Source organism: Nerophis lumbriciformis, linkage group LG12, assembly GCF_033978685.3.
Source record: "Nerophis lumbriciformis linkage group LG12, RoL_Nlum_v2.1, whole genome shotgun sequence".
In the NCBI taxonomy this organism is placed as follows: Eukaryota; Metazoa; Chordata; class Actinopteri; order Syngnathiformes; family Syngnathidae; genus Nerophis; species Nerophis lumbriciformis.
The window spans coordinates 4675398-4747486 of NC_084559.2; the positions used below are offsets into that span (position 1 = coordinate 4675398).

General features: G+C 38.4%; 2 protein-coding genes across 2 annotated transcripts in view; both read left to right on the plus strand.

Annotated features, from left to right (window-relative positions):
- The first annotated feature begins 26884 nt into the window (after positions 1-26884).
- Positions 26885-40377, plus strand: LOC140679241 (low molecular weight neuronal intermediate filament-like). Its single transcript, XM_072914241.1, has 4 exons — positions 26885-27526; positions 35179-35496; positions 35574-35698; positions 39651-40377. Exons 1-4 carry the CDS (start codon positions 26936-26938, stop codon positions 39982-39984), a joined length of 1368 nt encoding a protein of 455 aa, XP_072770342.1. The 5' UTR covers positions 26885-26935; the 3' UTR covers positions 39985-40377.
- A 21343-nt stretch (positions 40378-61720) lies between these two features.
- LOC140679242 (phosphatidate cytidylyltransferase 2-like) overlaps positions 61721-72089 on the plus strand; it is a 37430-nt gene continuing 27061 nt past the window's right edge. The window contains exon 1 of the mRNA XM_072914242.1: positions 61721-61881. Within this exon, the coding sequence (XP_072770343.1) occupies positions 61807-61881 (75 nt within the window). The 5' untranslated portion in view covers positions 61721-61806. The remainder of the gene's footprint in view (positions 61882-72089) is intronic.

A 72089-nucleotide genomic window follows, 5' to 3' on the forward strand; every position in this document is an offset into this window, starting at 1 on the left:
GTAACTGTAGCAATGTTTCATGTAAGGACATGAAAAAGTGGGTAGGAATGTTTGCTCTAGTGCACATATGTATGTATGTATGTATGTATGTATGTATGTATGTATGTATGTGTGTGTGTGTGTGTGTATGTACAAACCCCGTTTCCATATGAGTTGGGAAATTGTGTTAGATGTAAATATAAACGTAATACAATGATTTGCAAATCATTTTCAACCCATATTCAGTTGAATATGCTACAAAGACAACATATTTGATGTTCAAACTGATAAATATTATTTTTTTTGCAAATAATGATTAACTTTAGAATTTGATGCCAGCAACACGTGACAAAGAAGTTGGGAAAAATGGCAATAAATACTGATAAAGTTGAGGAATGCTCATCAAACACTTATTTGGAACATCCCACAGGTGAACGGGCAAATTGGGAACAGGTGGGTGCCATGATTGGGTATAAAAGTAGATTCCATGAAATGCTCAGTCATTCACAAACAAGGATGGGGTGAGGGTCACCACTTTGTCGACAAATGCGTGAGCAAATTGTTGAACGGTTTAAGAAAAACCTTTCTCAACCAGCTATTGCAAGGAATTCACCATCTACGGTCCGTAATATCATCAAAGGGTTCAGAGAATCTGGAGAAATCACTGCACGTAAGCAGCTAAGCCCGTGACCTTCGATCCCTCAGGCTGTACTGCATCAACAAGCGACATCAGTGTGTAAAGGATATCACCACATGGGCTCAGGAACACTTCAGAAACCCACTGTCAGTATCTACAGTTGGTCGCTACATCTGTAAGTGCAAGTTAAAACTCTCCTATGCAAGGAGAAAAAACGTTTATCAACAACACCCAGAAACGCCGTCGGCTTCGCTGGGCCTGAGCTCATCTAAGATGGACTGATACAAAGTGGAAAAGTGTTCTGTGGTCTGACGAGTCCACATTTCAAATTATTTTTGGAAACTGTGGACGTCGTGTCCTCCGGACCAAAGAGGAAAAGAACCATCCGGATTGTTATAGGTGCAAAGTTGAAAAGCCAGCATGTGTGATGGTATGGGGTTGTATTAGTGCCCAAGACATGGGTAACTTACACATCTGTGAAGGCGCCATTAATGCTGAAAGGTACATACAGGTTTTGGAGCGACATATGTTGCCATCCAAGCAACGTTAACATGGACGCCCCTGCTTATTTCAGCAAAACAATGTCAAGCCACGTGTTACATCAACGTGGCTTCTTAGTAAAAGAGTGCGGGTACTAGACTGGCCTGCCTGTAGTCCAGACCTGTCTCCCATTGAAAATGTGTGGCGCATTATGAAGCCTAAAATAGCACAACGGAGACCCCCGGACTGTTGAACAACTTAAGCTGTACATCAAGCAAGAATGGGAAAGAATTCCACCTGAGAAGCTTCAAAAATGTGTCTCCTCAGTTCCCAAACTATTACTGAGTGTTGTTAAAAGGAAAGGCCATGTAACACAGTGGTGAACATGCCCTTTCCCAACTACTTTGGCACGTGTTGCAGCCATGAAATTCTAAGTTAATTATTATTTGCAAAAAAAAAATAAGTTTATGAGTTTGAACATCAAATATGTTGTCTTTGTAGTGCATTCAACTGAATATGGGTTGAAAAGGATTTGCAAATCATTGTATTCTGTTTATATTTACATCTAACACAATTTCCTAACTCATATGGAAACGGGGTTTGTATATATATATGTATGTATGTATGTATGTATGCGTGTAAGGTACATCTCCATTAAGTGAAGACCGTTAATCACAGTATGTTAAAAAAAAAAATCATAATCTAGTTTTATTCTGAATTTAAATAATGTATAGTTTTTTTGCCAATTATTTAGTAATCCATTAAATATTTACCATGTAGGACCTTAAAGCCCTTTTAAAAAACCAAAGCTAAAAGCAGATATGTGTGACTACATCGCCAACACTGACACTTGTATGGAGGTGTACTCAAACCACAGAGGGACCCATTTATGTCCACAATCCTGTCCGAGTGGACCGATCCGTCAAGGCCTGATCCACCGCTTGATTTGACGGCCACGACAAAATTTTAAATCCGACGAAGTGATTTGTTTGAAATAATCCGTTAAGCTCTGTGTTGATCATTGTCGGACTGACTGGACCACAGGATGCAGAGGCGTGCAAGTACCAGGACTTTTTTAATCAGTGACAGTGCAGGAAGACGGGGAAGGCGACGGATTAAACCCCCACTGATTAGTGATCAGAGGCGGGTGAGTGTCCTGATCACCAATCAAGAGCAGGTGCGGAGAACCGTGCTCATAGACGAGGTGGAACAAAAATAGGAAGAAACAGACTTATGTGGACAAGTAACTTCATTATTGTTGTGTGATGCAAACTAAACTAATACAAACAAACACAAATAATGCTGAGAAGCACATGACCAAAGCTACAATTTATTTTTGTTGGCCAAGACCTCAGCTCTTCTTTTATCTCTCATTCCACAACTAACCCAATGACCACTTTTAAAATGTTACACATTCAGAGAAAACTGAAACCTTCTCCTTCAATGTGGTTTTCTTTATTTTCATGACTATCTACATTGTAGATTGTCACATCAAAACTGTGAATGAACACATGAGTTAAGGTGAAAGAACTGAAAACATGTTTTATATTCTAGTTTCTTCAAAATAGCCACCCTATGCTCCCGATTACTCTTTTGCACACTCTCGGCATTCTCTCCATGAGCTTCAAGAGGTCGTCACCTGGAATGGTTTTCGCTTCACAGGTGTGCTTTAAGCTCATGGAGAGAATGCCAAGAGTGTGCAAAGCAGTCAATCAGAGCAAAGGGTGGCTGTTTTGAAGGAACTAGAATATAAAACATGTTTTCAGTTATTTCACCTTTTTTTTAGTGAAGTACATAACTCCACATGTGTTCATTCATAGTTTTGATGTGACAATCTACAATGTAAATAGTCATGAAAATAAAGAAAATGCATTAAAATGAGAAGGTGTGTCCAAACTTTTGGCCTGTACTGTATATTCAAAGATACATTATGACATACCTCTCAACCCTCCTCGTTTCCTCTTATTCCTTGTTTTAGGTACTTAAAAGTACTTTAAGGTACTTTAAGTACTTAAGGTACTTAAAGTATCAATGATTGTCACACACACACTAGGTGTGGCGAAATTATCCTCTGCATTTGACCCATCACCCTTGATCACCCCCTGGGAGTTGAGGAGAGCAGTGAGCAGCAGTGGTGGCCACACCCGGGAATCATTTTTTGGTGATTTAACCCCCAATTCCAACCCTTGATGCTGAGTACAAAGCAGGGAGGTAAAGGGTCCCATTTTTATAGTCTTTGGTATGACTCGGCCGGGGTTTGAACTCACAACCTACCGATCTCAGGGCGGACACTCTAACCACTAGGCCACTGAGTCGGGGAGGAAGATATTTGTTTTCTCTTATTTTCCAGGAAATTTCCCCCACATTTTCAAATGCAAATTGTATGAGTCCCCATATTGTCTGAAGGCCAAAGTCACAAGTTTGTCACGAGTCAGCCAATCCAAGGGATGTCGACTTAAATGGGTTCCTCTGAATTGTTATAACTGTCCTCAGAGAGTTTTTTTTAAGGGAAATGGCAGTTTTAAAGCACTTTTGGTTTTTAATGCAAAATTATATATTAACAACAACAAAAAAATTCCCACATTTTCAAACGCAAATTGTATTAGTCCCCATTCTAAGGAGCCCCTAAAGGGACATGGGGGATTGTTTTTTTAAAATAATTTTTATTTTTTAAATTTTTTTTAAGACATGTATCTCGTGCGCACGAGAAACTATCTCGTAAAGGGACATGGGGGAAAAATGTTTTATATATTTTTTTATTTTTTAGACATGTATCCCGTGCGCACGAGAAACTATCTGTCTAAAAAAAAAAAATTTGCAAAATGATATATTGACAAAAACAATGTATGTATGTATGTATCTCGTGCGCACGAGAAACTATCTCGTAAAGGGACATGGGGAAAAAAAAATGTATATACTGTATATATATATATATATAAATATATATATGTATATATATTTTTTTTAGACATGTATCTCGTGCGCACGAGATACATGTCTAAAAAAAAATAATTTATTTTTTATTTTTTAATGTTTTATTTCTTTTAGACATGTATCTCTTGATAGTTTCTTATGCGCACGAGATACATGTCTAAAAAAAATAATTTTTTTTTAATTATAATTTTTTTAATTTTTAAAAATAATTTTATGAAAAGTTACTCGTGATACATGTCTTAAAAATTTTTTTTTTTTTAAATTAGAATTTTTAAAAACATTTTTTACAACTTTATAAAAAGTTTCTCGTGCGCACAAGATACATGTCTAAAAAAATTTTTTTTTTAAATTAGAATTTCAATTTTTTTTTTATAACTTTATAAAAAGTTTCTCGTGCGCACGAGATACATGTCTAAAAAAAATATATATTTTTTTAATTATAATTTAAATTTTTTTTTTTTTTATAACTTTATAAAAAGTTTCTCGTGTGCACGAGATACATGTCTAAAAAAAAACAAAAAAAAATTAAATTTTTAATGTTTTATTTTGTTTAAACATGTATCTCTTGATAGTTTCTTATGCGCACGAGATACATGTCTAAAACAATTTTTTTTTTTAATTATAATTTTTTTAATTTTAAAATAATTTTATGAAAAGTTACTCGTGATTCATGTCTAAAAAAATTATTTTTTTTTAAATTAGAATTTTTAAAAACATTTTATAACTTTATAAAAAGTTTCTCATGCGCACAAGATACATGTCTAAAAAATTTTTTTTTTAAATTAGAATTTAAAATTTTTTGTTTATAACTTTATAAAAAGTTTCTCGTGCGCACAAGATACATGTCTAAAAAAATATTTTTTTTTAAATTATAATTTTTTTAAATTTTTTTTTATAACTTTATAAAAAGTTTCTCGTGTGCACGAGATACATGTCTAAAAAAAAAAATAATTTTTAATGTTTTATTTTGTTTAAACATGTATCTCTTGATAGTTTCTTATGCGCACGAGATACATGTCTAAAAAAATTGTTTTTTAATTATAATTTTTTTAATTTTTTTAAATAATTTTATGAAAAGTTACTCGTGATTCATGTCTAAAAAAAATTTTTTTTTTTAAATTTGAATTTTTAAAAACATTTTTTATAACTTTATAAAAAGTTTCTCGTGCGCTCAAGATACATGTCTAAAAAAAATTTTTTTTAAATTAGAATTAAAACTTTTTTTTTTATAACTTTATAAAAAGTTTCTCGTGCGCACGAGATACATGTCTAAAAAAAAATTTTTTTTAATTATAATTTTTTTAATTTTTTTTAATTTTATGAAAAGTTACTCGTGATTCATGTCTAAAAAAAATTTTTTTTTTTAAATTTGAATTTTTAAAAACATTTTTTATAACTTTATACAAAGTTTCTCGTGCGCTCAAGATACATGTCTAAAAAATGTTGTTTTTTTTAATTCGAATTTAAATTTTTTTTTTATAACTTTATAAAAAGTTTCTCGTGCGCACGAGATACATGTCTAAAAAAGTTTGTTTTTTTTAATTCGAATTTAAAAATTTTTTTTATAACTTTATAAAAAGTTTCTCATGCGCACGAGATACATGTCTAAAAAATTTTTTTTTTTAATTATAATTTTTTTAATTTTTTAACATTTTATGAAAAGTTACTTGTGATTCATGTCTAAAAAAAATTTTTTTTTTAAATTTGAATTTTTAAAAACATTTTTTATAACTTTATACAAAGTTTCTCGTGCGCTCAAGATACATGTCTAAACATTTTTTTTTTTTTTAATTCGAATTTAATTTTTTTTTTATAACTTTATAAAAAGTTTCTCGTGCGCACGAGATACATGTCTAAAAAAAATTTTTTTTTTTTAATTATAATTATTTTAATTTTTTTTTATAACTTTATAAAAAGTTTTTCGTGCGCACGAGATAGTTTCTTGTGCGCTAAAAAATAAAAATAATTAAAAAATGTTTTTCCCCCATGTCCCTTTAGGGGCTCCGTTCCATTCTGTCTGATGGCCAAAGTCACAAGTATGTCACGAGTCAGCCGATCCAAGGGATGTCGACTTAAATGGGTTCCTCTGAATTGTTGTAACTGTCCTCAGAGAGGTTTTTTTTAGGGGGCAGTTTTAAAACTCTTAGTTTCATTTTGAATGCAAAATGATATATTAACAAAAAAACGTCCACTTGATGAAAGACTCACGCGGTAACCCGAGCGTTTATTTCCCCATCCATGACCCGTGTGTCTTCCGCCAGTCCGTCCTCCACATGCTGCAGGCCAGGTGGGCTCTAAAAGACCCTGGTGCTTTCAACACCTGTCTTATAAAGCAGGTGTTCACGTCTCAAAGAACAACCAGTTGTTTAAGCTACAGGTTTTCGGCATCGGTGGATCGTCTTTGTAAGATTTTGTGCGTACATTGTGGCTGTTTTTGCTTTGAAGCTGAGCTCAAAATGTAAAAAAAAAAACCCCAACAAAAAGACACTCGGTGTTTGAATAAGACGTATTGGAAGTGTTCACTCAGCCTGGTGGTAGATCCATGAATGTCATTGTGGCCCCATGCTGCCTCTCTTCTCAGAAGGCTCACGTCTGTATGTTCAAATACAAACTCAAGCTGGACATTTTCTGCATTTCCTTTTTGGAATTGTTGGGGGTGAAAGACGGCAGCAATTTATATTTGCCAGTGAATGCAATTAAAACAATTTCAAACCCTTGTTTATATTACCTACAACTTTGTCTGTGTCTTTATTTGTCTGTTAGATGCAATGGTTTTCCGTATCGGGACCATGATTTATGTCCTCACTTGTTCACACCTCCTCATATGGAAGCTACTTTTCCTTCTTGATGCCTCAAGAAGGTGAGAAATACAAGAACACACACACACACACACACACACACACACACACACACGCATTCTTGTATTTCCTACCTTCTTGAGACCTCCAAAAAAAGCCTATTTCTTTAGGACCAGCCTTTCTTGATATATAAAGATGTGTATTTACAACATTAATAATATATACATACTATGCAAATATAAAAAACGTAAGCTTTTAGTTAATTTTTTTTTTTTTGAATTTTTTGTTTGTAATTGTTTTTTAATCTTCATTATTTACTTCAAGTTTTTACAGTATGTGTCTATATACATATTTTATTTTTAGTTTTTTAAATTAATTTTGGGCATAGGGTGTGCATTTCACGTTTTTACACACACTTGTTATTTCATATGTTGACCAGAGGGGGAGCACTTTTAAAACCGATCTGCAGTCAATATGAAAAATCCCTCCTTTTTGGGACCACCCTCACTTCTTACCTTCTTGAGACCTCCAAAAAATGCCTACCTCTTTAGGACCACCCTTTCTAGGTATATAAAGATTTGTATTTAAGGTAAGCTTTTAGTATATATTTTTTTAATGTCTTGTTGTAATTGGTTTTTAATCTTCATTATTTACTTCAAGTTATTACAGTATGTCTCTATATACATATTTATTTATAAAAAAAAAAAAAAAGAAATTAGGCCAAAGAGGGCGCATTTCAATGTCTTACACACACTTGTTATTTCATATGTTGACCAGAGGGGGAGCACTTTTAAAACCGATCTACAGTCAATTTGAAAAATCCCTCCTTTTTGGGACCACCCTCACTTCTTACCTTCTTGAGACCTCCAAAAAATGCCTACCTCTTTAGGACCACCCTTTCTAGGTATATAAAGATTTGTATTTAAGGTAAGCTTTTAGTATATATTTTTTTTAATGTCTTGTTGTAATTGGTTTTTAATCTTCATTATTTACTTCAAGTTATTAGAGTATGTCTCTATATACATATTTATTTATTAAAAAAAAAAAAAAGAAATTAGGCCAAAGAGGGCGCATTTCAATGTCTTACACACACTTGTTATTTCATATGTTGACCAGGGGGGGAGCACTTTTAAAACCGATCTACAGTCAATTTGAAAAATCCCTCCTTTTTGGAACCACCCTCACTTCTTACCTTCTTGAGACCTCCAAAAAATGCCTACCTCTTTAGGACCACCCTTTCTAGGTATATAAAGATTTGTATTTAAGGTAAGCTTTTAGTATATATTTTTTTAATGTCTTGTTGTAATTGGTTTTTAATCTTCATTATTTACTTCAAGTTATTACAGTATGTCTCTATATACATATTTATTTATTTAAAAAAAAAAAGAAAAGAAATTAGGCCAAAGAGGGTGCATTTCAAGTTCTTACACACACTTGTTATTTCATATGTTGACCAGAGGGGGAGCACCTTTAAAACCGATCTACAGTCAATTTGAAAAATCCCTCCTTTTTGGGACCACCCTCACTTCTTACCTTCTTGAGACCTCCAAAAAATGCCTACCTCTTTAGGACCACCCTTTTTAGGTATATAAATATTTGTATTTAAGGTAAACTTTTAGTATATATATTTTTTTAATGTCTTGTTGTAATTGGTTTTTAATCTTTATTATTTACTTCAAGTTATTACAGTATGTCTCTATATACATATTTATTTATTTAAAAAAAAAGAAAGAAATTAGGCCAAAGAGGGCGCATTTCAATGTCTTACACACACTTGTTATTTCATATGTTGACCAGGGGGGGGAGCACTTTTAAAACCGATCTACAGTCAATTTGAAAAATCCCTCCTTTTTGGGACCACCCTCACTTCTTACCTTCTTGAGCCCTCCAAAAAATGCCTACCTCTTTAGGACCACCCTTTTTAGGTATATAAAGATTTGTATTTAAGGTAAGCTTTTAGTATATATATTTTTTAATGTCTTGTTGTAATTGGTTTTTAATCTTTATTTACTTCAAGTTATTACAGTATGTCTCTATATACATATTTATTTATAAAAAAAAAAAAAAGAAATTAGGCCAAAGAGGGTGCATTTCAATGTCTTACACACACTTGTTATTTCATATGTTGACCATGGGGGAGCACTTTTAAAACCGATCTACAGTCAATTTGAAAAATCGCTCCTTTTTGGGACCACCCTCACTTCTTACCTTCTTGAGACCTCCAAAATATGCCTACCTCTTTAGGACCACCCTTTCTAGGTATATAAAGATTTGTATTTAAGGTAAGCTTTTAGTATATATATATTTTTAATGTCTTGTTGTAATTGGTTTTTAATCTTCATTATTTACTTCAAGTTATTACAGTATGTCTCTATATACATATTTATTTATTAAAAAAAAAAAAAGAAATTAGGCCAAAGAGGGTGCATTTCAATGTCTTACACACACTTGTTATTTCATATGTTGACCATGGGGGAGCACTTTTAAAACCGATCTACAGTCAATTTGAAAAATCCCTCCTTTTTGGGACCACCCTCACTTCTTACCTTCTTGAGACCTCCAAAAAATGCCTACCATCTTTAGGACCACCCTTTCTAGGTATATAAAGATTTGTATTTAAGGTAAGCTTTTAGTATATATATTTTTTAATGTCTTGTTGTAATTGGTTTTTAATCTTTATTATTTACTTCAAGTTATTACAGTATGTCTCTATATACATATTTATTTATTTAAAAAAAAAAAAAAAAAGAAATTAGGCCAAAGAGGGCGCATTTCAATGTCTTACACACACTTGTTATTTCATATGTTGACCAGAGGGGGAGCACTTTTAAAACCGATCTACAGTCAATTTGAAAAATCCCTCCTTTTTGGGACCACCCTCACTTCTTACCTTCTTGAGACCTCCAAAAAATGCCTACCTCTTTAGGACCGCCCTTTCTAGGTATATAAAGATTTGTATTTAAGGTAAGCTTTTAGTATATATTTTTTTAATCCATCCATTGGTTTTTAATCTTCATAATTTACTTCAAGTTATTACAGTATGTCTCTATATACATATTTATTTATTAAAAAAAAAAATAAAAAATTAGGCCAAAGAGGGCGCATTTCAATGTCTTACACACACTTGTTATTTCATATGTTGACCAGAGGGGGAGCACTTTTAAAACCGATCTACAGTCAATTTGAAAAATCCCTCCTTTTTGGGACCACCCTCACTTCTTACCTTCTTGAGACCTCCAAAAAATGCCTACCTCTTTAGGACCACCCTTTCTTGATATATAAATATTTGTATTTACAACATTAATAATATATACATACTATGCAAGTAAAAAAAAGGGTAAGCTTTTAGTTGTTTTTTTTTGTTTGTAATTGTTTTTTAATCTTCATTATTTACTTCGTTATTACAGTATGTCTCTCTATATATATATATGTTATTTTTATTTTTTTAAATTCATTTTGGGTAAAGGGGCGCATTTCAAGTTCTTACACACACTTGTTATTTCATATGTTGACCAGAGGGGGAGCACTTTTAAAAGCGACACACAGTCCATTTGAAAAATCCCTCCTTTTTGGGACCACCCTCATTTTGATAGATTTCACCACCAGGGGGTGCAAATGAGACATTCTCTATTAGATGCAATGGTTTTCTGTATTGGGACCATGATTTATGTCATCACTTGTTCACACCTCCTCATATGGAAGCTACCTGTCCTTCTTGATGTCTCAAGAAGGGCAGAAATACAAGCACACACACTTTAAGTGACAACTGTGTGGTACTACTTTTTTTCGGTGTTTGCTTTCCATCCATCTTCCGCTTGTATTCATCGTGTATCTCCTTATGATTCTTGAAGAGGTGGGAGATCTAATTTCTCGTATTAAAGGAAGACGTCTTGGTTCCTCCTCGCATAACCAACTTTTTGCAGTCATTGCAAATTGGCAGTTTTTTTATCCGTCAGACACACTTTAAAATAATCCCAAACCATAGACATGGTTTCGTTTTAGTCAGTCACTGAGCGAGCTGGCTTGTTAACCATGGCTACAGCACCGGCAACAACACACTCTTGTTGTTGTTATGCTCCGCTCGCGGCGGTTTGATGAGGTCATCAAGCATCGCCGGTAAACCTCTCATGCTGCAGTCGTCAACTCCTGTGTTGTGTGTGGGAGAGGGGAGAGGGGAGAGGGGAGGGGCTGCTCACTGGGAGACATTTTTGGGAGACATTTTTCCCATTCAAAAAATGAATAGGCCATTTTTCAAACTTTCACCATTTCCACATTTTTCAACCTATTCACACCATTCCACCTTCAACACATTCCACCATCCTGGGAATTTAAACTATCATTTTTCCAAGTTCTTATTTTTTTTCCCAGAATTCCTGGTTTTCCAAAGCCTTATTTCCACCCTTTTAGTCCTTCCACATTTTTCAACCGTTCCACCGTCAAAACATTCCTCTTAATCAGGACAAAAAAAAAAAAAAGTTGTTTGAAAAATTCCCGTTTTTTCCGAAATTCCATGAAATTCCGTAATATCATTACCATGTTACTACTTCAACATTTCTTGACCGATTTCAGAAACACCAATACTAACACCAACCATTCCAATTCATTCAGACCATTCAAGTTTTATGTTGTTTTTTACCATTTTAAAAAAAAATTCCCGCTTTTCCAGAAATTCCCACATTTTTGGGAAATTCCCATTGAATTCAATGGGACATTCTTCAAAGTTCCACAACTCCCACATTTTCATCTGATTCAAACTGTTCCAACTTCAGACTGTTCAGCCTATTTGGGAATCGTGGGCTGTCCCTTGACAAATTCCAAATATTCCCAGATTTCCCAGAATTTCCAGGAAAATGTTCTCATTCAAAATGAATCAGCCATTTTTCAAACTTTCACAATTTCAAAATGTTTCAACCTATTCAAAACCATTCCACCTTCAACACATTCCACCATCCTGGGAATTTAAACTATCATTTTTCCAAGTTCAAATTTTTTTTTCCAGAATTCCTGGTTTTCCAAAGCCTTATTTCCACCCTTTTAGCGCTTCCACATTTTTCAACCGTTCCACCGTCAAAACATTCCTCTTAATCAGGACAACAAAAAAAAAGTTGTTTGAAAAATTCCCGGTTTTTCCGAAATTCCAGGAAATTCCGTAATACCATTACCATGTTACTACTTCAACATTTCTTGACCGATTTAAAAAACACCAATACTAACACCAACCATTCCAATTCATTCAGACCATTCAAGTTTTATGTTGTTTTTTACCATTTTTTTTTTTTTAATTCCCGCTTTTCCAGAAATTCCCACATTTTTGGGAAATTCCCATTGAATTCAATGGGACATTCTTCAAAGTTCCACAACTCCCACATTTTCATCTGATTCAAACTGTTCCAACTTTAGACTGTTCAGCCTATTTGGGAATCGTGGGCTTTCCCTTGACAAATTCCAAATATTCCCAGATTTCCCAGAACTTCCAGGAAAATGTTCTCATTCAAAATGAATCAGCCATTTTTCAAACTTTCGCAATTTCAACATTTTTCAACCTATTCAAAACCATTCCACCTTCAACACATTCCACCATCCTGGGAATTTAAACTAGAATTTTTCCAAGTTCAAAATAATTCCAGGATTTTCCAGAATTCCTGGTTTTCCAAAGCCCTATTTCCACCGTTTTAGTCCTTCCACATTTTTCATCCGCTCAACCGTCAACACATTCCTCTTAATCAGGACAAAAAAACGAAGTGTTTTTTTGAACTAGAAAAATTCCGTAATACAATTTCTCAATTCAACATGTTGCTACTTCAACATTTCTCCAACGATTTGAAAACTTTGAACACCAACCATTCCATCTCATTCACACCATTCAAGTTTATTTTTCTTTTTACCATTTTCAAAAAAAGTCCCGCTTTTCCAGTAATTCCCACATTTTTTGGGAAATTCCCATTGAATTCAATGGGACGTTCTTCAAAGTTCCACAACTCCCACATTTTTCATCTGATTCCAACTGTTCCAACTTCAAAATATTCAGCCTGTTTGGGAATTGTGTGCTCTACTTCAACAATTCTAAAAAAAAATAAAAAATTCCCGGATTTCAGCTCAACTTCAACATTGGAGCATTCACACGCAATTCCTTCAGGAATTGCCTCTCGTCAGTGTAGGAGAGTTTATTAAGGAGTGCTTATTGGACTCTGTTGCGCTGATATGCCCGGAGAAGAGGGGCGCATTTGACAACGTGTCACTCTCCCGACGCACTGTAACGAGGCGGGTTGAGACCATCGCTGGAAACTTGGAGCTTCAGATGAAAAACCGAACGGCCGAATTTGACTGTTTTTCGCTGCGATGTACGTGTCACCGCCCAGCTGCTCATCTTCTTACGTGGGATAACTGCAGACTTTCAAATCACGGAGGAGCTGGCAGCCATGCAGTCAATTAAAGAGTCAACCACAGGTAATGACTTGTTCACATAGGTAAATGCGTGTTTGGACATACTTGCCAACCCTCCCGGATTTTCCGGGAGACTCCCGAAATTCAGCGCCTCTCCCGAAAACCTCCCGGGACAAATTTTCTCCCGAAAATCTCCCGAAATTCAGGCGGAGCTGGAGGCCACGCCCCCTCCAGCTCCATGCGGACCTGAGTGACGTGTTGACAGCCTGTTTTCACGTCTGCTTTCCCACAATATAAAGCATGCCTGCCCATTCACGTTATAACTGTAGAATGATGGAGGGCGAGTTCTTGGTTTCTTATGTGGGTTTATTGTTAGGCAGTTTCATTAACGTCCTCCCAGCGCGGCAACAACACACAACAACAGCAGTCAAGTTTTCGTCTACCGTAAAGCAGTTCATCTGCCGTAAACAGCAATGTTGTGACACTTTTAAACAGAACAATACTGCCATCTACTGTACATGCATATGTGACCCACCCATAATGTGTCACATTTTTGTGTTGATTTATTTATTTTATTTTGTGGTTTGAATTCGTTTTTGGAGCTGTCATTACACATTTATCAGTATTCACATTGGTCAGTAGGGGGCAGTAGGGCGTTTCTTCCCAATTGAATGCTATCACCTGCAGACCGGAAGTGTCTTGTCATTCTGATGAGCGCGACCAGTCTGTGAACAGTTGAAACGTCCTGTGTGCTTTTTCCTCCTGTATAACAGGTTAGTTTTGGTGAATCAACTCACTGAATAATATCCATGTGATCTTTATAAGTTTAAGTACACATTCTGATGGTGGAGCCTAACTCTAAAGTGTTTGTTAGTTGTAGTTTGTATTTGTGAATGAATCCAGTGCACAGCTGCAGTAATCAATACCAAAAGGCGACGTGAGTGCGCAATGTTTATATAGGAACTTCTGATCCTAATTCAGACTCCCAAATTAGAGCTCCTGTTTTCTTATTGGTTTTATAATGTATATTTGTATAATGTGTGTGTTCTGAAATAATGACAGAGAATAGAACAAGGATGGACAATTCAACCCTTAACTCAACAATGAGTAGATGAGTGTTATGTGTGTGTATATGTGTAAATAAATGAACACTGAAATTCAAGTATTTATTTTATTTATATATATATATATATACAAAAAAAAAAAAAAAAATTTTTTATATATATATATATATAGCTAGAATTCACTGAAAGTCAAGTATTTCTTATCGGAGGTCTCAAGGTTGGCAAGTATGGTGTTTGGACATGTTAGGACTGAAATGGGACAAGCTGGCAGGTGTGACAACAGATGGTTGTCCAAATCTGACGGGGAAAAATGTTGGACTTTTGAAGAGGATGCAGGATAAAGTGACAGAAATTGACATTTTTGCATTGTATTATACATCAGGAAGTGTAGTGTAAGACAGTGTTAAAAATAAAACCATCAAAAGCAATATGCTTTTGTATGAAGTTAAGTTAGGTTAAATGAAATAATAATAATAATTATTATTATTATTTATCTTTTGGTATATCAAAAATAATATTGAGTAAAATCTAATTGAAATATTGTCGATGTGGCCCTCCAGCAGTGCTCGGGTTGCTCATGCGGCCCCCAATAAAAAATTAATTGCCTACCCCTGGTGTATATTGTAGTGATTTAATAAATGCATTTGAACATTTTAAATACGTTTCTGATGCATTTTTAAATACATTTTTTTAAATAAAAAATATCTAATATAACTGATATATTTATTGTCTGTGGTCTCGCCAAAGTGTTGTCGTTGCTTAGCAGGGAGCATGGCGCCCTCTTCTGGTTTAAAGCGGTAAGACATTTACGTCACTGTGTCTAAGAAGTGGGCGATACTGTATATGTTTGTGTCGACTTGATACCAGGTACCAACAGACTCATTTCTGCTAATACCGATTCTGATATTTATTACCCACTGAATAATTTGTCATCATAATCAAAACCAAAAAATTAATCCATGAACAATTTAATCAACCTTCCTCTGAGCATCGACTTGTTAGTCTTTGCAGTTTTTTTTTAATGCAAAAACACTTAGTACAGACCCTGGATTTATGATTTATGCACGGTGCTGGTCCACATGTGGTTGGAATTGTTTGTCCAGCATGTCAGAGGATGATGATGATGGCAACTCTTTGCATCCTGCTGCTGAGTCACTGTCACCTCACACCCCGCCCAGACTCTTCAACGTTCTCACACTGCAAGCTGCAACATCATCCAACCGCCATTTTTATTATTATTACAACACATCATAAAAGAAGAGTTATCAACATTTTTTTCATGACGTACTTGAGATGGTTTTGCACTCCGACTACAAAGTGCGGCCTGCAGGGTGTTGGAGACCCGCAGCTCGTTAAACAAATTAAAGAAAAAGCTTGCATCAAAAACATTCCTGAAAGCCACACCTGAAGGGATGCCAAATAAAAAAAAGCAAAAAGAAGATATAAAAAAAAAAAAAAGCCTCGATTTTGTAATAATTGAAATAAAATTGCACCTTCAAATAAAACATATTTTCAAATTGCCTTTAGACTTAAACAAACTTTGTTGATCCACAAGGGAAATCGTTCCACACAGTAGCTCAGTTAAAAAGGATGGAAAGGGTAAGGATGGAAAAGGATAATGCACGCAAGGGCACAAAAAGGTATAAAGTAGACTAAAAGTGTACCATAGTAGCAATATAAAATATAACATATATATAATATTTTTAAAGGGGAACATTATCACAATTTCAGAAGGGTTAAAACCATTAAAAATCAGTTCCCAGTGGCTTATTTTATTTTTCGAAGTTTTTTTCAAAATTTTACCCATCACGCAATATCCCTAAAAAAAGCTTCAACGTGCCTGATTTTAACCAAAAAAAAGCCTATTTCTTTAGGAACACCCTTTCTTGATATGTAAAGATGCGTATTTACAACATTAATAATATATGCATACTATGCAAATATAAAAAACGTAAGCTTATAGTTATTTTTTTTGTTTGTAATTTTTTGTTTGTAATTGTTTTTTAATCTTCATTATTTACTTCAAGTTTTTACAGTGTGTGTCTATATACATATTTTATTTTTAGTTTTTTCAATTAATTTTGGGCATAGGGTGTGCATTTCACATTCTTACACAAACTTGTTATTTCATATGTTGACCAGAGGGGGAGCACTTTTAAAACCGATCTACAGTCAATTTGAAAAATCCCTCCTTTTTGGGACCACCCTCACTTCTTACCTTCTTGAGACCTCCAAAAAATGCCTACCTCTTTAGGACCACCCTTTCTAGGTATATAAAGATTTGTATTTAAGGTAAGCTTTTAGTATATATTTTTTTAATGTCTTGTTGTAATTGGTTTTTAATCTTCATTATTTACTTCAACTTATTACAGTATGTCTCTATATACATATTTATTTATTTTAAAAAAAAAAAGAAGAAATTAGGCCAAAGAGGGCGCATTTCAATGTCTTACACACACTTGTTATTTCATATGTTGACCAGGGGGGGAGCACAGTAGCTCAGTTAAAAAGGATGGAAAGGGTAAGGATGGAAAAGGATAATGCACGCAAGGGCACAAAAAGGTATAAAGTAGACTAAAAGTGTACCATAGTAGCAATATAAAATATAACATATATATAATATTTTTAAAGGGGAACATTATCACAATTTCAGAAGGGTTGAAACCATTAAAAATCAGTTCCCAGTGGCTTATTTTATTTTTCGAAGTTTTTTTTTAAATTTTACCCATCACGCAATATCCCTAAAAAAAGCTTCAAAGTGCCTGATTTTAACCATCGTTATATACACCCGTCCATTTTCCTGTGACGTCACATAGTGACGCCGACACAAACAAACATGGCGGAAAGAACAGCAAGCTATAGCGACATTAGCTCGGATTCAGACTCGGATTTCAGCGGCTTAAGCGATTCAACAGATTATGCATGTATTGAAACGGATGGTTGTAGTGTGGAGGCAGGTAGCGAAAACGAAATTGACGAAGAAACTGAAGCTATTGAGCCATATCGGTTTGAACCGTATGCAAGCGAAACCGACAAAAACGACACGACAGCCAGCGACACGGGAGAAAGCGAGGACGAATTCGGCGATCGCCTTCTAACCAACGATTGGTATGTGTTTGTTTGGCATTAAAGGAAACTAACAACTATGAACTAGGTTTACAGCATATGAAATACATTTGGCAACAACATGCACTTTGAGAGTGCAGACAGCCCAATTTTCATCAATTGATATATTCTGTAGACATACCCTCATCCGCGCTCTTTTCCTGAAAGCTGATCTGTCCAGTTTTGGAGTTGATGTCAGCAGGCCAGGGAAGCTAGGGTCGATATTCTTCTCTTGATCATCTTCGGTGGCATAAGGGACGGTGTGAGCCAAGACATCCAGGGGGTTTAACTCGCTCGCTTGTGGGAACAAACTGCCGCCATTGCTTGCCGTGCTACCGAGGCCCTTTGTCCCTGAATTGCTCACACACTCCGGCAGATTCAATGGGGGTCTGGCGGCAGATTTCTTTGACTTTATCGTTGGAAATGCATCTGCTTTGAGTGTCGCAGGATATCCACACATTCTTGCCATCTCTGTCGTAGCATAGCTTTCGTCGGTAAAGTGTGCGGAACAAACGTCCAATTTCTTGCCACTTTCGCATCTTTGGGCCACTGGTGCAACTTGAATCCGTCCCTGTTCGTGTTGTTACACCCTCCGACAACACACCGACGAGGCATGATGTCTCCAAGGTACGGAAAACAGTCGAAAAAAAACGGAAAATAACAGAGCTGATTTGACTCGGTGTTTGAGAAAATGGCGGATTGCTTCCCGATGTGACGTCAGCGAATACTAGAAAGGCGTTTAATTCGCCAAAATTCACCCATTTAGAGTTCGGAAATCGGTTAAAAAAATATATGGTCTTTTTTCTGCAACATCAAGGTATATATTGACGCTTACATAGGTCTGGTGATAATGTTCCCCTTTAATATTATATATACAGTATATAATACATACTGATATAGTATTTTATTATATGATATATACAATGTATAACAAATCCCAAAGACCATGTACAATATTGCAGCAAAAAAAGGGGCAGCATAAAATAAAGAGGTAATAAGTTAATACATTTAAATGACTATTAAAATAAATCACATGCCAGAAATAATTTATTTTCAACACGTGTTTTTAAAATTTTATTTTTTTTAACTTATTTTCTAGATTAGAAAAAAAAAAAAGTCAAAGTAATCCACCATTTTAAGGCTACCACGATTAATCGATCAAATTGATTATTTGATTAGGAAAAATAATTGATTGCTTGATAATCGCCTAATGAGTGTCAGGTTCAAACACTGATGACATCTATTAAACAAGACAAGAGGCAAAGAATCAAACAGAGACATAATTCAATTTGGACTCAATATATTGAGGAGAGTCGCCGTCGACCTGTAACCTCCCACAGTGTCTCAGCACGCTCTGGCAAAAAGATTGCACTCCTCTTTCTTTATTTGACTTCCCCCCCCCCCCACCTGACCACAGCTGCTTTCAGAGGGAAGTGGGTCGTAAACAGCGTTGCCTTTGGTTACTGAACAATTCAAAAGGAGAGGTCGTAAAAAAGTTCAAAAAGAGTTCGTAAAATACTTCAAAAAGAGTTCGTTTGGAAATTGGGCAGATCCTTGGTTCTCTCCGCTTTGAAGTCCTTGGGCCAGAACAACATCCTTCTGTTGATTACCATACATGAAAGAACACAGGAACACCTTCTTGCTTCGCTTTTTTGTTAAAATAAAGCCAATAATGCCATTTTTTGTGGTCCCCTTAATTTAGAAAAGTACCGAAAAGTATTGAAATAATTTTGGTACCAGTACCAAAAATTTGGTATCGGGACAACACTACATCCCTCTTGCTATTCCCTCTTTGATGACTTTTAAATAACGTCTTAGAACATATTTTTACTCTTTGGCTTTTTAAACCTGCATGAGAGTTGTGTGATTTTAGTCTATTTTCATTTTCTCTGATGTATTTTATGTATTTATTCTTTTATAGTTAAATGTTTGGAAATGTAAAAGTGTGATTATTCTGATGGAAAATGTGAGTATTTGACACGTGTAGAGAAGAAGCCTTTTTGGAAAAGGTGTTTTATTGCAATGACTTTGCATTGTGTTTGGTGCACACATTTGAGGCGGGGACACTGCAGTGTGTGTGTGTGTGTGTGTGTGTGTGTGTGTGTGTGTGTGTGTGTGTGTGTGTGTGTGTGTGTTCTTGTATCTCTCCTCTTCTTGAGACATCAAGAAGGAAAAGTACCTTCCATATGAGGAAGTGTGAACAAGTGAAAAACCATTGCATCTAATAGAGAGCCAAATACTAGAGTCCGTGAACATTGCTCCAAAGTCCGGATTTTTTTTGTTGTTGATTTAATGTGTGTACAAAAGTAAACATTGACAGGAGCAAAGGCAGCAATATGTGATAAAACAAGACGGCAGCAAAAGAAGGACTTACCTATTGCCAAAATGTTAAAGTTCTCTTATGCAATTGTGACTTTTGCCGAGTAAAATTCGTAAAATTTGCCTAGCTTTCTTGTGAAATTGCGACTGTTATTGAGTAATATTCCAACTTTTATCGTAATATTGCACAAATGTTCAGTTTTTCTTGTAAAATTTTGACTTGCATCGAGTAAAATTACGACTTTAATTATAACACTGCCAAAATTCCACGTTTTTCTTGTGAAATTCCAACTCATTTTTCACAACAAGCGTTTTGATATTTGCATAGTTTGTATATATTATTAATGTTGTAAATACACATCTTTATATATCTAGAAAGGGTGGTCCTAAAGAGGTAGGCATTTTTCCGCGGTCCCAAGAAGGTAACAAACACCAGAATGTGTGTGTATGTGTGTGTGTGTGTGTGTGTTCTTGTATCTCTCCCCTTCTTGAGACATCAAGAAGGAAAAGTACCTTCCATATGAGGAGGTGTGAACAAGTTAGGACATAAATCATGGCCCCAATACGGAAAACCATTGCATCTAATAGAGAGCCGAATACTAGAGTCCGTGAACATTGCTCCAAAGTCCGGATTTTTTTGTTGATTTAATGTGCGTACAAAAGTAAACATTGACAGGAGCAAAGGCAGCAATATATGATAAAACAAGACGGCGGCTAAAGAAGGACTTACCTATTGCCAAAATGTTAAAGTTCTCTTATGCAATTGTGACTTTTGTCGAGTAAAATTACGACACTTTTCGTAAAATTTGCCTAGCTTTCTTGTGAAATTGCGACTGTTATTGAGTAAAATTCCAACTTTTATCGTAATATTGCACAAATGTTCAGTTTTTCTTGTAAAATTTTGACTTGCGTCGAGTCAAATTACGACTTTAATTATAACGCTGCCAAAATTCCACGTTTTTCTTGTGAAATTCCAACTCATTTTTCACAACAAGCGTTTTTATATTTGCATAGTATGTATATATTATTAATGTTGTAAATACACATCTTTATATATCTAGAAAGGGTGGTCCTAAAGAGGGAGGCATTTTTCCGCGGTCCCAAGAAGGTAACAAACACAAGAATGTGTGTGTGTGTGTGTGTGTGTGTGTGTGTGTGTTCTTGTATTTTTACTCTTCTTGAGACATCAACAAGGAAAAGTAGCTTCCATATGAGGAGGTGTGAACAAGTTAGGACCGAAATCATGGTCCCAATACGGGAAAACCATTGCATCTAATAGAGAGCCAAATACTAGAGTCCGTGAACATTGCTAAAGTCCGGATTTTTTTTTTGTGATTTAATGTGCGTACAAAAGTAAACATTGACAGGAGCAAAGGCAGCAATATATGATAAAACAAGACGGCGGCTAAAGAAGGACTTCCCTATTGCCAAAATGTTAAGGTTCTCTTATACAATTGTGACTTTTGTCGAGTAAAATTACGACACTTTTCGTAAAATTTGCCTAGCTTTCTTGTGAAATTGCGACTGTTATTGAGTAAAATTCCAACTTTTATCGTAATATCGCACAAATGTTCAGTTTTTCTTGTCAAATTTTGACTTGCATCGAGTAAAATTACGACTTTAATTATAACACTGCCAAAATTCCATGTTTTTCTTGTGAAATTCCAACTCATTTTTCGCAACAAGCGTTTTTATATTTGCATAGTATGTATATATTATTAATGTTGTAAATACACATCTTTATATATCTAGAAAGGGTGGTCCTAAAGAGGGAGGCATTTTTCCGCGGTCCCAAGAAGGTAACAAACACAAGAATGTGTGTGTATGTGTGTGTGTGTGTGTGTGTGTGTGTGTGTGTGTGTGTGTGTGTGTGTGTGTGTGTGTTCTTGTATTTTTACCCTTCTTGAGACATCAACAAGGTACAGTAGCTTCCATATGAGGAGGTGTGAAGAAGTTAGGACCGAAATCATGGTCCCAATACGGGAAAACCATTGCATCTAATAGAGAGCCAAATACTAGAGTCCGTGAACATTGCTCCAAAGTCCGGATTTTTGTTGTTGTTGATTTAATGTGTGTACAAAAGTAAACATTGACAGGAGCAAAGGCAGCAATATGTGATAAAACAAGACGGCAGCAAAAGAAGGACTTACCTATTGCCAAAATGTTAAAGTTCTCTTATGCAATTGTGACTTTTGTCGAGTAAAATTACGACACTTTTCGTAAAATTTGCCTAGCTTTCTTGTGAAACTGCGACTGTTATTGAGTAAAATTCCAACTTTTATCGTAATATCGCACAAATGTTCAGTTTTTCTTGTAAAATTTTCACTTGCATCAAGTAAAATTACGACTTTAATTATAACACTGCCAAAATTCCACGTTTTTCTTGTGAAATTCCAACTCATTTTTCACAACAAACGTTTTTATATTTGCATAGTATGTATATATTATTAATGTTGTAAATACACATCTTTATATATCTAGAAAGGCTGGTCCTAAAGAGGTAGGCATTTTTCCACGGTCCCAAGAAGGTAACAAACACAAGAATGTGTGTGTACGTGTGTGTGTGTGTGTTCTTGTATCTCTCCCCTTCTTGAGACATCAAGAAGGAAAAGTAGCTACCATATGAGGAGGTGTGAACAAGTTAGGACATAAATCATGGCCCCAATACGGAAAACCATTGCATCTAATAGAGAGCCAAATACTAGAGTCCGTGAACATTGCTAAAGTCCAGATTTTTTTTGTTGATTTAATGTGGGTACAAAAGTTGACAGGTGCAAATGCAGAATTATATGATAAAACAAGACGGCGGCTAAAGAAGGACTTCCCTATTGCCAAAATGTTAAAGTTCTCTTATGCAATTGTGACTTTTGTCGAGTAAAATTACGACACTTTTCGTAAAATTTGCCTAGCTTTCTTGTGAAATTGCGACTGTTATTGAGTAAAATTCCAACTTTTATCGTAATATTGCACAAATGTTCAGTTTTTCTTGTAAAATTTTGACTTGCATCGAGTAAAATTACGACTTTAATTATAACACTGCCAAAATTCCATGTTTTTCTTGTGAAATTCCAACTCATTTTTCACAACAAGCGTTTTTATATTTGCATAGTATGTATATATTATTAATGTTGTAAATACACATCTTTATACATCTAGAAAGGGTGGGCCTAAAGAGGGAGGCATTTTTCCGCGGTCCCAAGAAGGTAACAAACACAAGAATGTGTGTGTATGTGTGTGTGTGTGTGTGTGTGTGTGTGTGTGTGTGTGTGTGTGTTCTTGTATTTTTACCCTTCTTGAGACATCAACAAGGTACAGTAGCTTCCATATGAGGAGGTGTGAACAAGTTAGGACCGAAATCATGGTCCCAATACGGGAAAACCATTGCATCTAATAGAGAGCCAAATACTAGAGTCCGTGAACATTGCTCCAAAGTCCGGATTTTTTTTTGTTGTTGATTTAATGTGTGTACAAAAGTAAACATTGACAGGAGCAAAGGCAGCAATATACGATAAAACAAGACGGCAGCAAAAGAAGGACTTACCTATTGCCAAAATGTTAAAGTTCTCTTATGCAATTGTGACTTTTGTCGAGTAAAATTACGACACTTTTCGTAAAATTTGCCTAGCTTTCTTGTGAAATTGCGACTGTTATTGAGTTGAATTCCAACTTTTATCGTAATATTGCGCAAATGTTCAGTTTTTCTTGTAAAATTTTGACTTGCGTCGAGTAAAATTACGACTTTAATTATAACACTGCCAAAATTCCACGTTTTTCTTGTGAAATTCCAACTCATTTTTCACAACAAGCGTTTTTATATTTGCATAGTATGTATATATTATTAATGTTGTAAATACACATCTTTATATATCTAGAAAGGGTGGTCCTAAAGAGGTAGGCATTTTTCCGCGGTCCCAAGAAGGTAACAAACACAGGAATGTGTGTGTATGTGTGTGTGTGTGTGTGTGTGCGCGTGTGTAGGAGTGTGTGTGTGTGTGTGTGTAAGTGTAGGGTTGTGTTCGTGTAGGTGGTGTGTTTGCGTGTGTGTGTGTGTGTGTGTATAGGAGTGTGTGTGTGTGTGTGTGTGTGTGTGCGTGTGTGTGTGTGTGTGTGTAAAATCTCATAGTGTGTGTCGGAGTGTGTGTGTGTGTATGTAGGGGTGTGTGTGCGTGTGTGTACGGGTGTGTCTGTGTGTGTGTGCGTGTATGTAGGAGTGTGTATGTGTGTATGTAGGTGTGTGTGTGTGTGTGTGTGTGCGTGTAGGGGTGTGTGTGTGTGTGTGTGTGTGTGTGCGTGTATGTAGGAGTGTATGTGTGTATGTAGGGGCGTGTGCGTGTGTGTGTGTGTGTGTGTGTGTGTGTAGGGGTGTGGTCCCTCTGAAATCAGCACCAAGGCCAGAGACACCTTATTTCAGTCAATGTCACACTACTATTACAGTGTTGACAGGGACAAGCGGTAGAAAATGGATGGATGGATGAATGTACAAGAAATGCTAGTTTCTGCATTGGTAACACTTTAGTATGGGGAACATATTCACCATTAATTAGTTTCTTATTAACATGCAAATTAGTAACATATTGGCTCTTAATTAGTCATTGTTAAGTACTTATTAATGCCTTATTCTGCATGGCCTTATTATACAACCAGTAAGCCATTAACTAAGAGTCTTCCCTCAATAACCTCAGAATTATTGCTTATTAGTAACCCTAACCCTAACCCTAACCCTAATATGTTCCCCTAGTGTCCAAATAACTCTAAATTAAGTCTTTGTTACTTAGAATATGTTCCCCCAGTGTCCAAATAACTCTAAATGAAGTCTTTGTTACTTTAATAAGCAACTAATTAATGGTGAATATGTTCCCCATACTGAAGTGTTACCCATATGTTTTACTATTATTATTCATTATTATTTAATACTCTCGGTATTTGCTTTTATTTTCCTTCCTTGACATGTTTCGCTGATGTTGAAAGTGCCTTGACTTTTGTGTGCATTTCTTGTTCAACAAAAAAAAAGGAGAAAAAATAGAAAAAATAGAAAAAAGAAAGAAAAGAAATAGAAAAAAAATGATACTAATAATTAAAACTATTACATGAGTACACTCCACCCAGGTGCGCCATGTAAAAACATTACAACAATTGAAAAATGTTTTGAAAAATATGAAAAAAATGAAAAAACATTAAAAAAAAAAATTAAAATACAAAAAAATAAAACAAAATTTCAATTTTTTTTTAAAATGTTTAAAAAAAATTAAACAAATTACAAAAAAATTACTAAAAAATACAAAACAATTACAAAAATATATATTTATTTTAATTGCTAATAAATAACAAAACATAAAAAAATGTTTTAGAAATGTTTTTAAATAGAAAATAATTACAACAAAAAAAGGTTTGCACTATACTTAGGTGTGCGATGTAAAATCGTTAAAAAAAGTTTTGAAAAATATGAAAAAAATAAAAAAACTAATTAATGCCTTATTCTGCATGGCCTTATTATATAACCAGTAAGCCATTAACAAAAAGTCTTCCCTCAATAACCTCAGAATTATTGCTTATTAATAACCCTAACCCTAACCCTAACCCTAACCCTAACCCTAACCCTAACCCTAACCCTAACCCTAAAATGTTCCCCTAGTGTCCAAATAGCTCTAAATTAAGTCTTTGTTACTTTAATAAGTAACTAATTAATGGTGAATATGTTCCCCATACTAAAGTGTTACCCATATTTTTTATTATTATTATTCATTATTATTTAATACTCTCGGTATTTGCTTTTGTTTTCTTTCCGTGACATGTTTCGCTGATGTTGAAAGTGCCTTGACTTTTGTGTGCATTTGTTGTTCAATAAAAAATAAAAATAAAATGGAATAAATTGAAAAAATACATAAAAAAATTTGAAACAAAATTGAGAATTGTTTTTAAAAATTGAAGAAAAAAAAAAAAAGGTTTGCACCCAGGTGCGCGATGTAAAAACATTACAAACAATTAAAAATGTTTTGAAAAATATGAAAAAAATGAAAAAACATTTACTTTTTTTTTTAAATACAAAAAAATTAAAAAAAAATTTTAAAAAAAAAATTTAAATTTTTTTTTTTAAATTAAACAAATTACAAAAAAAATACAAAAAAAATTACCAAGAAATTAAAAAATAAGTTTTAACATTGAAAAAAAATTACAAAAAAAAGAAAAAAAAGGTTTGCACTCCACCTAAGTGAGCGATGTAAAAACATTAAAAACAATAATAAAATATGAAAAAAATGAAAAAACATTAAAAAAATTGTTTCAAAAACAAAAAAAATTTTACTAAATAAAAATTAAAAAATTACAAAGTGGTATTAAAGGGAGAATCATATACAACAACTTCTTTACTTAGTACTAATAAGCAATAACTCTGAGGTTATTGAGGGAAGTCTCTTAGTTAATGGCTTGCTGGTTGTATAATGAGGCCATGCAGAATAAGGCTTAATAAGAATACGGCTTAATAAGTACTTAATAATAACTAGTTAAGAGCCAATATGTTACTAATTTGCATGCAAATTAGTAACATATTGGCTCTTAATTATTGCTTATTAGTAACGTTAACCCTAATATGTTCCTCTAGTGTCCAAATAACTCTAAATGTGTTACTTTAATAAGTTCTCCATACCAAAGTGTTGCCGCTGCATTTCACATTGCAACTTATGATATTGTTGCAATGAACACTCACCGTGACCACACTCTCAAGTTGGCACTCCACGACAAAAAGTGTTGCAGAGGCGTGGGAGGGCGGGTGGGGGCAGACTGCAGCATCCTAATGATCACGTGACAAGCGCATCCCCGCAAAGGAGAGCGCGAATGTCGCCATGTGGAAATGAAAAATAGTTTATTAGTGATGCATAAAAAGTGTGAAATGTGAAAGATGAAAAAAAAGAGGCACCGATTGAGTGGAGGTTTTTCACTTAAAGTGTCGTGGGGTTTTTTTTTTTTCTGCATGAGTTTGCAGGTTTGGTCCCATCTTCTCGGACGATGCGCATGCGCGTTGCCTATAAAAGTACCTGTCCGGGACCCGGCGTGGAACTCTCCTCCTCACTCTTCCACGCACCATGAGTTACTCCGGCGAGATGTACAGCAGCAGCAGCAGCAGCTCCTACCGCAAGATCTTCGGCGATGCACCGCGGTCGGGGCGCGTCGGTCTGGGCAGCCCGTCCCGGGTGCACTCCTCCGGGTACCGCAGCCGGACGTACGGCTCCCCCGCGGTGATGTCCTCCTCCAGCGGCGGCTACCGCCGGAGCGCCGCGCCCGGGCAGCGGCTCTTCTCCATGCAGGACTCCATGCCGGACCTGAGCCAGTCCACGGCGGTGACCAACGAGCTGAAGATCGTGCGCACCAACGAGAAGGAGCAGCTGCAGGGCCTCAACGACCGCTTCGTGTCGTTCATCGAGAAGGTGCACCACCTGGAGCAGCAGAACAAGGTGCTGGAGGCGGAGGTGACGATGCTCCGCCAGCGCCACAGCGAGCCCTCGCGCCTCCACGAGCTCTACGAGCAGGAGATCCGCGAGCTGCGCGCGCGCGTGGAGGAGCTGACCCACGAGAAGAGCCAGGCGCACCTGGACTGCGTGCAGATGAGCGAGGCGCTGGAGCGCCTGCGCGACAAGCTGGACGAGGAGGCGCGACTCCGCGAGGAGGCCGAGGGCGCCCTGAAGGGCTACCGCAAGGACGTGGACGACGCCACCCTGGCGCGCCTGGAGCTGGAGAAGAAGGTGGAGTCGCTGCTGGACGAGATCGCCTTCCTGAGGAAGGTCCACGAGGAGGAGCTGCAGGAGATGCAGTCGTCGATGCAGGCCACGCAGGTACGTCGCGCACCTGGGTGGGAGTGCAAATAAAAAAAATAAAAAAGTTTTATAATTTTTTTAATTTTTAGAAAACATTTTTACCTTTTTTTATTTTTTCCTTTTTTAAAAAATTGTTTAAAAAAACTTATAAACATTTTGTAATTGTTTTGTAGTTGTTTGGTAATTTTTTGGTATTTTTTTGGTAATTTTTAGGTAATTTTTGGTAATTTTTTAGTAATTTTTTTGTATTTTTTGGTAATTTCTTAAAATTTGTTGAATTAAAAAAATGTTTTAATTTTTTTTTAATTTTGTTTAATATTTTTGTATTAATTTTGTTTAATATTTTTGTATTAAAAAAAAAGTAAAATTTTTTTTTCATACTTTGCAAAACATTCACCTAAGTGGAGTGCAAACCTTTTTTTGCTTGTAATTTTTTAAAATGTTAAATTAAAAAAAATTTTTTTTTTAAATGTTTTAACAATAAAAAAAAATAGTTTTATGTAATTTTTTAAAATGTTAAATTAAAAAATATATATTTTTAAAATGTTTTAACAATAAAAAAAAATAGGTTTTTTTTTGTAATTTTTTTAGTAATTCTTTAGTAATTTATTTACTTTTTTTTAAAACATTGAAAAACATTTAGGAATTTTGTATACATTTTTTTGTATTTTAAAATGTTTTTAAAAATATTTTTTCATTTTTTTCCATATTTTTCAAAACATTTAAAAAAATTTTTAAAATGTTTTTACATCGCGCACCTGGGTGTAGTGCACTGATGTAATTATTTAAAAAAATAGTTTTTCTTCTTTCAATTTTTTTTCTTTATTTTTTTCAATTTTTTCAATTTTTTCAATTTTTTTTTTATTGAACAACAAATGCACACAAAAGTCAAGGCACTTTCAGCATCGGCGAAACATGTCAAGGAAAGAAAACAAAAGCAAATAGAGAGAGTAGTAAATATAAATGAATAATAATAATTAAAAAATATGGGTAACACTTTAGTATGGGGAACATATTCACCATTAATTAGTTGCTTATTAAAGTAACAAATACTTAATTTAGAGTTATTTGGACACTAGGGGAACATATAAGGGTTAGGGTTACTAATAAGCAATAATTCTGAGGTTATTGAGGGAAGACTCTTAGTTAATGGCTTACTGGTTGTATAATAAGGCCATGCAGAATAAGGCATTAATAAGTACTTAATAATGACTAATTAACAGCCAGTATGTTACTAATTTGCATGTTAATAAGAAACTAATTAATGGTGTTCCCCATACTAAAGTGTTACCAAAATATGGGAAAAAAGGGCTACCTAAATCACTTTAAATGTTTTTAACAAGGATATCAATTTAAGGGCTTTTGTACTCTTTATCATCCTCCAAGATTTGATAGATAATTGTAAACCATTAAGCCAATTAGAAAATGGAGGCGGTGGAAGTGCAAATTGTATGGACCATTATATCAATACGCCAAGCATGGTATGGAAACTCCATCTAGTGGTGCACCAAAAGAATCACCTAATAAATATTCAAACTCAGTGTTACTGTTCAAACTGAGGTAATGTTAAAGTGCCCAAAAAACATAAAATACACTTGCTACTGTATTGGTCAATATGGTGCTACTTGAATTGTTTTCTGGGATGGTAATTGGTGCAAAAAAAAAGAACTGCTGCTCTATTTTATGTCATCGGTTTACTCGGCTCCTTCCCAGTTTGAGTCTTGTCCCCGCATCCTGCACCTTAGTCACGCGCACCGGCTAATTTATGGCTCTGCAGTGCCACCCGAGACCCTCACAACTCGTGACAACTTTCTAATGCAGACAGGATTTCTGGGCCTCATGAACAAAAAACAAAAAAATAACAATGCATTTTTTTAAATATTGCCAACTGTGGAGGAGGCATATGTGTTTAAGAGTTCTTTCTTTTCACATAGACATGTTTAGAGTATTTGGTACTTTTCCTTTGTGTATTCTACCAGTCTCTCTTTGTCTGCAGATGTCTGTGTAGTGTTTTAGGCATTAGAATGTGAGAAAGATGCATCCCCCTCCTTATCTTATCAGTGTTGGGGAAGGATAGGCATTATTTTCTGGGGGGTGGGTCTTTCCGGTTGAATGCCAGATCAACTAGCGCAACCGATATGAATGTATTGATTAAGTTGATCTCCCAAAGCTTTGGTATAAATTTGAAAATATTCCAATTCTGTCTTGATGGTCCTTCTTACTCAGCATATATGTCATCGAAAGAATTTGGGATTGACCAGTAACTTAGATTCCCTTGGAGGAAGAACTAGTCCGACGCAAAAAACAGTAAAATATGATTATAAACTCCCCAGAGGCTGTGTCCTCTGCAGTGTACATTTGCATAATGTCCTCAAATTATTATTTTTTTAGAAGTCCTACCAAATTACAGGACACAATAGCCAAGTCACGCATGTCCACAAACGTCCACTGCAGAGGACGCTGGCTCTCAGAAGAATACAGGTGACAAAGTATTGTTATCGGTTAGTTTATTTTTAATTCTATTTTGGTGCCACAAGCCAATTATAAAACAAGCTGCACAGAAAAGGAGAACACACCCACTGTCGTGTTCATGCATCCATCATTAGGTAGCATGAAGGTGCGGGGTGGGGGCAGAGCGGGGAGAAATGCGCAGAAAAAAGGCGCATAATCCGAGGGTGTGGCCTTTCCCGAGGGACAGCAGTCATGCAGATAGACCTCTTGACTTTCACTCGACACTTGAATTTTTTTTAACATAATATTAAAACAGTTTTGTGCATTTACAGACTGAAAAAAAAACAGTTGAACCTGTAAGCTGATATCATTGCATGACAAAGCAGAAGCATAGAAGTGGAATCAATGCATGAAATGCTGCGACAAGAGGGACGGTTGCCGGGTAGATTTCTCCAGGGTTTTTTGCGGCTGCCTCACAGAGAGTTTTACTGCCGTGTAAGCAATTGACAGCGCGGCGAAAGAAGCCTGAGTCAGCAGTTTTCAGCCGTGCAGCAGTGGGCACACACTCATTTGCATGGGTTCTAAATCCTGCTCATCTCAGTTCTTTCAATGGTATTGGATAAAAATGTATTTAAAAAAATACTTATTAATTCTTCTCCTCTTGGTCGAAACGCTCAATTCGGCAGTGGTCAAAACACGAAATGTCCACTGCAGAGGACGCTGGTTCTCAGGAACCATGCTTGAAACATTTGGAATGTAAGTTAAGACTCTTTTAAACCTGGGATACTCAATCAATCAATCATCAATCAATGTTTATTTATATAGCCCTAAATCACAAGTGTCTCAAAGGGCTGCACAAGCCACAACGACATCCTCGGTTCAGATCCCACATCAGGGCAAGGAAAAACTCAACCCAATGAGGACAATGAGAAACCTTGGAGAGGAACGCACAGGGCGACCGGTGCAATGGACGTCGAGTGGATCTAGCATAATATTGTGAGAGTCCAGTCCATAGTGGATCTAACATAATAGTGAGAGTCCAGTCCATAGTGGATCTAATATAATAGTGAGAGTCCAGTCCATAGTGGATCTAATATAATAGTGAGAGTCCAGTCCATAGTGGATCTAATATAATAGTGAGAGTCCAGTCCATAGTGGATCTAACATAATAGTGTGAGAGTCCAGTCCATAGTGGATCTAACATAATAGTGAGAGTCCAGTCCATAGTGGATCTCACATAATAGTGTGAGAGTCCAGTCCATAGTGGATCTAACATAATAGTGAGAGTCCAGGCCATAGTGGATCTAATAAAATAGTGAGAGTCCAGTTCATAGTGGATCTAACATAATAGTGAGAGTCCAGTCCATAGTGGATCCAACATAATAGTGAGAGTCCAGTCCATAGTGGATCTAATATAATAGTGAGAGTCCAGTCCATAGTGGATCTAACATAATAGTGTGAGAGCCCAGTCCATAGTGGATCTAACATAACAGTGAGAATCCAGTCCATAGTGGATCTAACATAATAGTGTGAGAGTCCAGTCCATAGTGGATCTAAAATAATAGTGTGAGAGTCCAGTCCATAGTGGATCTAACATAATAGTGAGAGTCCAGTCCATAGTGGATCTAACATAATAGTGTGAGAGTCCAGTCCATAGTGGATCTAACATAATAGTGAGAGTCCAGTCCATAGTGGATCTAATATAATAGTGAGAGTCCAGTTCATAGTGGATCTAACATAATAGTGTGAGAGTCCAGTCCATAGTGGATCTAACATAATAGTGAGCGTCCAGTCCATAGTGGATCCAACATAATAGTGAGAGTCCAGTCCATAGTGGATCTAACATAATAGTGTGAGAGTCCAGTCCATAGTGGATCTAACATAATAGTGTGAGAGTCCAGTCCATAGTGGATCTAACATAATAGTGTGAGAGTCCAGTCCATAGTGGATCTAACATAATAGTGTGAGAGTCCAGTCCATAGTGGATCTAACATAATAGTGTGAGAGTCCAGTCCATAGTGGATCTAACATAATAGTGAGAGTCCAGTCCATAGTGGATCTAACATAATAGTGTGAGAGTCCAGTCCATAGTGGATCTAACATAATAGTGAGAGTACAGTCCATAGTGGATCTAACATAATAGTGTGAGAGTCCAGTCCATAGTGGATCTAACATAATAGTGTGAGAGTCCAGTCCATAGTGGATCTAACATAATAGTGTGAGAGTCTAGTCCATAGTGGATCTAATATAATAGTGAGAGTCCAGTCCATAGTGGATCTAACATAATAGTGTGAGAGTCCAGTCCATAGTGGATCTAACATAATAGTGAGAGTCCAGTCCATAGTGGATCTAACATAACAGTGTGAGAGTTCAGTCCATAGTGGATCTAATATGATAGTGTGAGAGTCCAGTCCATAGTGGATCTAACATAATAGTGAGATTCCAGTCCATAGTGGATCTAACATAATAGTGTGAGAGTCCAGTCCATAGTGGATTTAACATAATAGTGTGAGAGTCCAGTCCATAGTGGATCTAACATAATAGTGTGAGAGTCCAGTCCATAGTGGATCTAACATAATAGTGAGAGTACAGTCCATAGTGGATCTAACATAATAGTGTGAGAGTACAGTCCATAGTGGATCTAACATAATAGTGAGAGTCCAGTCCATAGTGGATCTAACATAATAGTGTGAGAGTCCAGTCCATAGTGGATCTAACATAATAGTGAGAGTCCAGTCCATAGTGGATCTAACATAATAGTGAGAGTCCAGTCCATAGTGGATCTAATATAATAGTGAGAGTCCAGTCCATAGTGGATCTAACATAATAGTGAGAGTCCAGTCCATAGTGGATCTAACATAATGGTGTGAGAGTCCAGTCCATAGTGGATCTAACATAATAGTGAGAGTTCAGTCCATAGTGGATCTAATAAAATAGTGAGAGTCCAGTCCATAGTGGATATAACATAATAGTGAGAGTCCAGTCCATAGTGGATCTAACATAATAGTGAGAGTCCAGTCCATAGAGGATCTAACATAATAGTGAGAGTCCAGTCCATAGTGGATCTAACATAATAGTGAGAGTCCAGTCCATAGTGGATCTAATATAATAGTGAGAGTCCAGTCCGTAGTGGATCTAACATAATAGTGAGAGTCCAGTCCATAGTGGATCTAATATAATAGTGAGAGTCCAGTTCATAGTGGATCTAACATAATAGTGTGAGAGTCCAGTCCATAGTGGATCTAACATAATAGTGAGAATACAGTCCATAGTGGATCTAACATAATAGTGAGAGTCCAGTCCATAGTGGATCTAACCTAATAGTGTGAGAGTCCAGTCCATAGTGGATCTAACATAATAGTGAGAGTCCAGTCCATAGTGGATCTAACATAATAGTGTGAGAGTCCAGTCCATAGTGGATCTAACATAATAGTGTGAGAGTCCAGTCCATAGTGGATCTAACATAATAGTGAGAGTCCAGTCCATAGTGGATCTAACATAATAGTGTGAGAGTCCAGTCCATAGTGGATCTAACATAATAGTGTGAGAGTCCAGTCCATAGTGGATCTAACATAATAGTGAGAGTCCAGTCCATAGTGGATCTAACATAATAGTGTGAGAGTCCAGTCCATAGTGAATCTAACATAATAGTGAGAGTCCAGTCCATAGTGGATCTAACATAGTAGTGAGAGTCCAGTCCATAGTGGATCTAACATAAAAGTGAGAGTCCAGTCCATAGTGGATCTAACATAATAGTGAGAGTCCCGTCCATAGTGGATCTAACATCATAGTGAGAGTCCAGTCCATAGTGGATCTAACATAATAGTGTGAGAGTCCAGTCCATAGTGGATCTAACATAATAGTGAGAGTCCAGACCATAGTGGATCTAACATAATAGTGAGAGTCCAGTCCATAGTGGGGCCAGCAGGAGACCATCCCGAGCGGAGACAGGTCAGCAGCAGTGGGCGCCGTCTGCTCCACACGCTGTAAGTCTTTGCTGTCGTCCAGCATTCTGTTTTTGTTTACTTTGTAGCCAGTTCAGTTTTAGTTTGGTTTTGCTTCAATGCCTTTTGTTTATTTTTGGTTTAAGCATTAGATACCTTTTTTTTTTTTTTTTTACCTGCCCGCTGCCTCCCGCTGTCGTCTGCATATTGGGATCACGACAAACCATGTTCCCAACATCGACAAAGCAATTAGCTACCTGCTGCCACCTACTGATATGGAAGAGTATTACACGGTTACTCTGCCGAGCTCTAGACCAGTGTTTTTCAACCTTTTTTGAGCCAAGGTACATTTTTTGCGTTGAAAAAATGCGGAGGCACACCACCAGCAGAAATCATTAAAAAACTAAACTCAGTTGACAGTAAAAAGTCCTTGTCGCAATTGTTGGGTATGACTTTAAACCATAACCAAGCATGCATCACTATAGCTCTTGTCTCAAAGTAGGTGTACTGTCACCACCTGTCACATCACATCATGACTTATTTGGAGCTTTTTTGCTGTTTTCCTGTGTGTAGTGTTTTAGTTCTTGTTTTGCGCTCCTATTTTAATGGTTTTTCTCATTTTTTGCTATTTTCCTGTAGCAGTTTCATGTTTTCTTTTGAGCGATATTTCCCACATCTGCTTTGTTTAAGCAATGAAGAAGATTTTAGTTGTTTTTGTCCTTCTTAGTGGGGACATTGTTGATTGTCATGTCATGTTCGGATGTACATTGTGGACGCCGGCTTTACTCCGCAGTAAGTCTTTGCTGTCGTCCAGCATTCTGTTTTTGTTTACTTTGTAACCAGTTCAGTTTTAGTTTTGTTTTACATAGCCTTCCCTAAGCTTCAATTATTTTTCTTAAGGGCACTCACCTTTTGTTTATTTTTGGTTTCAGCATTAGACTCAATTTTACCTGCACACTGCCTCCCGCTGTTTCCGACATCTACAAAGCAATTAGCTACCGGCTGCCACCTACTGATATGGAAGAGTATAACACGGTTACTCTGCCGAGCATAAAATATGGAGTAGATCCAGCAAAAAATATACATTATAAACAAAGAGAGGTAACTAACATAGAAGCGGTCTGGTAATAGGAATTTGCTGCTAAAGCGTTTGTCTCTCAAGTTTTGAACGGAGCGCGGGGGCCAGTACGGTGTACGGATTTGGCCCCCCGCCCGCCAGTTGAATAGCCCTGCTTTAAACCAAACTAAAGTACACTGGAACCCTCTGATGTCCAGGTGTCCGTGGAGATGGACATGAGCAAACCGGACCTGGCGGCGGCCCTGAAGGACATCAGGGCCCAGTATGAGAACCTATCATGCAGGAACCAGGCCCAGGCAGAGGAGTGGTACCGCTCCAAGTTCGCAACCGTGACGGAGGCCGCGGCACGCAACCAGGACGCCATCAAGCACTCAAAGGAGGAGTTGACCGAGTACCGCCGGCAGGTGCAAGCCCGCACCTTGGAGATCGAGGCCCTGAGGGGCCACAACGAGGCCCTGGAGAGGCAGATTGCTGAGATGGAGGACCGCCATAACGGTGAAGTTGGAGACATGCAGGTATGTGAGCGCGTCGCACCCAGACGCCACCGCTCTGCTGCGCGGGTCACCTGTGTAAAAGTCATGTTTGCTTCTAGGACACCATTGAGCAGCTGGAGGGGGCGCTGCGTAGCACCAAAGGAGAAATGTCCCGCCACCTGCGGGAGTACCAGGATCTGCTCAATGTCAAGATGGCTCTGGACATTGAAATTGCTGCTTACAGGTTTGCAACAACACAAATACCGTATTTTTCCTGATTATAAGTCGCACCGGAGTATAAGTCGCACCGGCCGGAAATGCATAATAAAGAAGGAAAAAAAACATATATAAGTCGCACTAGAGTTTAAAGTTTTCCTATAACAAATCATGTAAATCCAATGAATTAACCCAAACATATAAACACAGAACCATTTAACAGAGAATATACAGTGCATCTGGAAAGTAATCACAGCGCTTCACCTTGTCCACATTAACCTTATTCCAAAATGGAAGAAATTTATTTTTGTTCTCAAAATTCTACAGACAATGTGAAAGGTTTTTTCTGTTTTGTTTTCAATTTGCAAATGCATTATAAAATTTAAAAAAAATACATGTACATAAGTATTCACAGTTTTTGCTAGTCCGGATAGAGGGAAAGATGAATGCGGCAATGTACAGAGACATCCTGGATGAAAACCAACACTTTTCGTCCAACTTGATAGAACTTGAGAGTTGTTTGTTTACATGCTTTTTTTTTCTTCTTTTTTTTCTCTTTGCTATTTGGGCTTATTGAACCCTAATTAGAATAAAAACTAAAAATCATCTTTTGATATGATGTACTTAGTCCATAAATACACAAACGTGTACTTCATGTTTAGTGACATGCTTATTCTTATTTTTACACTTTTTCTTCTCCAAATTCCATTGTATGTTGTACTCTTCTGACACCACCAGATGGCAGTATAAGTGTCCACATAAGTGGCCATAAGACCTCAATTCAGTAGTGTACACAATTTTGGAAATAAAAGCTAAAAGGCGCTGTGGCATCTAAGCCTTTAAGCATCATATTCAAAAGACTTGAGGCTGTAATTTCTGCCAAAGGTGCATCTACAAAATATTAAGCAAAAGCCATGAATACTTATGTACATGTGTTTTTTAATTTTGATACATTTACAACATTAAAAAAAAACTTTTTCACATTCAATACAATTATTTTGGTTTTGATGCGGGTTTATTGATTTTTAAATGTGCCAAAAAATAGCTTGTTTTGAACACTAATGACAAATTGAGGTGGTTCAATGCCCAGCTGTGCGCAGGTGTGTTTCTGTATAGTATTTCTCCCGCCGGGGTCATGTGGCGACATAAATGATGGTATTTTAAAGGGTATTTTTTGAAGTCGGACTAAAAAAAATAGTATGGTAAAATCATGGCATGATAACTGAAAAATAAAGACAACTCCAGGTTGTTTTCTTTGTTTTACTTTGGCCAAAAAATAGAACAAATACATTCTGAAAACGTACAAATCACTGAAAGCCTAGGTGGGAAATGCACGGCCCGCCACTGGTTTTTCACGGTGTATTACTGTAAATGGAAAGACGGTACATTTGCTTTTATGGTAGAAAAACTGGCAGCTAAATTGCCAGAATACAAAAAAAACTTGTACTGTTTTTCCATAAACAATATAATGTTGTAAAAAATTTAACACGAACATTCTGGCAACTAAGCTACCAGCTTTTTCCCGTAAAACCCCCCCCCCCCCCACCCCAAAAATAGTGGTACTGTGTGAGGTTCAAACACTGATGACATCTATTAAACGAAACAAGAAGCAAGGAATTAAACAGAGACAGAATTAAATTTGGCTCAACTTGAGGAGAAACGTCTGGGCTGTACTCTAGACAGTCTCCAGCACGCTCTAACGAAAAAAGGTTCACGTCTCCTCTTTTATTTGGATATTCCCTGTTTACACAACAACAGCTGTTTCTAAAGGAATGGGGTGGGGGAGGGGGTATGTAAACAGTGTTGCGTTTGGACCAGTTGTTCCTCCCAGGGAATTCAAGTCGCTGTTCGCTCCCAAGCTCTTTACGACACTTAAAGCTGAGTAGAAAAACCACCAGAGACAGAATAGGTATTTTGTAATATATTTGCAAAGCTTTGTAAATATACTGAGACCAGTCCAGCATAGAACATTCAATCGCGCCGCTAAGATGGTCTGCCCCCCTCCACTGAAAAACCTTCTCCTCTATCAAATCTCTCTCCCTCCAACCCTCGCACTCTTGTCCCTCCAGCCCAAACACATGCACATTGTCCTCCGCACCTGGACATAAGAATAGATAAGAGGAAGGAGTATCTCTCTTTCTTACATTCCACACTCAAGGTTAGCACACAGTATTTGCAGACAACCAAAAGACCACAAATGGAAGAAAAACACTAGCTATTTTGTAATATGATTATGAAATTAAAGAAGTAGCACTTAAATACGGATATATGTAAATATCTGCCTCCGACAATTGCCATTGTTTTCGGTCACATTAACACAAAAGAAAAAAGATGCCTCGGGCTTGGACTGGTCCTGGATCGAGCTTGGGCAAGTCTTGGATCACAAAAGATAACCCCTCCCTTTCGTACACAATGGAATTTTACAAGCCTTTGGCTTGGTGCAACAAAGACAGCCTCTTTGTCTGTTCACTGGGAACTCAGCGAACGGAAAGTTTTTTGATCATTTACATACAATTTGTCTGACATATTGTTTTTCCATTTACTGTAAAATGTTGTAAAAAAAACAAACAAACAGTATTTTACAGTAACATGTTGTAAATAATAATAAATAAACCTGTTCATAACCTTTATGGACAGAATTTCTAGGCACAGTCAGGGCGTTGAGGGGATCTGGTTTGGTGGCTGCAGGATTAGGTCTCTGCTTTATGCAGATGATGTGGTCCTGATGGCTTCATCTGGCCAAGATCTTCAGCTCTCACTGGATCGGTTCGCAGCCGAGTGTGAAGCGACTGGGATGGGAATCAGCACCTCCAATTCCGAGTCCACGGTTCTGGCCTGGAAAAGGGTGGAGTGCCATCTCCGGGTTGGGGAGGAGATCTTGCCCCAAGTGGAGGAGTTCAAGTACCTCGGAGTCTTGTTCACGAGTGAGGGAAGTGTGGATCGTGAGATCGACAGGCGGATCGGTGCGGCGTCTTCAGTAATGCGGACGCTGTATCGATCCATTGTGGTGAAGAAGGAGCTGAGCCGGAAGGCAAAGCTCTCGATTTACCGGTCGATCTACGTTCCCATCCTCACCTATGGTCATGAGCTTTGGGTCATGACCGAAAGGACAAGATCACGGGTACAAGCGGCCGAAATGAGTTTCCTCCGCCGGGTGGCGGGGCTCTCCCTTAGAGATAGGGTGAGAAGCTCCGTCATCCGGGGGGAGCTCAAAGTAAAGCCGCTGCTCCTCCACATGGAGAGGAGCCAGATGAGGTGGTTCGGGCATCTGGTCAGGATGCCACCCGAACGCCTCCCTAGGGAGGTGTTTAGGGAACGTCCGACCGGTAGGAGGCCACGGGGAAGACCCAGGACACGTTGGGAAGACTATATATCCCGGCTGGCCTGGGAACGCCTCGGGATCCCCCGGGAGGAGCTGGACGAAGTGGCTGGGGAGAGGGAAGTCTGGGCTTCCCTGCTTAGGCTGCTGCCCCCGCGACCCGACCTCGGATAAGCGGAAGAAGATGGATGGATGGATGGATGGATGTTGTAAATGCAAAGTTTTTACTGTAAAACCGACAGTCTACTTAAAACAACGTATATAATTATTAATGAAATCCAGAGGCAAATTCATACATTAGTCACTGTTACAAGCGGCCCTCTGCCATGACTGCCATGTGGCCCTCAATGAAAACCAGTTTGACACCCGTCATCTAATCCATACCACCTGCGTGGCGAAGTTTGGGAGAGTGGCCGTGCCAGCAACCTGAGGGTTCCTGGTTCAATCCCCACCTTCTATCAATCTCGTCACGTCCGTTGTGTCCTTGAGCGAGACACCTCACCCTTGCTCCTGATGGGTCCTGGTTAGGGCCTTGCTTGGCAAAATCAGTGTGTGAATGTGTGTGTGAATGTGGAAATAGTGTCAAAGCGCTTTGAGTACCTTGAAGGTAGAAAAGCACTAGACAAGTATAACCCATTTACCATTTACCTGTCCTTTGTAGGAAGCTGCTGGAAGGCGAAGAGTGCCGCCTCAGCACCGTTGGCGGCGCCATGGTCCAGTCCGGTTACCCGGGCTTCTCCTACATGTCGTCCCGCACGTACTCCATGGGCGCGTACAGGAAGTCCAAACCGGAGGAGGAGGAGGAGGAAGAAGACAAGGAGGACGAGGATGACGGCGAGGAGGACGAGGGGGAGGACGAAGACGAGGGCGTGGACCAGGAGGGAGGTGACGGTGAGGAAGAGGAGGAAGACGAGGAGGAGGAGAAGAAGCCAAAAGAGAAGGATGAGAAGGAGAAGGAGAAGAAAAGCCCAAATGAGAAGACCAGCAAGAACTAAAGTGCTTATGTAGCTTCACCAGCATCACCACTTCCCATTGTACATGCGTGTATAACATGGTTGCATCATCCGCACACACACACACACACACACACACACACACACACACACACACACACACACACACACACACACACACGCTCTTGCAAATGGCTGAATCAGCGCAAAGGATTGATCCAGGGGTGTCAAAAGGAAAATCTATTCCCAAGTGGGCCGGAATGGTAAAATCATGGCATGATAACTGAAAAATAAAGACAACTCCAGGTTGTTTTCTTTGTTTTACTCTGGCCAAAAAAATAGAACAAGTACATTCTGAAAACGTACAAATCACAAAATAACCCTCTGGACAAAAAAAACTTCCAAGTTTGTTGAAAATTCTGAGGAAATTGGTGCAGATTCAAAAAACACCATGAGTTTGGACTTGGTCTCAGCCGGAAATTAAACTTTAACTCACAGTCTTTCTGGGATTGAACAAAAAACACGACATGTAAACTCTTCGAGGTATCAAATAGACCATGCGTAGACCAGTGTTTTTCAACCACTGTGCTGAGGCACACTAGTGTGCCGTGAGATACAGTCTGGGTGCCGTGGAAGATTGTCTAATTTCACCTATTTGGGTTAAAAATATTTTTTGCAAACCAGTAATTATAATCTACAAATTATGTGTTAATGTTGAGTGTCGGTGCTGTCTAGAGCTCGGCAGAGTAACCGTGTAATACTCTTCCATATCAGTAGGTGGCAGCCGGTAGCTAATTGCTTTGTAGATGTGGGAAACAGCGGAAGGCAGGGTGCAGGTAAAAGGTGTCTAATGCTTAAACCAAAAATAAACAAAAGGTGAGTGCCCCTAAGAAAAGGCATTGAAGCTTAGGGAAGGCTATGCAGAATGGAACTAAAACTGAACTGGCTACAAAGTAAACAAAAACAGAATGCTGGACGACAGCAAAGACTTACTGTGGAGCTAAGACGGCGTCTACAAAGTACATCCGAACATGATGTGACAATCAACAATGTCCCCACAAAGAAGGATAAAAACAACTGAAATATTCTCGATTGCTAAAACAAAGTAGATGCGGGAAATATCGCTCAAAGGAAGACATGAAACTGCTACAGGAAAATACCAAGAAAGAGAAAAAGCCACCAAAATAGGAGCGCAAGACAAGAACTAAAACACTACACACAGGAAAACACCAAAAACTCAAAAGAAGTCAGGGCGTGATGTGACAGGTGGTGACAGTACACCTACTTTGAGACAAGAGCTATATTGATGCATGCTTGGTTATGGTTTAAAGTCATATCCAACAATTGCGACAACGACTTTTTACTGTCAACTGAGTTTCGTTTTTGAACGATTTCTGCTGGTGGTGTGCCTCCGCATTTTTTCAACGCAAAAAATGTGCCTTGGCTCAAAAAAGGTTGAAAAACATTGGCGTAGACCATGCGTGGACATGACTAAGGGGTCAAGTCCACCTATCAATCCAATGCCAACTCAACAAACCGTAAGAAAACGGCGGTAAAAACTATTCAAAAGGGTTAAGTTAACTTTTCCCGGGTTTGACGGAGACATTTTGGGGCAACGAGGGTGCCGAATGACGATGACTTCGAAACAGAACCCATAAAACATACTTGCCAAGCCTCCCGATTTTCCCCGGGAGACTCCCGAATTTCAGTGCCCCTCCCGAAAATCTCCCGTAGCAACCATTCTCCCGAATTTCTCCCGATTTCCACCCGGAAGTCACTGCCTTTAATGTCCTCTACAACATGTCGCCACATCCGCTTTTCCTCCATACAAACAGCGTGCCGACCCAGTCACATAATATATGCGGCTTGTAAGCTCACATTAGCTTGATCAACAGCCATACCGGTCACACTGAGGGTGGTTCGTATGAACAACTTTAACACTGTTGCAAATATGCGCCACACTGTGAACCCACACCAAACGAGAATGACAAACACATTTCGGGAGAACATCCGCACCGTAACACAACATAAACACAACAGGACTAACACCCAGAACCCCTTGCAGCACTAACTCTTCCGGGACACGACAATATACACCCACCCCCCCCCCCCCCCTCCCGAATTCGGAGGTCTCAAGGTTGGCAAGTATGCCCACAAAACAGCAAGTTTTAAGTTTCATGTGGGTCGCGGAGGATGAGCCACCGTCACCCTTTACTGTGAATAAACTTGCCTAACAGAATTGCTATAGTGACATCCAGTGGACACATTTAGAACAGCAGTTTCTTTCGTTCCCAAAAAAAGTTAAAGTTAAAGTACCATTGATTGAGGCCAGGGTCTTCTAAAGATCCCCACAATAATTCCTTCTAAGTCTATAACAAGATCTGATAGCTCCGTTACAGCTCTTGTTATTACCAAATCTGTGTTATATGTGTTTTATGTTGCACCATTGCACCAAAAAAAAATCATAGTTTGTGAACCCGTTCTCAAACAATGGCAATAAAACTATTCTGATTCTGATTCTGAAAACTCGTTTTAAAACCCGTGGAGACCTGGCATTCCAGGTTGTAGCTCCCAGACTCTGGAACAATTTGCATCAGTCCCTCCGTGATCTTGATCTCCCAGACTCTGGAACAATTTGCACCAGTCCCTTCGTGATCTTGATCTCCCAGACTCTGGAACAATTTGCACCAGTCCCTCCGTGATCTTGATCTCCCAGACTCTGGAACAATTTGCACCAGTCCCTCTGTGATCTTGATCTCCCAGACTCTGGAACAATTTGCACCAGTCCCTTCGTGATCTTGAATCTCCCAGACTCTGGAACAATTTGCACCAGTCCCTTCGTGATCTTGATCTCCCAGACTCTGGAACAATTTGCACCAGTCCCTCCGTGATCTTGATCTCCCAGACTCTGGAACAATTTGCACCAGTCCCTCCGTGATCTTGATCTCCCAGACTCTGGAACAATTTGCACCAGACCCTCCGTGATCTTGATCTCCCAGACTCTGGAACAATTTGCACCAGTCCCTCCGTGATCTTGATCTCCCAGACTCTGGAACAATTTGCACCAGTCCCTCCGTGATCTTGATCTCCCAGACTCTGGAACAATTTGCACCAGTCCCTCCGTGATCTTGATCTCCCAGACTCTGGAACAATTTGCACCAGTCCCTCCGTGATCTTGATCTCCCAGACTCTGGAACAATTTGCACCAGTCCCTCCGTGATCTTGATCTCCCAGACTCTGGAACAATTTGCACCAGTCCCTCCGTGATCTTGATCTCCCAGACTCTGGAACAATTTGCACCAGTCCCTCCGTGATCTTGATCTCCCAGACTCTGGAACAATTTGCACCAGTCCCTCCGTGATCTTGATCTCCCAGACTCTGGAACAATTTGCACCAGTCCCTCCGTGATCTTGATCTCCCAGACTCTGGAACAATTTGCACCAGTCCCTCCGTAATCTTGATCTCCCAGACTCTGGAACAATTTGCACCAGTCCCTCCGTGATCTTGATCTCCCAGACTCTGGAACAATTTGCACCAGTCCCTCCGTGATCTTGATCTCCCAGACTCTGGAACAATTTGCACCAGTCCCTTCGTGATCTTGATCTCCCAGACTCTGGAACAATTTGCACCAGTCCCTCCGTGATCTTGATCTCCCAGACTCTGGAACAATTTGCACCAGTCCCTCCGTGATCTTGATCTCCCAGACTCTGGAACAATTTGCACCAGTCCCTTCGTGATCTTGATCTCCCAGACTCTGGAACAATTTGCCCCAGTCCCTTTGTGATCTTGATCTCCCAGACTCTGGAACAATTTGCACCAGTCCCTTTGTGATCTTGAATCTCCCAGACTCTGGAACAATTTGCACCAGTCCCTCCGTGATCTTGATCGCCCAGACTCTGGAACAATTTGCACCAGTCCCTTCGTGATCTTGATCTCCCAGACTCTGGAACAATTTGCACCAGTCCCTTCGTGATCTTGATCTCCCAGACTCTGGAACAATTTGCACCAGTCCCTCCGTGATCTTGATCTCCCAGACTCTGGAACAATTTGCACCAGTCCCTCCGTGATCTTGATCTCCCAGACTCTGGAACAATTTGCACCAGTGCCTCCGTGATCTTGATCTCCCAGACTCTGGAACAATTTGCACCAGTCCCTCCGTGATCTTGATCTCCCAGACTCTGGAACAATTTGCACCAGTCCCTCCGTGATCTTGATCTCCCAGACTCTGGAACAATTTGCACCAGTCCCTCCGTGATCTTGATCTCCCAGACTCTGGAACAATTTGCACCAGTCCCTCCGTGATCTTGATCTCCCAGACTCTGGAACAATTTGCACCAGTCTCTCCGTGATCTTGATCTCCCAGACTCTGGAACAATTTGCGCCAGTCCCTCCGTGATCTTGATCTCCCAGACTCTGGAACAATTTGCACCAGTCCCTTCGTGATCTTGAATCTCCCAGACTCTGGAACAATTTGCACCAGTCCCTTCGTGATCTTGATCTCCCAGACTCTGGAACAATTTGCACCAGTCCCTCCGTGATCTTGATCTCCCAGACTCTGGAACAATTTGCACCAGTCCCTCCGTGATCTTGATCTCCCAGACTCTGGAACAATTTGCACCAGTCTCTCCGTGATCTTGATCTCCCAGACTCTGGAACAATTTGCGCCAGTCCCTCCGTGATCTTGATCTCCCAGACTCTGGAACAATTTGCACCAGTCCCTTCGTGATCTTGAATCTCCCAGACTCTGGAACAATTTGCACCAGTCTCTTCGTGATCTTGACCGTGTTGAAACTTTTAAGAAACATTTGAAAACGTCTCTTTTTAGTAAAGCTTTTAGTTAATGCACCTTTTAACTACCATTTTTAATCCACGTTGTGACCTTTTGATGTTGCCCCTGTTTTAATTGAATTGTTCTACTTAACCTATGTATTGTGATTTTATATGTGAAAAGTTAAGTTAATGTTAAAGTACCAATGATTGTCACACACACACTAGGTGTGGCAAAATTATTCTCTGCATTCGACCCATCCCCTTGTTCACCCCCTGGGAGTTGAGGGGAGCAGTGAGCAGCAGCACTGGCCATGCCCGGGAATAATTTTTGATGATTTAACCCCCAATTCCAACCCTTTATGCTGATTGCTAATCAGGGAGGTATTGGGTCACATTTTTATAGTCTTTGGTATGACTCGGCCGGGGTTTGAACTACTTGGGATCAGGCTTTATCCGGCCCGGGCGGGGGGGGGGCGTAGGTTTTGACACCCCTGGTTGGATCCATCGACATCCAGCAAAGCGAGCATGACGCCATAAAGATGACATTAACGCGACATTGTGCCATTCCTGCCCCAACCAGCGCAACCGACCAAACCTTTTGACGTAAACGTCTTGCACACACGCGGCGAGCACACGCATGACAAAACAGCCGGGCCAACTTTTACGGTGCTATTTGAATTTTACGGATAAAAAAGTTGGCGGGACATTTTTATCAGAGCTCAATGCTTCATTGTTTTTGTCTCCGCATCTCGCAATAATGGCAAGTGGTAGGGCATAACAGGCACACGTCAGAATGGTTCAGGTGACTTAGTCCTCATTACGGTCTTCCTCAAAGCAACATGGCCATGTTTGTGTTGAATGTAGCGATTAGAGAGTGTGCGAGTGGCAGGCAGCTGACCGTGACAGTGACGGCCCTCCACTCACACTGCAAATGGCAGGTGGGTGGTGGCTCTGCGGTGTGCACAAGGGCTAGTTTCACCCTAACCCTTTGTGTTACTTGACCCTGAACTCTTACTACGCCAACATTCATCATCCCGTCCCGTCATTATCTTCCTCTCTCTGACACACGAATGAAGCGACGGGCACAAATGCATGGCCTGATTCTGGAAGCTTGAAAAAAAACTTCTCATCATTTGCTTGTTTTGTGTGTTTAATGTAAACTGGCCTTATACATGAAATGTAACAAATGCTGGTTTCCAGGAGGAGGCCTGATGTGCTGCATTCATAATAACTGTGACTGTACTTGCTGCTCGCTCATTGCAGTGATGTTGCTCTCTAAAGCCAAATAAAGCTATTAGTGATGTGAGTCGCCAACCAAGTTGCATCTCGCAGACGCCGTCTTTGTTTCCCTCTCTGCGTTGATTTTTCCAGTTCAACTCATACGTATATCCTGAGTTTACGTCCTAAAATCCCAAAGCCAAGCAGGACCTCAGGACGCAGCGCCACGCTTATTGGTAATATTTTTACTATTGATTTTGATAATAATAATAAGTGGCTGGCTAATATCCGACATCAGTGATCATCTGCCAGTTTTTACAGTATATACCAGGGGTCGGCAACCCGCGGCTCTTTAGCGCCGCCCTAGTGGCTCTCTGGAGCTTTTTAAAAAATGTATGAAAAATGGAAAAAGAAAAAAAAAAAAAAATCAATTTTTTGTTTTAATATGGTTTCTGTAGGAGGACAAACATGACACAAGACTCCCTAATTGTTACAAACAGGCCCGGCCCTAACCAATCTGGCGCCCTAGGTAAGATTTTAGGTGGCGCCCCCCCACATCGGCAGTGAAGTGTATATACTCACAAGAAACCGAATAGCTTTGTCTTTGACCTTTTTTTTTTTTTACTTACAACTATACCTAATATATAAAGGGGTGGAAAAGTGACTATTACCTGCAGGGCAAACATTAGCTGACCAGAAGGCAATAACAATGTAAACAAAAAACACCTGCTTAAAAGATCTAATACAAATGTCCCTGAGGAATGTAAGGTGGGAGTACTGTAATTACCTAACGTTACATTATTATTTTCCATAACAATTTAGCCCCCTCCACAATATTAACCCGACGTTAAAACAGAACTAGCTATTTATTGATTAGCAATTGCCGAATCATGTAACATTAGCTTAATGCTAAAAAGCCAGGTTACTATCACATTCTGTAACAGACAAATAATTTCATATAGGCTAACGTTACCTACCTGCTACCTCTGTCTTTTCTCGTTTCTCCTCCTCTTCTTTTCTCTTTCTTCTTCCCTGGGCACCTGAGTTTTGGCCGTTTTGACATGTTGTGTTGATTTTTTTGATGTGGTGACGTCCAAAAAGAGTCATGATACGGGAAGGGAGGGGGCGCACCGTGCGGGGGGGGGGGGGGGGGGGGGGGGGGGGGGGGTTGTAACAAATAATATTTATATTAAATAGGCTTTACTTTGCATTTTAATTAACGTGGGATTATTTTTTGTATTTAGAAATAATAGTACCAACTTTTTTTTTTTTTTTTTTTCTTCTCCAACATTTGTGGCACTGGCGTGGCGCCCCCTGATGGACGGCGCCCTTAGCATTTGCCTATACGGCCTATGCCACGGGCCGGCCCTGGTTACAAAGCACACTGTTTATATTAAACATGCCTCACTGATTCGAGTATTTGGAGAGCGCCGTTTTGTCCTACTAATTTTGGCTGTCTTTGAACTCACCGTGGTTTGTTTACATGTATAACTTTCTCCGACTTTCTAGGACATGTTTTATGCCACTTCTTTTTCTGTCTCATTTTGTCCACAAAACCTTTAACGTTGTGCACGAAAGGTGAGTTTTGTTGATGTTATTGACTTGTGTGGAGTGCTAATCAGACATATTTGGTCACTGCATGACTGCAAGCTAATCGATGCTAAAATTCTATTTAGGCTAGCTATATGTACATATTGCATCATTATGCCTCATTTGTAGCTATATTCGAGGTCATTTAGTTTCCTTTAAGTCCTCTTGATTCAATTTATATCTCATGACACACTATCTGTATGTAATATGGCTTTTAATTTTTTGCGGCTCCAGGCAGATTTGTTTTTTGTATTTTTGGTCCAATATGGCTCTTTCAACATTTTGGGTTGCCGACCCCTGGTCTATACACTGCAAAAAGTCAGTGTTCAAAAACAACAACAAAAAATACAAAAGTTAGGGGTATTTTACTTGAACTAAGCAAAATTATCTGCCAATAGAAAAAGAAAATTCGGCTTGTCAAGACTTTCCAAAACAAGTCAAATTAGCCAACCTCAATGAACCAAAAAATACCTTAAAATAAGTATATTCTCACTAATAACAAGTCACTTTTCTTGTAGAATTTTTTTTTGACCTTTTTGCTCAATGTGTTGAAAACTGTTCCTAAATTAAGCAAATGCTAGTGCCATTATCTTGACATAATGATATGCGCTCGGCATTACATTTCTTGAAACCAGCAAACTTATACTAAAAACTAATTTATTGTTCTTAATGCATACTTGCCAACCCTCACGAATTTTCCGGGAGACTCCCGAAATTCAGCGCCTCTCCCGAAAACCTCCCGGGACAAATATTCTCCCGAAAATCTCCCGATTTGCGGACCTGAGTGAGGACAGCCTTTTTTCACGACGGGAGGACAACAGGGTGACAAGAACTAAATCATCCAGACTAGATAGAAATTGTATTATTATGTTTATGTTACCTAAAAATAAATATATTTATTAATTAAAAAAAACAAAAAAACGAAATACATTTTTACTATATTTTGCTAAAAACATCAAAATTAATTGTATTTTTATTTGTATTTTTTCTGACTCCTTATTACATCCAGCCATATAATTATACATTCAAATAAACATATTTGAAATAATTAATTTTAAATTATCATAATAATTCATTTAAAATGACAATATTTAATTATTAAAATAATTGCTTGTTTATCAACAACTTTAGCATTTTATTCATTACATTTTGAAGCTCTCAGAAGCCAAGTTATGTTATATTCCTTAATATTTATTTATGCAAGTTTGAAGTATCAATTATCTAAACACAGTTTTGTTTGCATATTTTCAGGATGTAGATATATATATATATATATATATATATATATATATATATATATATATATATATATATATCATACTTGCCAACCTTGAGAGCTCCGATTTCGGGAGGTGGGGGGTGGGGGTGGGGGCGTGGTTGGGGGCGTGGTTAAGATATATATATATATATATATATATATATATATATATATATATATATATATATATATAAGAAATACTTGACTTTCAGTGAATTCTAGCTATATATATATATATATATATATATATATATATATATATATATAAAAATAAAATAAATACTTGAATTTCAGTGTTCATTTACAAACTACAACTCACAAACACTTTAGAGTTAGGCTCCACCATCAGAATGTGTACTTAAACTTATAAAGATCACATGGATATTATTCAGTGAGTTGATTCACCAAAACTAACCTGTTATACAGGAGGAAAAAGCACACAGGACGTTTCAATTGTTCACAGACTAGTCGCGCTCATCAGAATGACAAGCCACTTCCGGTCTGCAGGTGATAGCATTCAATTGGGAAGAAACGCCCTACTGCCCCCTACTGACCAATGTGAATACTGATAAATGTGTAATGACAGCTCCAAAAACGAATTCAAACCACAAAATAAAATAAATAAATCAACACAAAAATGTGACACATTATGGGTGGGTCACATATGCATGTACAGTAGATGGCAGTATTGTCCTGTTTAAAAGTGTCACAACATTGCTGTTTACGGCAGACGAACTGCTTTACGGTAGACACTGTTGTTGTGTGTTGTCAACACGTCACTCACCCCCGACCACGCCCCCACCCCCCACCTCCCGAAATCGGAGGTCTCAAGGTTGGCAAGTATGTCTTAATGGAAAGGCAACAAGGCAACCGCTTGTTACTCTCGGGGTCTCCTAGCCGCTCAGGCAAATCATATTGTCTAAAAATGCATGTATATTATAGCGTCCTGGAAGAGTTAGTGCTGCAAGGGATTCTGGGTATTTGTTCTGTTGTGTTTATGTTGTGTTACGGTGCGGATGTGTTTGTCATTCTTGTTTGGTGTGGGTTCACAGTGTGGCGCATATTTGTAACAGTGTTAAAGTTGTTTATACAACCTGTATGGTTGTTGACCAAGAATGCCTCGCATTCACTTGTGTGTGTGAAAAACCGTAGATATTATATGATTGGGCCAGCATGCAAATGCAGTGCCTTTAAGGTTTGTTGGCGCTCTGTACTTCTCCCTACGTCCGTGTACACAGCGGCGTTTTAAAAAGTCATAAATTGTACTTTTTGAAACTGATACCGATAATTTCCGATATTACATTTAACGGCCGATAATATCGGCAGTCCGATATTATCGGACATCTCTACTTGTGAGTGTTGATGACACGGCTTTGCAACAGTTGATATTCTAGTTTCAAGCATGTTTTACTCAATATAGGTCATCAAATCTCAGCAACAAGCTGTAATTTCTTACTGAGATCATTTAGGACCAAAACACTTAAAACAAGTAAAACACTCTAACATAAAATCTGCTTAATGAGAAGAATTATCTTATCGGACAGAAAATAAGCAAATATCACCCTTATTTGAGATATTTCATCTTACTTAGATTTGAGTTTTTGCAGTGCACGCGCCACACTTATTGATAATAATTTTACTATTGATTTTGATAATAATAATAATTAATATCCGACATCAGTGATCATCTGCCAGTTTTTACAATCTATGATGGAAACTACAAAAAACTATGGCAACACTTTAGTATGGGGAACATATTCACCATTGATTAGTTGTTTATTAACATGCAAATTAGTAGCATATTGGCTCTTAATTAATCATTATTAAGTACTTATTAATGCCTTATTCTGCATGGCCTTATTATACAATGTCACGGTGTGGTTGCGGCTTAATGCGCGTTTCTTTTTTCCCGGGATGCAAACGGACGACTCCGGACAGGACTTGCAGGTAGGAACATCATTTAATTCACAAACAAATCAAAGCACCACCAAGAACAGAAAACAAGTCGAAAGAAACACGTGCCAATAGCACTCAAAACTAAACTTAGCATGGGTTAGGAGACAAGCAAAACTTGACGAGAGCATGAAGCAAACAAAGAAGCCAGGACGAATGACCAGCAAAGGCAGGCTTAAATAGTGTCTCTTGATTACAAACAGGTGAGTGTCCCGAACAACAGAGGCAGGTGAAAATCATAAGTAACCATGGTGACTAAACTCAGGGGGTGCACAAACAGGAACTAATGTCATGACTTGGTCCTGGGTGTTTGCTTTTCCGGAATGCAACGGAAAGTTGGCTCGGGCGAGACGGGAATGTGAGTACATGACTTATTTAAGATATCAAAAAAGTACAAACGAAAAGCGCGCACAGTGGCGGAGAACAAACTATGAAACCAAAAGACTATAGCAAACAAAAGTACAAACGAAAAGCGCGCGCAGTGGCGGAGAACAAACTATGAAACCAAAAGACTATAGCATTAATAAACAAAAACTTACTTGGCTTGGACAAAAGTAGCAGCATGAAGGATGGACATGAAAACAAGTGTCAGGAATGTACAGAGCATAAATGTGAGATGTCGCCAGAAAGACAAACTGAAAACAATGAACTTAAATACTACAGACATGATTAACGAAAACAGGTGCGTGACTCAAAACGTGAAACAGGTGCGTGACGTGACAGGTGAAAACTAATGGGTTGCTATGGTGACAAACAAGAGTGCATAATGAGTCCAAACGTGGAACAGGTGAAACTAATGGGTAACCATGGAAACAAGACAAGGGAGTGAAAAGCCAGAAACTAAAGAGTCAATAACTAAACAAAACAAAACATGACTAAAACAAAACATGATTACATAGACATGACAACTAAAGGAGTCCAAAACAAACAGAAAACACAAAACATGATCCGGACCACGGATCGTGACATACAACCAGTAAGCCGTTAACTAAGAGTCTTCCCTCAATAACCTCAGCATTATTGTTTATTAGTACTAAGTAAGGACGTTGTTGTATTTGATTTTCCCTTTAATACCACTTAATGAATATGGTCTGTTCTTACATAACAAAACACAAAACTACAATAACCCTAACCCTAACCCTAACCCTAACCCTAACCCTAACCCTAACCCTAAAGTCTTTGCTAGATGCTGGCTTTTCAACTTTGCGCCTATAACAATCCGGATGGTTCTTTTCCTCTTTGGTCCGGAGGACACGACGTCCACAGTTTCCAAAAACAATTTGAAATGTGGACTCGTCAGACCACAGAACACTTTTCCACTTTGTATCAGTCCATCTTAGATGAGCTCAGGCCCAGCGAAGCCGACGGCGTTTCTGGGTGTTGTTGATAAACGGTTTTCGCCTAGCATAGGAGAGTTTTAACTTGCACTTACAGATGTCGCGACCAACTGTAGTTACTGACAGTGGGTTTCTGAATTGTTTCTGAGCCCATGTGGTGATATCCTTTACACACTGATGTCGCTTGTTGATGCAGTACAGCCTGAGGGATCGAAGGTCACGGGATTAGCTGCTTACGTGCAGTGATTTCTCCAGATTCTCTGAACCCTTTGATGATATTACGGAGCGTAGATGGTGGAATCCCTAAATTCCTTGCAATAGCTGGTTGAGAAAGGTTTTTCTTAAACTGTTCAACAATTTGCTCACGCATTTGTTGACAAAGTGGTGACCCTCGCCCCATCCTTGTTTGTGAATGACTGAGCATTTTAATGGAATCTACTTTTATACCCAATCATGGCACCCACCTGTTCCCAATTAGCCTGCACACCTGTGGGATGTTCCAAATAAGTGTTTGATGAGCATTCCTCAACTTTATCAGTATTTATTGCCACCTTTCCCAACTTCTTTGTCACGTGTTGCTGGCATCAAATTCTAAAGTTAATGATAATTTGCAAAAAAAAAAAAAATGTTTATGAGTTTGAACATCAAATATGTTGTCTTTGTAGCATATTCAAGTGAATATGGGTTGAAAATGATTTGCAAATCATTGTATTCCGTTTATATTTACATCTAACACAATTTCCCAACTCATATGGAAACGGGGTTTGTACATGTTTTGTCTTTTGATTAAAATAAATATATGATAAATAGAGATACAAACTAAATTGAATATTTGGAATACCTTAGAATTGGTCCTAAATGTACACCCGTGCTTCCCATTTTTCCAGCATGTTCCAGCCTTCCAGTGTCGGCGTGATGGATGCTCCATCTTTCCGACCGTGACACGAGGAGAGCAATGGCTCAGTCAGGGCCCCGTGAAGTGAGAACAGAGACGTTGACGAGCGTCAGGGAGCAAATCGATTCCAAACCCAGGGGTCCAATCAATGCCACGGCACGGGCGTGTCGTGGGTTGGCTTCTGAAGCGTCGCCCTTGGTCTGCTCATGTTTTCTCTGTGCCGCAGTCAGCAGTTTTGATATTAGGGAGCGGCGTACACAATGGAACTGGTGCCTTCAGGCTGAAGCAACACTCTACATGCTCAACATTGCCATTTAATCATCATAATAATACTTCTTTTTGGTCACTTATTGTAAACAACTACTTAGACTAAATCCCATTCCTAGTAAAACTTTTGCAGGATTGTCCCTCTCTCCCACCACCCTTCCATCCTTCTGTCTCCCTCACCCTCTCCCTCCTTTGCTATATATAGACTTCTGCATTGCAGATGCCCCACAGCCCGGCATATTTGGAGGAGCTGCTCAAAAGCCTCTGTTGAATGTGGAGTTTCTTACCCACAGTACAGTAACATATCATATTGTATCGCTGGGGACGATAAGAGTAAGAGCAAGGCAGGACTGTGCATGTGTGCTTTTGCACTGCAGCAAGGGTGAGGACCACACAGTTAAAACCACTGCAGTCGTAATCCTGGAGTGAGTGTGAATGTGGGTACTCGACAAGTTGGGACGTCGTTCCTGTATAGAAATAGCAATATTCTGCTAAATGTTCTAAAATAATGTGCATTATTTTAGTTATGCATGATGCATTTAGTTTTTTTTTGCTCAAATAATCTAATTTTTATTGCACAATTTTGTTCATGCAGAATGTCCTTGCACGTTATTGAACACTGTCATTGAATACCATATAGTCCTATAGTTTTTGCCACCTTATTACTATATATGCATATGTGTATATATACCAGTGACGTGCGGTGAGGTTCATGGCTGGTGAGGCAATGACTTCATCACAGTCAGATTTACAAACATATGAACCCTAAAGAGTATCTTATTCACCATTTGTTTGGCAGCAGTTAACGGGTTATGTTTAAAAACTCATACCAGCATTCTTCCCTGCTTGGCACTCAGCATCAAAGGTTGGAATTGGGGGTTAAATCACCAAAAATGATTCACGGGCGCGGCGCCGCTGCTGCCCACTGCTCCCCTCACATCCCAGGGGGTGATCAAGGGATGGGTCAAATGCAAAGGACACATTTCACCACACCTAGTGTGCAGTGACGTGCAGTCACTAGAGGCAGGTGAGGCAGGGCCTCACCTGTCATCATGGAAAGAAAAAAAATGTAAAAAGAAAAAAACAAATTTAAATTGTTATATATGTATCCAGTGATTATACTATAAAGTTATTTTCCATTTAACTTCACCAGTTTTAGATTATTTTTATTCAAAATCGCTGAATTTTCACATTTGCCGTTCAAATACCGAGAAGAGACGGTGCGGTGAACAGCAGCCAGTTGAGGCACGTCACTCAGTGCCTCAACATGGATTGCGCAATGACTCGGCTAACTGCTGGCCTGCTGTGCAGTGAGACTGTATTGCTATATGAATTATATTATACATTTCCATAGTTTAGTTAGCTGAGGTATATAATGTACAGTGTATTTTGTCAACAACTGTATGTGTGTAAAGTATTTCTTGTGCTGAGCGATCATAAAACGGCTGCAAAAGACGCACTGGCTGAGGCTCGCCTCCTGCACCCCCGCCGTAGAATTGTTATATCAACTAAAGCCTACACTTAAACTTTCCACGTGCAAGATTGAATCTATTTCAAAAAAATATTTCATAAGAAGCCAAAAAGTGCAAAAACAATAATGTTGGTGTTGGAGGAGTTGTGAATGACTGCCGGGACACAACATTAGATACACCTGCAGACTGCAGGTGTACCTAATTCACAACTCCTCCAACACAAACATTATTGTTTTTGCACTTTTTGGCTTCTTATTAAATATTTTTTGCGCTGTTATACAGTATATGCCTTGAGCTCTTATTTTGAAGGCGCTAAGAGCGGAAGTGATGTCACGTTGCGGAGGTTTTTGAAAGAATGTAAATAAAGTGGTCCTCGTGTAAACTGGAGCCTCTGTGTTTGTTATTTTGTAGTTTCATACAGTATAGGCGACATTTATAAACCCTCGGTTACACTTTTTTAAATAGATTCAATCTTGCACGTGGAAAGTTTAAGTGAGGGCTTTAGTTGCGGCGCATGGACTTAATTTCTAAGTAAAGGTAAGACCATAATAACGTTTTTTTTATTAAATGTGCTTTTTTTGTGTGCTACAGTTTGTATGTGTAAAGTTAAAGTTAAGTTAAAGTACCAATGATTGTCACACACACACTAGGTGTAATGAAATTTGTCCTCTGCATTTGACCCATCCCCTTGATCACCCCCTGGGAGGTGAGGGGAGCAGTGGGCAGCAGCGGCGCCGAAACTGGGAATCATTTTTGGTGATTTAACCCCCAATTCCAACCCTTGATGCTGAGTGCCAAGCAGGGAAGAATGCTGGTATGAGCTTTTAAACATAACCCGTTAACTGCTGCCAATCAAATGGTGAATAAGATACTCTTTAGGGTTCATATGTTTGTAAATCTGACTGTGATGAAGTCAGTGCCTCACCAGCCATCAACCTCACCGCACGTCACTGCTAGTGTCTGTGTGACAATCATTGGTACTTTAACTTAACTTTAACTTTACACATACAAACTGTAGCACACAAAAAAGCACATTTAATTAAAAAAAAAGTTATTATGGTCTTACCTTTATGTAATATATTAAGTTGGAGGCAATAACCAGGCGAGGTGATGAAGTACGTCTCTTTACTGTAGACTTCAGAACAGACTCACACACTTGACGTCAGGTGAGCAACACCACGTAAATCGTTGGCCAACCAAAAAGTAACCACAGTACGCTATAGCCAACATTAACCAGGAGATGGCAACAGACAAACATAGATCACTCTATTACATTCCTCCCCTTTTACAAATGTAGAAGAAGTTACTCAAAAGAAATAAACTACCCAACCAAAAAAATGCAGCAGCTCAATAAGAAGCCAAAAAGTGCAAAAACAATAATGTTGGTGTTGGAGGAGTTGTGAATGAATGAAATATGAAATCCGTGCTGCAGTCTGCAGGTATACCTAATGTTGTGGCCCTGCAGTCATTCACAACTCCTCCAACATGAACAGACGGCGTGGCGCAGTGGAAGAGTGGCCGTGCGCGACCCGAGGGTCCCAGGTTCAATCCCCACCTAGTACCAACCCCGTCATGTCCGTTGTGTCCTGAGCAAGACACTTCACCCTTGCTCCTGATGGGTGCTGGTTAGCGCCTTGCATGGCAGCTCCCTCCATCAGTGTGTGAATGTGTGTGTGAATGGGTAAATGTGGAAGTAGTGTCAAAGCGCTTTGAGTACCTTGAAGGTAGAAAAGCGCTATACAAGTACAACCCATTTATTATTGTTTTTGCACTTTTTGGCTTCTTATTAAATAACTTTTTTAAATAGATTCAATCTTGCACATAGAAAGTTTAAGTGTAGGCTTTAGTTGATATAACACTCCCGTCAGGGGGTGCATTCTACGGCGGGAGTGCATTCTCTACCACCAGGAGGCGGGATTACTGCGAGCCTCACACAGTGCGTCTTCGCAGCAGTTTTATGATTGCTCAGCACAAGAAATACGTTACACACATACAGTTGTTGACAAAATACACTGTACATTATATACCTCAGCTAACTAAACTATGGAAATGTATAATATAATTCATATAGCAATACGGTCTCACTGCACAGCAGGCCAGCAGTTAGCCGAGTCCGCAATCCATGGTGAGGCACAACTGAGTGACGTGCCTCAACTGGTTGCTGATCACCGCACCGTCTCTTCTCAGTATTTGAACGGCAAATGTGAAAATTCAGCGATTTTGAATAAAAATAATCTAAAACTGGTGAAGTTAAATGGAAAATAACTTTATAGTATAATCACTGGCCACTGGATACATTTAACAATTTAATTTTTCTTTTTTTCTTTTTACTGCACATCACTGATATACAGTATACATACATACATTGTCAGGTTCAAACACTGATGACATCTATTAAACAAGACAAGAAGCAAAGAATCAAACAGAGGCAGATTTCAATTTTGACTCAATTGAGGAGAAATGTGTCGACCTGTAACCTCTTACAGTGTCACCCACGCTCTAGCGAAATATTGTATGCCACCTCTTTTTATTTGGACACTCCCTGTTTACACAACAATATCTGCTTCCAAATGAATGGGGAGTATGTAAACAGTCATTGTTTTCAGTCACATCAACACAAAAGAAAAAGATGGATTCAGCTTGAGCAGGTCTTCGATGGCAATAGATAACCCCTCCCGTCTCCTCCCATCGTACATAATGGAATTTTCCAAGCCTTTGCTTGGTGCAACAAAGACAGCCTCTTGTCTGTTCATTGGGAACTCAGAGAACGGAAAGTTTTTTGATAAGTTACATACAAATTTTATGACATACATACATATACAGTCGTGGTCAAAAGTTGACATACACTTGTAAAGAACATAAAGTCATGGCTGTGTAGAGTTTACAATCATTTCTACAACTCTTATTTCTTTGTGATAGAGTGATTGTAGCACATACTTGTTGGTCACAGAAAACATTCATGAAGTTTGGTTCTTTTATAAATTTATTATGGGTCTACTGAAAATGTGAGCAAATGTGCTGGGTCAAAAGTATACATACAGCAATGTTAATATTTGCTTACATGTCCCTTGGCAAGTTTACCTGCAATAAGGCGCTTTTGGTAGCCATCCACAAGCTTCTGTTGAATGTTTGACCACTCCTCTTGACAAAATTAGTGCAGTTTAGCTAAATTTGTTGGTTTTCTGACATGGACTTGTTTCTTCAGCATTGTCCACACGTTTAAGTCAGGCCATTCTGAAATCTAAATTCTAGCCTGATTTAGCCATTCCTTTACCACTTTTGACATGTGTCAACTGCGCCCAAGACCCAACCTCCGGGCTGATGATTTTAGGTTGTCCTGAAGAATTTGGAGGTAATCCTCCTTTTTCATTTACTCTCAGTAAAGCACCAGTTCCATTGGCAGCAAAACAGGCCCAAATCTTAATACTACCACCACCATGCATGACGGTAGGTATTGTGTTCCTGGGATTAAAGGCCTCACCTTTTATCCTCCAAAACATATTGCTGGGTATTGTGGCCAAACAGCTACATTTTTGTTTCATCTGACATCACATGGACAAAGATAAGACCTTCTGGAGGAAAATTCTGTGGTCAGATGAAACAGAAATGGAGCTGTTTGGCCACAATACCCAGCAATATATTTGGAGGAGAAAAGGTGAGGCCTTTAATCCCAGGAACATCATGCCTACCGTCAAGCATGGTGGTGGTAGTATTATGTTCTGGGCCTGTTTTGCTGCCAATGGAACTGGTGCTTTACAGAGAGCAAATGGGGCAATGAAAAAGGAGGATTACCTCCAAATTCTTCAGGACAACCTAAAATCATCAGCCCGGAGGTTGGGTCTTGGGCGCAGTTGGGTGTTCCAACAGGACAATGACCCCAAACCCACGTCAAAAGTGGTAAAGGAATGGCTAAATCAGGCTAGAATGAAGGTTTTGGAATGGCCCTCCCAAAGTCCTGACTTAAACGTGTGGACAATGCTGAAGAAACAAGTCTATGTTAGAAAACCAACAAATTTAGCTGAACTGCACCAATTTTGTCAAGAGGAGTGGTCAAAAATTCAACCAGAAGCTTGTGGATGGCTACAAAAAGTGCTTTATTGCAGTGAAACTTGCCAAGGGACATGTAAGCAAATATTAACATTGCAAAAGTGCGGCCTGGGTTGTAGCTTGTTTTTTTTTTGTTTTTGTTTTTTCAAATACAAACGTAGTATATGTTATGGTATGGTATATTTTCATTACTACATGATATTGTTTATCATTAAACATTTGTTTCGGTCCGCAGATCAATCTGATAACACAAACATACAAATATATTTTTTCAAATTGGCCCAAAATCGTCATTTTGGTTTACAAAATGAAAAAATATTAAAATGGCACTTGGTAGAAAAAGTTTGTTATATTTTGTGTTTAAAATGATGTCTGGTGAAAAATAAATGTTTAGAATCGACATTGACAGACATGTAAAAGTTTTTTTAAAAGACAAACATGTAAAAAAGGTCCTAGTGTTTATAAAAATAAATGTTTTGCAATTGCTATACAATTATAAAAGAGACATCACAATCACCGAGTATTGTTGCAGAGTTAGAAATGATTGTCAATAATATCAACCTGCTTTGTATTATTACATCCTGTAATGCTTTAATCACACAGACTACAACTCTGCACTCTGGGATGTCAGATAATATTGACCCGTTGGATCTGCAGGATCCACCCGCTTTACACGTCTCTTGCAACCAGCTATTAATATAGTATTTATAATTGCCGACACACACACACACACACACACACACACACACACACACACACACACACACACACACACACACACACACACACACACACACACATATTTTTGTATTTGTTGCCTTCTTGAGACCTCCGAATAATATATACATATTATGGAAATATAAAAAAGGTAAACTTTTAGTATTTTTTTAAATTATTTTTTTTGTTTGTATTTGGTTTTTAATCTTCATTATTTACTTCAAGTTATTACAGTATGTCTCAATATATATATATATATATATATATATATATATATATATATATATATATATATATATATATATTTATATATATATATATATATATATATATATATATATATATATATATATAGTTATTACAGTATGTCTCAAGTTATTACAGTATGTCTCAATATATATATATATATTTATATATATATATATATATACATATATATATATATATATATATATATATATATATATATATATATATATATTGAGACATACTGTAATAACTTGAAAAAAAAAAATACAAAAAAATTAAAAAACATTAAATATATATATATATATATATATATATATATATATATACATATATATATATATATATATATATATATATATATATATAAATATATATATATATATATATATATATATAAAAATATATATATATATATATATATATATATATTTAATGTTTTTTAATTTAAAAAAAAATAATTTTTTTGTATTTTTTTTTTTTAATTCATTTTGGCCAAAAGGGGCCCATTTCAATTTCTTACACACACTTGTTATTACATATGTTGGCCAGAGGGGGAGCACTTTAAATTTTTACACACACTTGTTGTTTCATATGTTGATCAGAGGGGGGAGCACTTTTAAACTTTTAACCTACTCAGTGGCCTAGTGGTTAGAGTGTCCGCCCTGAGATCGGTAGGTTGTGAGTTCAAACCCCGGCCGAGTCATACCAAAGACTATAAAAATGGGACCCATTACCTCCCTGCTTGGCACTCAGCATCAAGGGTTGGAATTGGGGGTTAAATCACCAAAATAATTCCCGGGCGCGGCCACCGCTGCTGCCCACTGTTCCCCTCACCTCCCAGGAGGTGATCAAGGGTGATGGGTCAAATGCAGAGAATAATCTCGCCACACCTAGTGTGTGTGTGACAATCATTGGTACTTTAACTTTTTTAACTTTTAAAACCGACACACAGTCAATTTGAAAAATCCCTCCTTTTTGGGACCACCCTCATTTTGATAGATTTCACCACCAGGGGGTGCAAATGAGACATTCTCTATTAGATGCAATGGTTTTCCGTATTGGTACCATGATTTATGTCCTAACTTGTTCACACCTCCTCATATGAAAGCTACTTTTCCTTCTTGATGGCTCAAGAAGGGCAGAAATTCAAGAACACACACACACACACGCACACACACACACGCGCGCGCACACACACGGGATGAAACCCTGCTGCCATCTGGTGGTACAAATAGATAATTACAAGGGTCCCTTGTTTTTAGGATAAACGGGATTACGTTCAGGTGAGGTTTTGAAAAGTTTTCTATTTTAAAATATTCCAATCTTTAAAATAAATATGATGCATAGGACACAATTCAGACAGAAATAAGGACCTTGTTGTATATGATTCTCCCTATTACCATGAATTGATTAACGTGGACCCCGACTTAAACAAGTTGTAAAACGTATTCGGGTGTTACCATTTAGTGGTCAATTGTACGGAATATGTACTGTACTGTGCAATCTACTAATACAAGTTTCAATCAATCAATCAACCAATCCCTATAATACCACTTAATGAGACAAAAGAACAAAAAACTATGTACCTAACTAGTATTTACTCATAAATATTCTAATGGGCGGCATAATCGATTGCGCGTAAGAGCTTTCTTGATAATGTACCACTAATGGGAACTCATTTGCTCAGTAGCCTTCTGTACAGTAATTGTTTTGCTTCGCATCAATGACGTCACAGTTTGCCACTGTTATCAAGTTCACCAATGTTAGGTGAATCCACTGCAAAAATAAAAGCACACTTTTGACAGTAAAAAAACACAGCAACATTTCGGCACCGATGTTTTTACAATCTTAAACATTGCACAATTTAGAATTGGCAATTTCACACGATTTTATTTTTCCACCGTACTTTGAGTAGCAGAAGATGTTGGGATTTAATTTTGAAAACCGGAAGTTTTGTTCCAATTTTCCACCTACGCGAGTGTGTGTTTTTTTATGCAAAGTAAACCCGTGTAAAAAAAATATCCTGAGCGTATTTTAGTCTTAAGGAATCATAGACTCTTCGCCGTTGTCGTTCGGTTGTGGTTCGTGAAGATGACGGCAGAGCTCAGGCACCGTGGAGCCAAAGACACCGAGGCGACTTTACAGCAGCAGCCGTCTGAGGACAAGGTTAGCATTATTAACGTTAGCTGCCGTCTGGATGTAATGCTAACGTTGGTTAGCCAGCTAGCCACCAGGTAGTCCTAATTCATCAAAAATGTATTTTTTTTCTTCAGATATTGTTGAAAACTCGACTGCGAACAGTGAGACATCATTCCGCCGCTTAAGTGCTCCAATGATGGACTGCGGATGTTAGTCTTTCCGAGACCGTAGGCTATTATTTTGACTCAGGGGCCAAATTTAGAGGAAAAAAATGTGTTTTTGGGGGCCGGTATATATATTTTTAGGGACACTAATACAAAACCTCACAATTATGTCTGATTGAAAGCTAAAAACGTTTTGACAGACCGACTTAAAAAATGGAATTTAATTTTTTTTTTACTGAATGAGACACCCAGAATGTACATGAAAGTAAAGAATGTGGGATTTACAATATTAACTATGAACGATAAAACACTGAATATTGACAACTAGGGGTGTAACGGTACACACAAATTTCGGTTCGGTACGTACCTCGGTTTAGAGCAGGCCTGGGCAATTATTTTGACTCAGGGGCCACATTTACAGAAAAAAATGTGTGGTGGGCATACTTGCCAACCCTCCCGAATTTTCCGGGAGACTCACGAAATTCAGCGCCTCTCCCGAAAACCTCCCGGGACAAATATTCTCCCGAAAATCTCCCGATTTTCAGCCGGAGCTGGAGGGGGCGTGGCCTCCATGCGGACCTGAGTGAGGACAGCCTTTTCTTTATGACAACAGGGTGACAAGAACTAAATCATCCAGACTAGAGATACATTGTATTATTATGTTTATCTTACCTAAAAATAAATATATTTATTAATTAAAAAACAATGAAAATACATTTTTACTATATTTTGTTAAAAACATCAAAATTAATTTTATTTTTATTTGTATTTTTTCTGACTCCTTATTACATCCAGCCATAGAATTATACATAAAAATAAACATATTTGAAATAATTAATTTTAAATTATCATAATAATTCATTTAAGATGACCGTATTTAATTATTAAAATAATTGCTTGTTTATCAACAACTTTAGCATTTTATTCATTACATTTTGAAGCTCTCAGAAGCCAAGTTATGTTATATTCCTTAAGATTTATTTATGCAAGTTTGAAGTATCAATTATCTAAACACAGTTTTGTTTGCATACTTTCAGGATGTATATATATATATATATATATATATATATATATATATATATATATATATATATATATATATATGTGTGTGTGTGTGTGTGTGTGTGTGTGTGTGTGTGTGTGTACGTATGTATATATGTATGAAATACTTGACTTGGTGAATTCTAGCTGTCAATATACTCCTCCCCTCTTAACCACGCCCCCCCTCAACCACGCCCCCGTCCCGACCACGCCCCCCACCCCCCCAACTCCCGTAATCGGAGGTCTCAAGGTTGGCAAGTATGGTGGTGGGGGGGGCGGTATATCTATTTTTAGGGACACTAATACAAATCCTCACAATTATGTCTGATTGAAAGCTAAAAACGTTAGGACAGACCGCCTTAAAAAAACGTAATGGAATTTTACATTTTTCTATGAACGATAAAACACTGAATATTGACAAAATATGAATGTCACACCCCCTTTCGATCGACGTATTTTACAATCAAGTGAAACGCAACAAAATTGCAACAAACAGTGAAATATGAACGCGAAGGGTACAAAATAAACCCAACTACAATCTGATATATCTGATACATCACTAAGCTTTAGAACTTTGTTATGAAAATCTCCTTCCGCGTCTGTGGAAATGCTTCCCGCCCACACTGCTTGGTGCCTCGTCTGAGCCTCTGTGACGTAGATTACCATAGTAACTAATAACTAATTACATGACCATAGTAACTACCGTATTTTTCGGAGTATAAATCGCACCGGAGTATAAGTCGCACCTGCCGAAAATGCATAATAAAGAAGGAAAAAACATATATAAATCGCACTGGAGCTCGGCCAAACTATGAAAAAAACTGCGATTTATAGTCCGAAAAATACGGTAACTAGATTACCATAGTAACTGGTATATCATCCAAAAATACTTAGTATAGTTCCAGACTTACGGTCATTAGAAAACATCACTGCACATCATAATGGCAGCTAGTTTCCATCTTAAAGATCTAAAAAAGTTATTTGGGAATGTCCGGCGGGCCAGATTGAAAAGATTAACGGGCCTTAATTTGCCCAGGGATTAAGCGGTAGAAAATTGATGGATGGATGGTTTAGAGGTCACGGTTCGGTTAAATTTCGGTACAGTAAGAAAACAACAAAATATTAATTTTTTGGTTATTTATTTACCAAATTTGTAAACAATGGCTTTGTCCTTTTAACATTGGGAACACTATAATAAGTCTGCCCACGTTATTCAACATTAAACTGATACAATGACAAAACTTTTCTTCTACATATAAAAAGTGCAACATTAAACAGTTCCAAGTCAACTCATCATGCTTAATTTATTACAGCATTTGGGAAGCCTGTAGTTGATTTGTATTATGTAAATGTTATATTTTTATCAACATGTGATAGCAGGGACCCTGCCATTCAAAACTAGGCTGCTGCATTACTAATGATTAATGTAACTATAGCTGAAAACCATGGAGTTCATGTAGGCTTTATGATGCAGTTACATTATAATATCAACTATCAGAGACAGAAACTCTGCATTTAACATAATGTCCTTTTTTGCTGCTTCAACACAGCTCAATCAACACAGAAAAAGGCAAAGTGAAATAACAGACAGACAGGGCTTTGCTGTCCGTAACACACACACACCGCAAAATGAGCTACCGTTACGCTAAAAGCGAATTAGCCTTCACCTCAAGCCAGGACTGCAAGCGAGCTGAACTGCCTTTCATATTTCTAGAAGGTCAACGGGCTCATAGTGATGTTACTAGTAGTTGACTGGGAGGTGTTTATTATCATTTGGGGAGAGTCCGCTGCCTGATGCTTACCTGCTAAACGCTAAGCACTGACTACATGCGCTCTGAATACGCACTGCTGATTGGCTGTTACCGCTCTGTTTGTAACCAATCAGATGGTTGTGTGGGTGGGACAATGCTGGGTGCTGTGGAGAGGACTGACAGAGGCAGAAGGAAGCGGAGGCGGCTAGTTAATATGTTCGCGTGGAAACTCGTTCGGTACACCTCCGAACCGAACCGAAACCCCCGTACCGAAACGGTTCAATACAAATACACGTACCGTTACACCCCTATTGACAACATATGAACGTCACACCCCCTCTCGATCGACATATTTTACAATCAAGCGAAACGCAACAAAAATGCAACAAACACAGCGAAATATGAACGTGAAGGGTAAAAAAAAAAAAACCCACCTACAATCTGATATATGTGATACATCACTAAGCTTTAGAACTTTGTGGTAAAAATCTCCTTCCGCGTCTGTCCCTGACACCCGCATTTCAGGCTGGCCGCTCTGGAAACACTCTGTGGAAACGCTCCTCACCCACACTGCTTGGTGCCTCGTCTGACCTGCTGTGACTTAGATTACCATAGTAACTAATTAGATTACCATAGTAACTAATTAGATTACCATAGTAACTCATTCGATTACCATAGTAACTCATTAGATGAACATAGTAGCTAGCAGAGGTGGGTAGTAACGCGCTACATTTACTCCGTTACATCTACTTGAGTAACTTTTGGGATAAATTGTACTTCTAAGAGTAGTTTTAATGCAACATACTTTTACTTTTACTTGAGTATATTTATAGAGAAGAAACGCTACTTTTACTCCGCTACTTTTATCTACATTCAGCTCGCTACTCGCTACTAATTTTTATCGATCTGTTAATGCACGCTTTGTTTGTTTTGGTCTGTCAGACAGACCTCCATAGTGCCTGCGTTTCAACAAATACAGTCACTGGTGACGTTCACTCCGTTCCACCAATCAGATGAAGTCACTGGTGACGTTGGACCAATCAAACAGAGCCAGGCGGTCACATGACCTGACTTAAGCAAGTTGAAAAACGTATTCGGGTGTTACCATTTAGTGGTCAATTGTACGGAATATGTACTGTACTGTGCAATCTACTAATAAAAGTTCCAATCAATCAATCAAAAGTGTGAAGGAAAAAATATTTTTTTTTTATTTCAACCGTACATCCCGTCAAAAGCCTAAAGACTGACTGCACAGTTCCTGTCTTCACAATAAAAGTGCCGCTCCATCGCGCTTGCGCTTTCAAAATAAGAGTCTCCGAAAGCCAGCGCAAACAAGCTAGCAAGCTACGGAGTTTGCCGCCAATGTATTTCTTGTAAAGTGTATAAAAACGAATATGGAAGCTGGACAAATAAGATACCAAAAACCAACCACTTTCATGTGGTATTAGACAGAAAGGAGGAACTTTTTTTCTCCTCCATTTGAAAACGAGGACGTTATCAGCACTACTGTCTGATTCCAATCAATGCAAGTCATCACAATCAGGTAATACACCAACTTATATTCTTGTTTTCATGAAAGAAAGGAATCTATATGTGTTAAACATGCATGTATATTCATTAAAACACCTTTAACATGTAAACAAAAACGGCAAAATAAATAAATATAAATTATATACTGTATATATCAATGTATGTATATATATATGTGTGTGTGTGTATATATATATATATATATATATATATATATATATATATATATATATATATATATATATATATATATATATATAAGATATGTGTGTGTATGTTACTCATCAGTTACTCAGTACTTGAGTAGTTTTTTCACAACATACTTTTTACTTTTACTCAAGTAAATATTTGGGTGACTACTCCTTACTTTTACTTGAGTAATAAATCTCTAAAGTAACAGTACTCTTACTTGAGTAAAATTTCTGGCTACTCTACCCACCTCTGGTAGCTAGTATATCATGCAAAAGCGCAGATTCCAACCATTGAAATACTTTGTATAGTTCAAGACTTACGGTCATTAGAAAACATCACTGCACATCACAATGGCAGCTACAGTTTCCATCTTAAAGATCTAAAAAAATTATTTGGGAATGAAAAGCTTGACGGGCCGCATGTGGCCCCCGGGCCTTAATTTGCCCAGATCTGCCGTAGAGAGTGAACTCCACATACTAAAGCAATGATTTGATGCTAATAAACTATCAATCAACCTAAATAAAACAAAATATAAAATTTTTGGAAATAAGAAAAATAACATACAGTGTCACATAAGAATTGATGATATGGAGATAGAAAGGGTGTATTCTAGGGCTGGACGATATGGCCTTTTATTAATATCTCGATATTTTTAGGTCATGTCATGATACACGATATATATCTCGATATTTTGCCTTAGCCTTGAATGAACACTTGATGCATATAATCACACCAGTATGATGATTCTATATGTCTACATTAAAACATTCTTGTTCATACTGCATTAATATATGCTCCTTTTAAACTTTCATGCAGAGAGGGAAAGGTTTTAAGTGTTGTACGAGTATACAAATGTTTTAAATTCGATTTTCCTCTAAGATTATATTTCTCTTCTTTTCTTGAAAATAATTGTTGTACATTCTTGGGTAGTAGGTTATAGTTTGCTTTATACATCATTTTAGCTGTTTGCAAATGCACCAAATCGTTCAATTTCAATGTTTGTGATTTAATAAATAAAAGGGTTTGTATGTTCTCTATATCCAACAGTGTGTATTATTCTAACTGATCTTTTTTGTAACACCGTTAATGAATGAAGTGTACCTTTGTAGTTGTTTCCCCATATGGTAACACTAGCAAACAGGAAAGAATATGAAGTGATTTTTGGTCTAGAACATGTGGTGTTACGGCAGTGAGTTTAACAGATGCCAACTAGTCTGGCTGTGCGATAGTATAATGTGTAAACCGGGGCAGGAAACAAGACACCTCTTGCACACATGTACCGCAGACCATCCTTAAGAAGCAGAGTTATGATGACATTTATCGTATAAAGTTGTAACGAGAATGTCATTGCGACCTGCGGGCCCTGTGATAGTTAAATACACTATTATAATTATCATAATCAATCTTGAATCCCACTAGACCAGTGGTTCTCAAACATTTTCCACCAAGTACCACCTCAGAAAACACTTGGCTGTCCAAGTACCACCATAATGACCAGACCTGGGCAAATTAAGGCCCGGGGGCCACATGCGGCCCGTTAAGTTTTTCCATCTGGCCCGCCGAACATTCCCAAATAATTTTTTTAGATCTTTAAGATGGAAACTGTAGCTGCCATTATGATGTGCAGTGATGTTTGCAAATTACCATAAGTGTTCAACTATGCAATGTATTTCAATGGTTGGAATCTGCGCTTTTGCATGATATTTTAGTGACTTGTGTTGTCCCGATGCCAATATTATTTTGATACTTTTCGGTACTTTTCTATACTTTTCTAAACAAAGGGGACCGGAAAAATTGCATTATTAGCTTTATTTTAACAAAAAATCTTAGGGTGTGGCGGACCGGTACCTTTCAGAGGCGGTTTGGTACCGAATATGATTCATTAGTATCTCAGTGCTATACTAATACCCGTATACCGTACAACCCTACTAGTGACTATGGTAATCTACGTCACAGCAGGTCAGACGAGGCACCAAGCAGTGTGGGTGGGGAGCGTTTCCACAGAGTGTTTCCAGAGCGGCCAGCCTGAAATGTAGGTGTCAGGGACAGACGCAGAAGGAGATTTTTACAAGAAAGCTCTAAAGCTTTGTAATATATCAGATATATCAGATTGTATTTTACCCTTCACGTTCATATTTTGCTGTGTTTGTTGCATTTTTGTTGCATTTGGCTTGATTGTAAAATATGTCGATTGAGAGGGGGTGTGACGTTCACATGTTCTCAATATTCAGGGTTTTATCGTTCATAGAAAAATTTAAAATTCCGTTTTTAAGGCTGTCTGTCATAACATTTTTAGCATTCAATCAGACTTTATTTTGAGGTTTTATATTAGTTTTCCTAAAAATAGATATACCGGCCCCCAGACACATTTTTTTCTCTAAATTTGGCCCCCGAGTCAAAATAATTGACCAGGCCTGATAATGACCAATATTAAGATAAAAACACAGCAGCACAGTGGGCATAGGTATTCATTAAAACCAAGGTAGAGGTTTTATTAAACAAGTATGTTACATTTTTTTGCCACTATAACATTACATACAATTTAAACAGTAAAATTGTTTGAATATAGAAAAATAAAACACTACTTTATTAAAGTAATACTTTAGATCACCCGCAGTTCAATGTTCATTTTAGAACAGTTAAAGAATAGCATGCAGATATAAAAGAGTGCTAAGGGGAACGCTAGTAGTCAAGTGGTATTGGAGTTGACATGTTTTGGCTCAGATACACACAATAATCTGGTCTAGAATACTATTTTCCTCTTCATTTAATCTTTTGTCTGCACAACCTGGTCCTCCAGGAAAGAGCAACATGTTGTCATGCTGGGTTGATCCCTCCACATCCTGCGTGGGGGGAGAAGTGTCTGTTCCCCTCCTTGTTTTCTCTGAAAGGTTGCACAGACACACACTAAAACAAATACAAATGTTTTTTACTGTTCGACTATGGTGTTGTTGGGTGGCTTGCACAATTATTTACCTTCATGCCTGTGCGTCTCATTGGATAAGGATGGCTCCTTGTTGTTGTTTGGAATGCCAGCTTTACTACAGCAGGCCCAGCTTGTTGTTATGTGAAAAAGTGGTGGCTATTTTTAACTCAAGCATCCTGAAAGACAGATATCGTCTCCATGGAAACCACAGAGCGTGGAATTTTGTGTGAAACTGTGCGTGTGTGTGTGTGTGTGTGTATTTTTGTGCATCTTTTCTAGATTTACAGAGTGCACTTTCTTTAGGAGGACTTATGAGAATTGAAAACAAATGTTAACATATGACTTCTTCAAGCTGTGACTGTGTGAGAATGTGTTGCTGGTGGTACGGCATACCGTCAGTGAACCAACCGTCTGCTCTGCGGTGATAATTCCAAGCCTAATTTGGTCACCAGCCACAGCCTGTCTTCTGCTCAGTGTTAGTGATGTGTGAAGATCTTTGCACTGAGCAGCACAATTAAGATTATTTGGCATTACTCGTACAAGTCCAATACATGTCATTACACTAAATTCACAAGCGAAGAAGACATAGCCAGAGTGACGGAGACTGTTGAGCAGGTTGTTGTTGTTACTCGTTGTTACCCACATTGAATGATAGTTCATTGCTGTGTTAAATCAATCAATCAATCAATCAATGTTTATTTATATAGCCCTAAATCACAAGTGTCTCAAAGGGCTGCACAAGCCACAACGACATCCTCAGTACAGAGCCCACATAAGGGCAAGGAAAAACTCACCCCAGTGGGACGTCGATGTGAATGACTATGAGAAACCTTGGAGAGGACCGCATATGTGGGTAACCCCCCCCCCCCCCCCCCCCTCTAGGGAGACCGAATGCAATGGATGTCGAGTGGGTCTAACATAATATTGTGAGAGTACAGTCCATAGTGGATCCAGCATAACAGTAAGAGTCCAATCCACAGTGGGGCCAGCAGGAAACCATCCCGAGCGGAGACGGGTCAGCAGCGCAGAGATGTTCCCAACCGATATACAGGCAAGCGGTCCACCCCGGGTCCCGACCCCGGACAGCCAGCACCCCATCCATGGCCACCGGATCTGTGTGTCTCCCCTTCCACAAGGGATAGGGGGGAGCAGAGGAGAAAAGAAAAGAAACGGCAGATCAACTGGTCTAAAAAGAGGGGGGCTATTCAAAGGCTAGAGTATACAAATGAGTTTTGAGATGGGACTTAAATGTTTCTACTGAGGTAGCATCTCTAACTGTTACCGGGAGGGCATTCCATAGTACTGGAGCCCGAATAGAAAACGCTCTACAGCCCGCAGACTTTTTTTGGGCTCTGGGAATCACTAATAAGCCGGAGTTCTTTGAACGCAGATTTCTTGCCGGGACATATGGTACAATACAATCGGCAAGATAGGCTGGAGCTAGACCGTGTAGTATTTTATACGTAAGTAGTAAAACCTTAAAGTCACATCTTAAGTGCACAGGAAGCCAGTGCAGGTGAGCCAGTATAGGCGTAATATGATCAAACTTTCTTGTTCTTGTCAAAAGTCTAGCAGCCGCATTTTGTACCAATTGTAGTCTTTTAATGCTAGACATAGGGAGACCCGAAAATAATACGTTACAGTAATCGAGACGAGACGTAACGAAGGCATGAATAATGATCTCAGCGTCGCTAGTGGACAAAATGGAACGAATTTTAGCGATATTACGGAGATGAAAGAAGGCCGTTTTAGTAACACTCTTAATGTGTGACTCAAAGGAGAGAGTTGGGTCGAAGATAATACCCAGATTCTTTACTGAGTCGCTTTGTGTAATTGTTTGGTTGTCAAATGTTAAGGTGGTATTATCAAATAAATGTCGGTGTTTAGCAGGACCGATAATCAGCATTTCCGTTTTCTTAGTGTTGAGTTGCAAGAAGTTAGCGGACATCCATTGTTTAATTTCATTAAGACACGCCTCCAGCTGACTGCAATCTGACTCGTGCTGTTTAATTACATCAAACAGAACAACTCACTATGTTTCCATAAAGTGGTTGACTTTGACTGCAGTTGAAATGTCTGACGATGCCAATATTCCCAAATCTAGACCCATATTGCTGTTATTAGGGATGTCCCGATCTGATATTGATATCGGAAATCAGTCCGATATTAGCCAAAAAAGTGAATATCGGATTTTATCGGACTGACTCTAAAAACTCCGATATAAGCGCTCCGATATAAGCTGTCCATTTACCGCTGCAGCACGTCTATAATAGGTGACTCTGGTTTGATCACACTCCAACACAGTAGGTGGCGGCAATGCCCCTTAATTAACGTTGGTGCCGGCCGCGGAAGAACAGCGTCTCTGATCCAGCATGCACAGCCCACGTGATCACAACAACGACAACGCGTGTGCTTGCAGCAAAGTGTAGTGATGTCGGCTGTGTGGAAGTATTTTAACCTAAACTCGGACAAAGACGTTGCCGCTAAATGCAACATTTGTCAGGCGCAAGTGTCCCGTGGAGGGACAGAACCTGGAAGGTTCAATACAAGCAACCTCATCAAACCTCGAACCTCGCTACATTATTCCTAGCCGCCACTACATTGTAGACAACACTATACCCCAGATGCACG

What these genes read in the sequence shown, in the direction of transcription:
- LOC140679241 (XM_072914241.1), top strand. Translation starts at nt 26,936, where the DNA reads ATGTCCTCCTCCAGCGGCGGCTACCGCCGGAGCGCCGCGCCCGGGCAG. An exon ending in CGTCGATGCAGGCCACGCAG is followed by an intron (nt 27,527 to 35,178) that starts GTACGTCGCGCA and finishes TCTGATGTCCAG; the next exon opens with GTGTCCGTGGAGATGGACAT. An exon ending in ATTGAAATTGCTGCTTACAG is followed by an intron (nt 35,699 to 39,650) that starts GTTTGCAACAAC and finishes TGTCCTTTGTAG; the next exon opens with GAAGCTGCTGGAAGGCGAAG.